Source organism: Helianthus annuus, chromosome 5 (genome assembly GCF_002127325.2).
Source record: "Helianthus annuus cultivar XRQ/B chromosome 5, HanXRQr2.0-SUNRISE, whole genome shotgun sequence".
Classification (NCBI taxonomy): Eukaryota; Viridiplantae; Streptophyta; class Magnoliopsida; order Asterales; family Asteraceae; genus Helianthus; species Helianthus annuus.
The window spans coordinates 109,914,697-109,986,785 of record NC_035437.2 but is presented as its reverse complement, the minus strand read 5'-3'; the positions used below and the strand labels follow the sequence as shown (position 1 = coordinate 109,986,785).

Genomic DNA, 72,089 nt, shown 5'->3' with positions numbered 1-72,089 from the left:
CACCATAAACATATGTAACAGGAATAATGTCAAGTTAACTAATAAAGTTAACAAACAATTAGAGTTCATAACATAGTAACTTATCAATGGTTTATATGTGTAACTACGTTTCATACTTAACAAGATTTCATGCATAATATAATAGAATCTACTATTTACAAAGCTGCTATTTAACTGTGTTTGCTAATGAACATAATTAAGTTAAGCAGGAATACATTAAACGTCGGACAATAAGGCTCCCCCCCTTTAAACTTCGGACACTCCATCCCTTGTTTAAAACTCGGACACTAAGGGGGGTTAAAAGTCGGGCCAATGGGGTAGGGGTTCAAACTCGGACCACATAACTTCTATTACAAATTCGGACCCCATATCCTTATATGAAAGTCGGACAATGTGTGTGGGGTTTAAAAGGTCGGACCCCCTTGATCTCTTGCCAAAACTCGGACCAACATTAATCACATGAAACTCGGACATATAGTCTCCCCTAAACTCGGACCCCTTGTGACTTACAAGGTCGGACAAGTGTCTTGAGTTAAACTCGGACATACATGACAAGTAGGAAACTCGGACCCCTATTAGATGTTGAAGGTCGGACATGGATAAGGGGTAAAACTCGGACACAACACCCCCCCTAAGAACCTCGGACTGCCATACTACTTAACATAAAGATCAGGCAGCTTGTTGTTCATAAAAGTCGGACCTTAGGGTCCTTATAACAAACTCAGACAATGATAAACATTAACTTCGGATAACATCACAACATATCAAAAAGGTCGGACCCTGCTTGTGATAGAAACTCGGACCTAACAATCAAACAAAGTCGGACTAGATTTCATATCTCACAAAAACTCGACTGTTTGTCAATCAAGCGTCGGGCCACAAGTAACATCAATCGATAGCAGAACATCATTCACGTGAATGTCAGTTACGTTCTCTTACAATCAAAACCCTAATTCATACTAATGTAAAATGAAATCAATCATCAACAATTTCTACAAATCAATCATTTAGATCATCAAGCAATGGTTATACAACAATCAACATCAATACACAATAATCAGAATTCAATAACACTGAATCATTACATGTGGAACTAGGGTTTACATGAATCACAAGGATCAAGAATTGATAACAATCAAACAATCAATAAACAATGATTAAGCAATTACCTTGATTGATTCTAAAGAAAGAGAGGAATCAAACTTGTGATGTCTTGCCAATGATTTGGTGATGATTGCCAGAGAATTGTGAACTACGTGCTTGGATTTTTGTGTGTGTGGTTTAGTGAAGGATTAGGGTTAAGTATAATTAACTTTTCACTAATTGCTCAATACACCCTGAATAATTATATTTTACACAAGCATACCATCTTACAAGCATTTCACAGTTTCACCACCAGGTTCACATAATTGACAAGTCTATCACAATTAATCAAACAACCATGCACAATCACACAATACGATTTATTTCATCAAAACGTATACCATTCCATAGCAATCAATTGTGCAAATAATTAACTACACGAACAATGAACGTGCAATAAATGCGAAATAGAAATCTTGGAAATTCGAGTTGTCACATTATCCCCAACTTAAAAGAAATTTCGTCCCGAAATTTGGTACGCACTCACTGAGGAAGCTGGGTAAGTTGTACTGTTCACTGGTTTTCCTGGGGTGTCACATCATCCCCCCGTTGATTTGGAATTTCGTCCCGAAATTCCGCAGTAGTAGCTTCAGTCTCAGTAGTGGTTGCACGGTTTTCGAATAACTGGGGGTACTTTTCTTTCATTTTGTCTTCGCGTTCCCAGGTGTACTCTTCTTCGCCTCCTTTTAGACTTTTTGTATTTCTCCCTTAACCTCACTTGCTCCTCCTTGTCCTTGCACCTTAAAAGATCCCTAAAACTCCCTTGCTTATCCCTTATTTTGGTCTACACATCCTCATTCCACCACCAGGATACCTTATGCCCATTTGTGCGTCCTGTCGTGACCCCTAAAGTCTCATTCGCCAGATGCGGAATGGTATTCGCCATAGCTTCTCACATCCATTTTGTGTCCTTACCTAGTTGGGTTGATGTCATTTAGACCACTTTATCTCTAAACACCAAAATCTTGTCGCCTTTCAAATTCCCTATCATATCCTAGTTGAATTTTCCTTTCGTTTCAATTGGTTTTTCTCTAAGGACTAAATTTGCTACTAGCAAATGGTGTTGTGCCACTGCTGTTTCCCCTTGTATAATCTTGTAGTCTCTCCACCATTTTTGATCTCCTCGCCTCATCTACATATAGTATATTTACGTGTTACGTTCCCGACTACTAAAAGTAATCATTTATGAATTCCTCTTTCAAAAGAACGAGTTCAAGGTGTCCAAGTCATGGGCCACCACAAAATCTAAAAGATCGTACCAGACTTATTCTTATCATCAAAACCAAAACCTCCATGTATTGACTGAAAGCCATCGCTATCCTCAGCAATTTGACCATTGAAATGACTTCCTATAAGAATTATATCATCCCTAGGTATGTCCCTTATTACTACTACGTCTGGACAACCAAATCTATTTCCTCTCTTGGTTTCCTAGTCCCACTTTGTGACAACCCTCATAATTATATGTACCTGTACAATTAATTAACATTAAATTTGTGCTTAATGACTGTGCTTGATTTCAACTGATGATATAAACTGCTTTACGATTCCTGTATCATACATACATGTGCATCACATTTCATATTGGCACAGTTAGCGGATAACTCAGAAATATACTGATAGTGCCAGTACATAGACAGACAGTGTTTTCAGGCCCAGTATGAGCCAGAGACAAGGTGCTACACTATTATGGGGTGTAGGGAAGTAAGGACCATAAAACTGCGTCACTAGGTGATAGTTTAAGTGCCGGAAAGTACCTAAAACCCACTCAAAGTGCAGAATTCTGCATTAATCATTAAAATTCAGCATTTTAACATACTAGTATTATGCAGAAAATTGACTAAATGGTCCTGAATGTTTTCCTAAGTGTTGGGAATTAAAAGTGTCACAAAAAGTTACATAAAAGACACTATACGGTGCAACCTAGCGCTTTAACGAACCGGTATTAAACCGAACAACCGGACATTACCCGGAACACCAAAATTTTGCCAGATACATTGTTTTATTATTTTTGAACTAGTTATGGTCCCCGAATACCCCAACACACTATATAATGTGCCATACACACAAAACACTAGATTTTTACACTTAACATCCTAACCATTTACCTACTTACCGTTACAAGTTACAATTTACCCCCCCCCCCTGATGATTTGCGGCCCAAGTGGAGGACCCCACCACTAGATTTCATTTCAATATTTTATTAGATAACTTGCTTGATTTACTTGCCATGATATTGAGTAGAAGATTATAAGTATGGTGGCCAAGATCACAAGATCATTTCATATCTAACAACTTCACAACTTCCACCACTCCACTCCCTCATACTCTCTCTCTCCCTCTCGGCTCTACATATTGCCGCTACCACCACCACCTTGCAACCACCATCATTCTTACATTCTCAAGCTCATTTCAAGTGCAACAAGGTGTTACATGGAGCTTGGTGTTTGAAGAACTTGAAGAACCTTCATCCATAGCTTTCATCCACCATTTTCTTCATCTTTTTCTCTAGTGATCTTCCCTAGCCTTTGAGCTAGTTGTAAGCTTCTTGTTACTAGTTTTTATTTCTTATTTTGTTGGTTAAAAAGATGTACATTGTTATGAATCACAAGAACACTAAAAGACTTAAACAAGAATCATGAACATGAAGCTTAAAAATGATGAAATCTTGTTAAAACAATGTTGTTAAGTACATGCATGACACTTGATTGTTATTTACTTGAGATTATGATGTTGATCATCATAAGGAGCTTGCTAGATTGTGATTAAACGCATGATCTAGCAAGTTAGAGGATGATTATATGTTACCCAAGAAGATCATCCTCACTTATGAACATGAACTTGTAAATAAAATTATTTCTTGAAAAATAGTAAATAAAGTGAGCTAGTAATTTTGTGAATCTAAGATTTATGAATAATTTTCCAAGAAAACCGAGTTCAAAATATGATATTTAGTAGAACTTGATTCTTACATAAATGTACATTGTTTTTGGTGGTAAAATAAGTGTAAGAGCACTTTATTTACAAGAAGAGTTCAAAAGAATAATTTTTGTAGAATACGTTTACAAGTTGTAAATATCTAAAATTTTCAAGAAGGAAGTTTATTAAGAAATAAACACACTTTAAGGGGTAACTAAGTCTACTAAACATGTTACCAAGTTACTACGAGTTTTTTGTGAAAGTTCGTGTTCATGTTGTTATATACATTGTATAATTTTTGCACTTGGGAAGTGTAGTTTGATTATTGATTGTTGGAATGATTTTTGAAAAGAAAATGGTATGCTTTAATAGCATGGACTCCTCCATTTACAAAGGAAACTATGGAGAAATTTTCTAAAAATTCAAACACTTAGGAAATATTTTCTAACAAGTGTTTACAAGTATGTTTTTAACATTGTTTTTCAAAATAAACTTCGCCATAGGTTTTGTTACAAAAATACAAAGTATCGGAGGTTGGTTTTTATAAATAAAAATGGACAAATATATATATTTAGAATATATATTTATTAATAAAACGCTTGTGTGAATATTTGCTTACTTGGTGGAATAGTTATATTACCTTATGGTAAAATAATATAGCTTAACAAATACCATGACAATTACAACTCCAAAATAGTACCAAAAATCGCAAGGAATAAAATATTTAAGTTACACACTTGATATTGTGAAACAGAACGCAAAAACGTAACTTATGAAATATTCCGGAAAACACTTTTACAAATATATTTTTGGTAAATATTGTTCTGGGAAAAAGAAGTAAAAATATATTATTTTTGGGGAAAAATATATATTATGGAATACATTATTTTTAACAAATAGGTTATATATTTTCTAAGTGGGACTTAAAAATATATTTTCGGAACTACAAATATACATATATAAATTACCCCCATCCTTGGGAAGGAAATACGGAAATATATACTTAAGAAGTATTGTCACAAAAATATTGATTAAACAATTATTCCAAAACCAAATACAATATAAAGTTAAAAAAATTGTTATTTTAACAAATAATTATAATTTGGAATAACTTAAGAACGCAACTCAAAACGTTAAACTCTAAGCCAAGGCACGACCCGTTCGTCTAAGAGACACTAGTACGTTGTAGGTTGTCGTGTAGCTGATAGAGTTTGAGTTACGATACTGAAGACGCACTACTGTGAGTTCATGTCCCCCTTTTCTTTAAACTGTTTTGTTTATTTACTTATGGGGTGAAATACATGTTACAAAGGGATACTTACAATACTATTGTATTATTAGCCTAGGAAAGAACCATAGATCATGTGATAGGGTAGGCGGATACTTGGGACCATTAATCCTCGTATCAGGACCGAGGGGCATGAGTGATAGATCTATTTGGGTGTAGCGAGCCCACACCTATGAGGCCGGGGTGGCCCATAGTGGTGACTATGTCTTCCAGCCGGAAGCCTGGTACAACTTTGCTAGGTTTGAGTCTTCCTACACCGTCATACATATGACAGGTGGTCCGCAGGACAACCCTTAAGGCCTTTAAATAGATTGAAATCCCATACTTTGTCCGGTTATTTGCTTGAATTTGGTAATCACAAGATGTTTGATGTTACAGGTTCTAAAGTGCTTGAAATGTGGTTTTTAGGAAGGCATGATTGGATGCTAGAAGTTGGCGGAGTCAAAGAGTGGAAGAAGCGAAGATTTGATGATGAAACAAAGAAATGGCATCACTCAGCGTCGTAGCCTACGGCTACTGCCGTAGGTTACGGCACCCATTATTTGTAAAACTTGCACCGCCGTAAGACAGTACCCAAGTGCCGTAAGATATTGATGATCGCCATAAGCTACGGCACCTGGCGTAGCTTACGGCGCTGCATTGACTTCCGGGACCTTGCTGACCGCCGTAAGCTACGGCGAGTGCCGTAGCTTACGGTGCCGATCATACCAAATGTGTAACTTCCGTATTTAATGGTCATTTCATGGGATTTTATGGTGTCTTGTCATTGGTTTTCGGTTATACTCATTGGGGACACGAATTTGGGCATTGTTGGAGACTTGGGAGCTGGAAGAACACTTGTAATTTCTTGTTTTATGTTGGTGATTCCTTTGAACATTGAAATTAGTATTATGATGTTGATTCAAGCCATGAGTGGCTAAACACTTTGTGATTATCCTGGATTGAAGGTTTGCTTGAGACATTTCATGTTTGATTTCCTAATTTCTAGAATAACAATCTTTATCTTTATGATTTGTTTGTTATGGTCTGTGATTGTTTGTTAGTAACTTGTTAATTCTTATGTTGAACTAATTAGAAAACATACGTTCTTGGTGTCGTTGGCAATCGAGATATCATGGGTAAAGTTGGGCTTGGGTAAGGGTTGATTGATCATCGGGTAACAACCTCACGTTCTAGGAATCTGAGTACTTAGTTCCCTTTCATCACTGCAAGTAGTCACATATGAGCTATATCTATGTAGTTCTTTCTAGTGGAATGATAACATGAATGTCAATTGAAACTAGAAATCTAGGATGATCATTTGTCTCTAATTTGCTTACAACCAAAACTTTCATCTTTGCAATTTAGTTAGTTAATATTAGTTTTAAAACCAATCCAATCAAATCAACTCTTGAATTTTATTTTATTTGCAATTAGATTAATTTAGTCAAGTTAGATACTCTCTCAAATAGCACATTTTCCACAAACTCCCTGTATTCAATACCCACTTACCGCTACCTAATTAGTTGTATTTGGATTAAATTTGATTGTAACCACGACATCACGTCAAATTTTGGCGCCGTTGCCGGGGAGTAGTGCGCAACCTGTGTTATTTTTGTTCTTTTTAAGTTTGTTATTTTTCTGGTTTACGCTGGGTGTGTTAGTGTGCAGGTATTTACAGGTGCATGCATACTAGAAGCTCTCACAAGCTATCACCATTGGCATTTGATCCGGAAATTGAGTGAACATTAAGAGGAAACAAAATTTTGCTAAGAGAAAACAAGTTTAGCGGTTCACCAACAACACCAACCACACCAATTACACCACTGAGATACATGGATCCACCACCACCACCACCCACTACGGGTGAACTTATACCACCTTTTATACCATCATCCACTCAACCTTCACCAAATACCACCATGCCTAACACCACCACCGAACCTACTCCACTTCATGATGCAACACCAACCAACACTATCCAACCCATTACCACCCAAGAGGAACCTACACTCACCTTTAACCCTTCTACTACAATTCCACCATTTTCCCATTTCTTCCCGGGTGCGGGTCAATCATCTTCAACCTATTCAATAGCACCAAACTCAACCATTGTCCATGCTACTTCTACTTTTAGACCATCGAACCAGTCGGGTTTTCAATATTCGACTCTTCCATTTGGGCAATCTTCGGGTATAGGGGGAGATGGATATGAAGAAGGATATGAAGATTTTGAGGGTTATGAGGAAGAAGGATATGCATATATGGGTGATGGGGAACAAGGAGAACATACTTACGTGCAAGGGCAAACTCAAAAAATGCCAAATGTTGGTGGGTTTCAACAACAACAAGTTATACCACAACATATTCGGCCAAGGACACAAGGGCCACAAGTGCAACGTCCTATACCATTGCAACAAGTTCGTCCACAAAATGTACAACCATAATTCCAAAGGCCAATTCAAGACCAACCGATGCCACAACAACAATTTCAACCACATGTACCACAAGGGCCTATGCAAAGGCCAATGGGTCCTATTCGACCAAGGGTTCGGTTGGGTGTGCCAAGAAGGCATCTTAGAGAACACGCGAGAGGCATTGAAGCGCATTTTAGACCGGCAATCACTCACAATCCTTCACCAGTGGTTATTCCTCACAATGATCAAGGGAGGACCTTTGAAGTGAGAACCAATTCATTGCAAAGTTTGCCGAAGTATAAGGGTCTAGCAACGGAGGAACCTTATTTTCACTTGGAAGCTTATGACTCGATTTGCAACACATTTGGGAGTCAAGGATTTTCGGCCGACGATGTCAAATTATGTTATTCCAATTTTCTCTAGAAGACAAGGCAAAGTAGTGGTTTTACACTCTACCTTCAGCATCTATCTATACATGGGCGGAGATGCAACAAATATTTTTAGATGAATTTTACACCGCTCAAAAGACCAATGATACTAGGAAGGGGTTGAGGAGTTTTCAACAACAACAAGGTGAGATGTTTCATGAGGCCTTTGAGCGTTTCAACATGATGATCAAGAATTGCCCTCACCATGGGATTGAACTTTGGGAATTGATGAACGCTTTCCATGAGGGGTTGAGTGCCGAAGATGCTCGCGACTTAATGTCTATTACCGGTGGCACTTTTGGTACGAACTATGAGCAAGACGATTGGGAGTTTTTGGAGCAAATGGCAATTACATCAAAAAGAAAAACTCAAGCATCAAGGAGAGCAAGACCGGCCATTACCCGAACCCAAGTCCATGCGGTGGACGATGGTAATACTCAAACCTCTAACCAAATTTATGATGTTTGTGCAATTTGCAATGAAATAGGACATGCGGCTGAAAATTGCCAAGGAGGTGAAGGGCAATATGAAGAGGTTAATGCGGTGCAAGGTCAAGGAGGGGGTGGTAGAAACTTCAATATGAATTCTAACACTTACCACCTCGTTGAGAAACCACCCAAATTTTCGGTACGGGAACCCTTCGAATCAAGCAAACCCGAATTTTCAAGGAAGTCAAGGTAACTTTGGTTCGTGCCAATCTTACAACAATCAAAGTGGATATAGAGGTGGGAACAATCAAGGGTACCAAAGGCAATATCAAACGGGTCAAGAACAAGGGGGGTCTTCGGGTGGAAACGAGATGATGGAAATGTTAAAGAGCATGCAAGCGGAGATGCAAAAGAGAAATCAAATGGATAATGTGCGGATACAAAAGGATGAAGCCCGTGACAAAGCAATTCAAACTTTGACCACCCAAATGGGTCAACTCGCAACCGAAGTGGCGGACTTGAAGAAAAGTAAAGGTCAATTACCAAGCGACACTAAGGTAAACCCGTCTCATAATACTTCTAGAGGTAACAATGTTAATATTCATCATGTAAGTGTTTTGAGAAGTGGGAAAGAGTACAAAACCAATCCTTCACCGGATTTGGTTGATGGGGTGGTTGAGGACATAATGGGTCAAGAAAGTGAGGAAGAAAATGAAACACCCACTATTTCTTCTAAAAAACCCAATTTTGAAAAACCCGAAATTAATAAAGAAAAAGAAAAGAAAAATGAGGATGAGGGATCTAGTCAAGTACCATTTCCCTCGGCTTTATTAGACCCGGGTAAGAAAAATTTTATTTCAAAACGGGGTCCTCAAAAGGAAGAAATGTGGGAGGTTTTCAAACAAGTTAAAATCAATCTTCCTTTACTTGAAGCAATAAAACAGGTACCCGCTTACACCAAGTTTTTAAAAGAATTGTGTACCCAAAAGAGGCAACAAAAAGTGCCTAAATTGGTTGACTTGACGGAGCGGGTAAGCGCGGTCTTGAAAGGAGATCTTCCTCCTAAGCTACAAGATCTGGGAACGCCTCATATAAACATTCAAGTGGGAAATTTCAAACTGCAAAGGCGTTATTGGATCTTGGAGCCGGAGTAAGTATCCTACCGGGGGGGGTTATATGACCAATACGATTTTGGTCCATTGAAACGGGTCGAGACAACAGTGGTATTAGCCGATTTGTCTCATAAACTTCCTCGGGGTATTGTACGGGATGTGATAGTTAAAGTTGATGAATTTTATTATCCCGTGGATTTTCTTGTGTTAGATTACTCATCCGCGGACCCAATTCAACAACAAAATGTTATTTTGGGTCGGCCATTTTTAAACACCGCACATGCCGTTATTGATTGCCGATATGGTACGGTCGACATGACATTCGGTAATAGGAAAATGAGATTAAATGTTTTTACTAACGGTGCTAATGTTTATAGTGATGAGTGTTTTCTAGCAGATTTCATAGATGGATACGACCCAAAGGAGTTCGAGGAAGAGATTTTGAGTTCGTGTGTTTGTGACGTGTCTTTGCAGGTTCATGCATGTGCGTTGGAGGTGGAAGAGAAGGAGCAAGAGGCTCTTGCGGTGAAAGAAGGAAGACCGCCATGGAGCCACCAAACGGATACTTTACCGATGGGAATTTATTCAGGTACAAAGCCTTCCTTAGAATGTCCACCAAGTGTGGACTTGAAGGAGTTACCGAAACATTTGAAATATGCGTTTTTGGGGGCGAATGACACCTTACCGGTGATGATTGCTTCCAATTTGGCGGTAGCTCAAGAAGAGGAGTTGATACGGGTGTTAAAGGCTCACAAGGCGGCAATTGGGTGGACTATAGCCGACTTAAAGGATATTAGTCCATCCATTGTAATGCATAAAATCATTACAAGTGAAGATGCAAAGCCAACCCGTGAAACACAAAGAAGGTTAAACCCGAATTTGAGAGAGGTGGTCAAGAAAGAAGTGATCAAGTGGTTGGATGCGGGGATCATTTATCCCATTTCGGACAGTGCGTGGGTAAGTCCGACTCAGGTAATGCCTAAAAAGTCCGGCATCCAGGTAATAAAAGATGAACAAGGTGAGCAAATTGCCACCCGTCCGGTCACCGGGTGGCGAGTTTGCATTGATTATAGAAAATTAAGCGCCGCTACCTCCAAAGACCATTTCCCGTTACCCTTCATTGACCAAATAATTGAAAAACTTTCCGGTCAAAAATACTACTGTTTTTTAGATGGGTATTCGGGTTATAACCAAATTGCTATTCACCTGGACGACCAACACAAAACCACGTTTACATGCCCATATGGTACATTTGCTTTTCGGCGAATGCCATTTGGACTATGTAACGCCCCAGCCACATTTCAAAGATGTATGATGAGTATATTTTCAGACATGGTCGGGGAATCTCTTGAAGTGTTTATGGATGATTTTTCCATCTTTGGCCTAAGTTTCGATTCTTGTCTTGACGAATTGGAAAAAGTTTTAAAAAGGTGTGTTGAGACAAACTTGGTGCTAAGTTGGAAAAAGAGCCATTTTATGGTTCAAGAGGGTATTGTGTTGGGCACGTGATATCGGACCGGGGAATGGAGGTAGACAAAGCAAAAATTCGGGTAATTTCATCTCTACCCCCCACCAAAAAATGTTAAGGGGCTGAGATCATTTTTGGGACATGCGGGGTTCTATAGAAGATTCATTAAAGGTTTTAGTGTAATTACAAAACCTTTATGTAATTTATTATTGTTAGTGCACCTACGTCTGCTGACTACGTCATTCATCAAGTCATGAAGATTGAGGAGATCAGAGATGACACAGAATCCTAGAATAGGTTATTTGTATATGGACCGCTTATGTGTACATAGTTCTAGGGTCGCTTTTGTGTCAATGTTGTCTGGATCGCCTTTATGGACATGGTCTGGATCGCTTTTATGGTCATGTAGGATCGCTCATATGGACGTGTCATATGAGCGGTCCAGCTACTCTATAAATGGTAGGGGCGATCCAACACATAGTGAGTAGTGTATTTTCTTCCGGTGAGCCACGAAGTGCTGCCGAAGTGCTGTAAGAACTTGTAAAAGTGCTTGAAATCAATACAAAAGCGATATTAAAGTGAATACGGCTTCAATTGCACCGAATTATTAGTTTCCGCCTCTTAATTCGGACGAGAGCTTCTCTGAACGACTCGTGAGGTCAGAAAACGATCCTACAAGTGGTATCAGAGCTCAGGAGGAGGAGTTCTTGCCGTTGTAGCTGCTATTCTTCTGATTTTCTACACTTTCTTCATTTTTCAAAAATTTTTCACGGTGAAATCGGCTCAAATTTGCACAGTATGTTCGGAATCATAGACTAATAAAGCCTTGAAAGTTTCAGCTTCAAATTCGACCTAGAAAGGTGTTTATTTTGGTGAATCGCTTTTTCGGATCGCTCATTAGGTGACGTAAGCCTTGGAATCGCTCGAAATTTTTGTTCTGGATCGCTCATTCGACAATTTCAGAACCGCTTATTCGTTCAATCTTTCTGGATCGCTCGAATTAAAAGTCTTGGACCGCTCGAACAAAGTGTTGTGAACCGCTTTTAGTGACTAGCTTGAATCGCTCGAAAGGTTTATAGTGGAACCGCTCGAAAGACCAATTCTTGGATCGCTCATTTGACAAATTTAGGACCGCCGATTAGTCAAATTCGTCTGGACCGCTTCAAATTACCATTCTGAACCGCTCGAACAGACACTTGCTTGGACCGCTTATCAGTCAACATTATTGGACCGCTTATTAGTCCGATCGCTCGAGTGGACATAGTGTGTGGACCGCTCATTTAGATAATTAGTTATTTCATTGGACTGCTCTTGTGGACTGTTGTATAAGACTTGAAATTGTTGAGAACTTGTGAACATTTGAAAGATGGATACTGAATTTTATAATGCCTTTGCTACTCCGACCTCGATTACACAAAGTGCTTTGATCGAAAATGAAACCGGAACGTCTCAGAAACCACCGAAACTCATGGATATTGATGATTACAATGTGTGGTCAGAACGATTCGGAAATTGGGTAGAAGCTTATCATCTTGATGCGTGGGAACACACCGAAGTACCATATACTAAACCCACGAAAGACAATGTTGTGAATGGTACTCCACTAACACTTAGGGAAATGAGTACTGTGGATAAGAAGAAATATCGAGATGAGAAGCTTATGGTGAGTCTACTTCAGCAGGCGATAAAAGAAGATATTCTGATCTTGCTTCAACATGACGGAACTGCATATTCAATTTGGACAGAGTTAGAAGCAAAGTTTACAGGAAGTGATGAAATGTTAAGAAACAAAATGTCACTCATGAAAAAGGAATTTGATCTGTTTAGGGGATTGAAAAATGAAACCACCAAACAAATTATTGACAGATATTGTAATTTGGTGAAAAATATGACAAAATTGGGTGTTAAGAAAGATACTGATGAATTAATTGAAAAACTTGCAGATGCGCTTCCATATGAAATCTGGGGAACATTCTTAATGATGCTGAAGTCAAACAAAGAAGAATACAAAAAAATGAAACTAGGAGACTTCATCAAGCATTTAGAAGCACAAGAGATGGAGCAGAGAAAGATCGCTAGGATGAAGAACTACGATGGAGAGCAGGATATCAGTCTGTACTACAAGCATGGTGCTACTGATTCAACAAAGTTTTCTCCTAAGATCGAAACTGCTTACAGTGTTAAAGATTCTGCTGAGAAGACAACACCCCAGGGATCAAGCGGCAGCACAAGATTCTCATCTTTTGATCCTAACATTTCTGTAACAAAGAGTGGTAGAAAAATTCAGTGTAACATTGTGTTGAGTCTTGAAAATGATCAAGACTACTCTGAAGATATTGCTAAAAACCAAATGTCTTTGTTAGGAATGATTCTAGAATCTTATAGTTGTTTTGTTGCAGGAAAGATCGGTAATCCAATGCTCACGAAAGAGGATTACGATCAAATTGATGCTGAAGAAATGGAGTTGATGGATATAAAATGGTGTATGGCGAGTGTGATGAGACGCGCTGAAAAGTTCAAACAAATTACTGGCCGTGATGATTTTCGTGATGCAAATGTTTCAGCTTTAGGTTTTGACAAATCTAAAGTTACATGTTTTCGTTGCAGGGAGAAGGGGCATTTCAAGAGGGAATGTAAAAACCGTGAAGCTACCGGTGCCCAGAATCATTTCGGAAACAATGATTATCACAAGAAGGCCATCTATCATCAAATCACTCAACCAGCACCACAGCATCAGGCACAAACAGCTCATGGAAGAGATGTGATTGATAAAAAGGCTTGTGTTGTTAGTCAGGGAAAGTATGATAATTTTACTTGGGAAAAGTATCTTCCAAAAGAAAGCAAAGTATGTGTAGCTGAACAAAATGACGAGAAGATGGCTGAAGGATTTACTTGGGATGATTTTTGTCAAGATCAAGATTTTATGGCCAAAAATACTTCTCATGCTTTCTTTGCTAATGCTTATGATTTGAAATGTGCAGAAAGGTGCAGAAAAGTCATGGAAGCTCCTGAAGAGAGACGAAGACAGATCAGAGAGGAGGCTGAAGAGGAGAAGAGATTGAAGGAAGAAGCAAAAGCGGAAAAATTGAGGAGAGCTCGATTTTTAAATTCAAGCAAGACAGTCAAAGAGGTTCCTGAATTCGAGATTAAAGTAGAGGCTGAACCGGTCATGGTCCCAGAAAAATGCATGAATTGTGATTCGTTGATAAAGCAGAACAATGAGTTGTTGCACAACATTCACAAGCTGAAAGAATCGTATGATACAATGAACAGAGAAATCAACAAATATACAGATTCTGATGGTGAACAAGCTGAAGCTATGAACACTTTGAAAATAGCTTATCTGAGACAGCTTGATACAGCAAATTATAACATTAAGAAGTGTGCAGATCTCGAGCTTCAGTTAGCGACACAAAAGATAGAAACTGAGAAAGTCAAGAAATTATTGGACAGCTACTCATGTTCTACTTTTGTTGTTGACAGGATTTATCCGGTGGTGAAAGATTTGAAGACATTTGAAGAAGTGAAGATATTTGAAGAAGAAAAATCCGTGACAAAAGATGAAGAAAAAGTGAAAGCTTCTGGTAAGAAACCGAGTGTATCCTACAATAGATGTCCGCCCCCGGTCGAAAATGGATATTCACCCCGAAATCCTAATTCAGAAAGAGTCAATAAAGCGATTAATCTGAAATGGGAGTCTGGGCTGTCGGATAACTTGCCGGAAAGTATCGATGTCACATACACGTCATCAGACACTGATCATGAGTCAAAGTTGATAAAAAGTGTGGTCGATCAGGTGTTAGACAAAGATGACAATGAGGAGTCAAAACCCGAGTCAAAGTCTAGGTCCAGTGCGTCAAAGCAAACAGTCAACAAGGACAAACGGGTTTATGACAAAGAGTTTTTACTTTCGAAATCTAATTTGAATGATGAATCAGTCAAAGTAGCATATACTTTGAAGGGTTCTGACAAATTATATTCAGATGAAAGTTTTCCAATAAGAAGTGTCAGACTTGAAATGATTCAAAAGGTTTTCAAAATAATAGAAATCAATATTTCTGAAATAAAAGATTTTGATCTTAATAGAAAACCTAAACAGTACACTTCAAGAGATCAACAAAGAGTTAACAAGAAAATGGGTTACAATTGTGGTTACAAATTTCAACAGAAATCAAACCATAATCGTAATTTCAAAAAGAAAGGACTCGGTTTTATTCCACCGAAAAACTATAAAAATGAAAAATTTTATAAACCAAAAAATATGTTTGTTTCAGGGAAAACTTCGGAAGCTGAAAAAGAAAAATTATTCAGAAATCAGACAAATCAGGAATTCCTTGCCAAGAAGCAAGAAGAACCAAAGAAGACCGAAGTTCTGAAAAAGGTTGAAAAGAGATCCTGTTTTCAGTGTAAAGCTGTTGGTCATCTTGCGAAGGATTGTCCGAAGATATTCAGACCAAAACAGGAAATCTCGAGAAAAATGAAAGAAAAAGTTGTTGAAACGACTGAACTATCAACCCGGAAGTTTACAGGCTTTGAGAATTCAACTTATGAAAAAGGAGAATCTTCAAAGAGTGCTTCCAAACGCATAGACAAAGAATCAAATCAGAAATGGGTTGTAAAAGGTTCAGGTAACAGTTCTGGTGATGAATCTGATTCCATAAAATCAGAGGAGCCACATGTTGAAGGAAAGGTTGTAAAGAAAACTCCGAAAGTGGACGATGTGAATTTTCCGCCACTACATGCTAAAAATTATAAATCTAAAATCGGAAAAGTTGATGTTCCAAATCATTTTTATTCAGACAAGAAGAAAATTGATGTTGGAAAAACTTTCAACGGCAATGTAAAACGCATCTTTGGAAAAATGGCCAGTGGTAAGGCACAAAGCATTCAGGAGTTTTATGCTTCCAAAGGATGGGTTTACAGGTCAGTTGAAAAGAGGGATGAAAATGATGAGGTTACACCCAAGGATGGTCAGGCTTGGGTGGATATATTTTTCCAAGAATAAAATCCTGACTTGCCGGAGATCCCAAGATGGTATTGTGGATCATGAATCGGCATCTTTCTAAATCTGTTTGTGTAGTTGCAGGACTTGCCGGAACTCCCAGGTTTGTAAGCGAGGAGTAGGAATCGGCATCTTGAGAATTCAACCTAAAGATGGTAATTGGTTGAAAAACAGGTTTGAAGAGCTTGAATTGCTAAACTTACAAGTGGTTGTATGGTAGTGAGTGGTGTAGATCTTACAAGTGGTTAAATCAAGGTCATTAAATTGGACTTGATTTAATTATCATTCAAGAATTTGGTAAACAAAGTGATGATTTGAACCCCATTTTACAAAAGATAAAAACAACTAAACTTATTTTCCGGAAAAACCATTCTGATTAAAACAAACTTAAGTGTTTTGAAATCATTATGGGAAAATAGTTTGTTGTGAGGGGGAGCTCTGATTGTTTAAGCCAAACGGATGGAGAATTGAAGTGTTTTGATATCAGTTGTCATGTTCTGTACAGCTTGTTTTCAATTTTCTTTAGATGTATTTGAATTTTAGGGGGAGTAAGAGTTTTTAGAAAATCCAAAAACATCAGAAAATTTGAAAAAGCCAAAAACATGATAAAATCAAAAATGAGTCTTGTTGCGTAAAAGAGGAAATGATAGTACATCAGTGAATTATCACAGCACGCTAAAGAATTGTAATGTCAAAATGTGATAAACAATCTTACTGCGGATGTGTCAGTAGATTTTCACACATTTAGTAGATTGAAACGAGATATAAACCTAAATCAAACTTGCTTAATTCGTGGGTAACTATTCTTGGATATATGGGTAACCCCCGAAATCTTGTTTGAAAGGTCCCGTATTCTGAGATACTAGGTCTTTATGCTCAGTGATATCTGGGGTATTATTCCGGGACTTCTGCTGTATGGAAATACTGACCTAGTCCCCGAATAATACTTTCTGCAAAAAGCTTTGAAAAATAAGCGCCGCCCTCAGCAAACTGATTAAACAATAAGATTGGTAATCTTTGCTGTTGTAATAAAAGATCCTCTAAAGGGGACCCACCAAAAGTCGAAGCCGTCATCTCTCTGCGTATACGGAAGTATCGACCTGAGCTCTCACGGCCCTCGCACCTTACCCCTTTACAGATATCATCTGTGGTATACTCACCTGTAAGACTGAATATTTGGGATCTGGATACGGGAGTATATTCGAGTGGAGTGATACACAATTAAGGTTAAGTCTTTAAAACATTAATATCGTATCTCGAATCGATTGAAATTTGTGTTGAAAATTTAAGTGGACAAACATACTGACAATCTAGGTAAATTGTTTAGAACTTAATATGTAATCAAGCTTAACGGTGTTTGTGATATGTTTCATAACTGATATGATCCTCTTGCACAAACTCACAAATATAGTGTCTGTAAATATTTCATTTTCCGCATTTACTTTCATTCCTGAAAATCCAAAAAGATTTTTGGTGTGTTTTAGCATAAATTTTGAAAAATCAAAAAGATTTTCGACAATTGATGTTGAGATGCTGATTTTCGAAATTCAAAGTGCTAAACTTGAAGAACTGGTTTGGGGAGTGTTTGAGAGTCAAATGATGAAGTTGTTTTTGATAAAAACCAGAAATGTTCTTGAATGCAAAATCATTATTGCTAATTGATTCGTCATAGTTTCTAAAATTATTGAAAAGTTTTAATCTTTGTAGAAACTTATGGATGGGTAGAGATTGTGCAGGTGTTAAAAAGCCAGGTTTCGATCCAGAACCTGAAGGGAGCCTGTTAAAGATCTTAGAACCTAATGAAGTTTGAATTCCAGACTACGATCCCAGCTATGTGAGAGGGGGAGTCTGAAGACACAGTGCCAATATTCAAGAGAGAAGAAATTTGTTGATGATGGAGATAGAGAACCAGGATTCTTGGAACGACAAATTTTTCAGAGGTAGATTGTTGACTGATGTAGATTGTAGATTGCAGACTGATTGAAGGCATTGATGAAGACTTCGTCAACATCCGAGGGGGAGTTTGTTAGTGCACCTACGTCTGCTGACTACGTCATTCATCAAGTCATGAAGATTGAGGAGATCAGAGATGACACAGAATCCTAGAATAGGTTATTTGTATATGGACCGCTTATGTGTACATAGTTCTAGGGTCGCTTTTGTGTCAATGTTGTCTGGATCGCCTTTATGGACATGGTCTGGATCGCTTTTATGGTCATGTAGGATCGCTCATATGGACGTGTCATATGAGCGGTCCAGCTACTATATAAATGGTAGGGGCGATCCAACACATAGTGAGTAGTGTATTTTCTTCCGGTGAGCCACGAAGTGCTGCCGAAGTGCTGTAAGAACTTGTAAAAGTACTTGAAATCAATACAAAAGCGATATTAAAGTGAATACGGCTTCAATTGCACCGAATTATTAGTTTCCGCCTCTTAATTCGGACGAGAGCTTCTCTGAACGACTCGTGAGGTCAGAAAACGATCCTACAATTATTGAAAGATGTTCCATTTGATTTTACTGCCGAATGTTTGCAAGCGTTTCATGTGTTGAAGGAACAGTTGGTGAAGGCTCCTATCTTGCAACCACAGGATTGGTCGAAGCCGTTCGAGATTATGTGTGATGATAGCGACACGACCATTGGAGCGGTTTTGGGTCAAAGGGTTGATAAGAAGCCGGTGGTAATCTATTATGCAAGTAAAACTTTGTCCGAGGCGCAACTGAATTACACCACAACCGAGAAAGAATTATTAGTGGTGGTGTATGCCTTGGACAAGTTTAGATCTTACATTTGGGGGAGCAAGGTGATCGTGTATTCGGATCATAGTGTGGTCCGATATTTAATGGAAAAGAAGGATGCAAAGCCCCGGTTGATTCGTTCGGTGCTTCTGTTGCAAGAGTTCGATCTAGAGATTCGGGACAAAAAGGGGTGTGAAAATGTTGTTGCGGATCATTTGTCCCGGATCCCATTGGAGGGTGTTGATGACCCGAATGAAATTAATGAACGGTTTCCTGATGAGCAATTGTTAGCCGTTTCTACTTTTGTTGCACTTTGGTATGCCCATTACGTGAATTATTTAGCCAAGGGTGCAATTCCAAATCACTGGACGAAGAAGAGACGACAACAGTTTTTGAGTCAAGTTAAACAATATATTTGGGATGAACTGGATTTGTTCAAAATCAGACCCGATCAAGTGATAAGAAGGTGTGTTCCCGAAACTGAAGTACTAGAGATTTTGACCCATGCTCATTCTTTGGCATGTGGAGGGCATTTTAGTGGGAACAAGACGGGTTATCGGGTGTTGTCATGTGGGTTTTATTGGCCCACAATTTTCAAAGATTCTTGTGAGTTTGCCCGGAATTGCATAAATTGTCAAAAAGTTGGAAGCATATCGAAGCGGGATGAAATGCCTCTACAACCAATTTTGGTGGTTGAGGTGTTTGATGTTTGGGGAATAGATTTCATGGGTCCGTTTCCCAACTCGAACAGGTTCTTGTATATATTGGTTGCGGTAGATTATGTGACGAGGTGGATAGAAGCCATTGCTACAAGGACCAATGATCATTCCGTTGTATGTAAGTTTATGCAATCCAACATCTTCGCTCGATTCGGTGTGCCAAGGGTGATAATAAGTGATGGCGGTTAACATTTCAAGAATTTTAATTTTGGGAAATTGTTAAAAAGATATAATGTGAACCACCGAGTGGCAACACCGTACCATTCGCAAACAAGTGGACAAGTTGAGGTGTCCAACCGTCAAATTAAAGTGATCCTCATGAAGACGGTAAGAACAGATAGAAAAGATTGGTTAAGTAAACTTGACGATGCGTTGTGGGCATATCGGACGGCTTACAAAACTCCCATTGGTACCACCCCTTATTGAATGGTGTATGGGAAGGGGTGCCATCTACCAATGGAGTTAGCACATCGAGCGCATTGGGCCATAAAAACTATTAATGCGGATTATGATGAAGCGGGTCGAGTAAGAAAGTTGCAATTGAATGAGATTGAGGAAATTAGAGATGAAGCCTACGAATGTGCTTCTGCATACAAAGACAAACTGAAGAAAGTTCATGATGCAAAGCTAAGGAAAAAGAACTTCGAAGTGGGTCAAAAGGTGTGGTTGTACAATTCGAGGTTGAAAATATTCATGGGCAAACTTAAGAGCAAATGGATGGGTCCTTACGTCATCCGAAGAGTGGGGAGATTTGGTGATGTCGATATACAAGACGAACAAACCAATAAGCAATAAACGGTGAACGGGCATCGGCTCAAACCGTATTTGGAAGGCAACGACATCAACAATATCGAGCTTGACAAAGTGGGTTACATTCTACGCCCATTGGATGACGAAGAAACTTGAAAGAGGCCCCGGTTTGGTGTTTTTACATATTTAGTTTAGTTTGTTTAGATTTGAATAAGTTCCGTTTAAACCGGTGTTTGAAACAAGTGTGGGGAAATTTTTACGAATTTCCCGAACATAGTGTTGAGGACAACACGGGTTTTTAACGGGGGGTAGGGTTAATTTTCATGTTTTCAAAAATTTAGAAAAACAATAAAAATTAAAAAATTTCTAAAAGATAAAAAAAAACAAAACAAACATAAAAAGTTTCAAGTTAAAAGTTTTTTTTTGTCCCTCCCCACATGCCAGCTATCGTCGTAAGCTACGGCTATCGGCGTAGCTTACGGCGGCCCACAACCAAAAACAACCTTACGCCACTTCTATACTATCTTACGGTGCTGCATTTTTCACCAGTGGTCGCCGTAACCTACGGCAAGGTGCCGTAGGCTACGACACGGAGCTGATAGGTCTAGGTGTTCTTGTCGGCGTCACATGTATATATATATATATATATATAAACGAAAATTACAATTAATTAATAAATAATAATAATAATACTTTAATATTTGCACAAAACTTCCAACTCTCCCCAACCACACATCGATCGTTCACCCTATCCACACATTCCTTCTTCTTTTTCACCTCTCCTTCTCTAGAACCCTAATTAACTTTAGAACCTCCATAACTCTTTCACTTCTCAACCAAATCAAGTGATTTTCGAGTCGATTCTGACTAAATTTCACAAATAATCTAATTGTGGGTGAATATTTGGAAGAAACCACACTTTCTTGGTCGATTTTTGGACCCTAGGGGCCGAAAATCTGGGGGTTTTTGCGGGTTCTTGCTTAAACTTAAATAGTTTGTTATTCTCATCTTCTACAACATCAAGTATGCAATTTCACATTATTTTTTGATGTACATTGAGGTTTGTAAGTTTTCATTATAGTTTTTGCTTACACACTTTCTTGTATATGATTGATGATAGTATATTGTTGAACCAGGGGATGTTGGGTATAAATGTATTTGATGTTGGTGAAAATTTTTGGAAAAATTCTGATTTGTAAAGACATCATGCCGAATTTTTGTTTGAAAAGATGAATATTTGGTTTTTGTACATTTATACCCATAACATGAAGCAAGTGTGGGGAAGATTGGGAAGTTGAACTAACTTGAATTGTTGTGTGGTCTATGAATGTGTGTAGGTATGGTGAAAACAAAAGATAAAGCGGGATCGAGTTCGTCTAAACAACCTCAAGTGGAAGAGGAGCAACCAAAGAGGAGGAGATTGACACGGGTTGGTGACCCGGATTCGAAGGAGGATGCACCTCCAAGGGGTCCAAAGTCGGATTGGACATCCGGTTCACTCCTAGACCAACCCGCGGAATGGAAAGAGGATTTATTTCACGAACAAATGAACAAGTTAAAGTCAAGAGCTGAGGCGTTTATTTGTGAAAAGGCAATCCGAGAAGCTGATTTTGGGCCGTTTGGGATAACGGCAAGGTTTAAAGAATTGGGTTGGGGGCAGCGTTGAAATGTTACGACAATGAGGTAAAGAAGATGTATGAGGTTCAGATTCAAGAGTGGATGGCCACACTTGAATGCCCCCCATTTAAAGCCCCAAACAAGATGAAGCTCGTTGGATGGTGTAACGGGGTAAAAGTAGAAATGTCTTATGATTCCTTGCGCCGAATAGCGAAGTTTTGACGACCAACCATCCAATCAATATATCTACCCGAGCCTCAAAGATCTCTATCACGAGCTCGACAAGCATCCTCAATGGCAAAAAATGCTGGATTATCTTTTTCTTCCGGGTAGGACACATGGGAAATTGTTTAGACGGAATTTGAGAATGGAAGCAAAGCTGTTGTCGGTTTTATGTACACACAATATCGTCCCGTGGAGGGGTGACTAGATGGAGGTTCGGTTTCAAGAGGTGCCAATCTTGTATATGTTGATGCATGGTTCTCCCAAGGTTCCTTTCCGATTTCTAGTGTTAAACAACATTTGGTTGAGCCGAAACAGCGGAGAAAGAAAAATCATACCCCATTGCCGATTGATCACGGCATTGTTAAAGAAATATGGGGCAATTGAAGGCAATGAAAAAGGCTCTTATAAGAGGTTTAGCCCGTTTGACATAAAGAATTTGGGATCCAGATGGGAGTACAAGGAATCGGAGAGGTATCATAAGTTGAAGACAGATGGGAGAAGATGGAGAGTTATCAAAGCGGATGCGAGACCGCTACGACCGGGCGAGGCTGATGAGCCCGAAACGACAGATGAAGAAGTTAGTGGTGACGATGATTATCGGGAGGACACGTTTATGGTTGATGCTCCAATGGGGGGAGCCGGTCCAGCTGGGGTTCAAGGAGCAGGTGTGTAGTCTGGTTATGTGGGGAGTGCATTCGATTATGCACAACAGGCCTATGATCCTTATTGGGCTCATTCGGGGAATATGGGCCAGATCATTGAACAGAGGCGGCCACCTACTTTTGCGAATGGAGTGAACCAAACCAAATGCTCTTCGATCAACAAACGTTTATGGGTGCTAGCATGGAAAGAGCTCTCAAACAGAGCTACGACAGAAACGAGCAATGGAATCGAGCTCACATGTACGCACATAATGAAGAAGTGAACAATCGCTACCTAGACGACTGCCAAAGACGCTTGCATGATCAGTGGCATGCGGGCCAACCACTTGAAGCGGACCCGCCAATTGTGGACTATACCACATTGCCACCATATGATGGTAGTGTGTCGTATCCCACCCCACCATTGCATCATTCTTAATGGGTGGATCCACACGCCATGAGTTATCAAGGAAGTAGCAGTAGCAGCGGAGCATTTGGCTTTGGCGAGTGGAATGATATGATGACATCCATCTTCGGGCCTCCACAGCCGAAGTACTACTTGCCAGGTCGTATTTTGCTCCCTTGTATATTTGTGTATACTTTTATCTTGTATGTTTATGTTATGGTTGGGAGGTAGGGTGGTGTTTAGATGTTGATGTGTTTCTTTTGGGATGTGTTAGTGGTGGTGTGTTTGAATTTTCATAAAAAAATAATAAAAAATACAAAAACAAGTTTGGGGTTTCAGATGTTAAGCTTATGTTAATGTTGTTGGTTAAAGCGATCTTTCCCTCAAAACCATACATTGGCACAATGTATCCCAAGTGTGGGGATGGGGAGAATTTTTGAGAATTTAAAAATTTTTTTGTAACGCTAAGCGAAAAGTGTCAAAATTTGAAAACTTGATATTGTTCCACTTGACACACCGACACCCATTCCTAGTCTTTTCATGGCGAGAATTTGAGCCACATATGATTGTTATTGATATTACTTTGTTTGAGTGGCGGTGTGTGTTGTGTGTTAATAGAACTTGTGTACGAATCCTTGTTAAATCCTAGAATTAGCATGCTTTTGAAGATGATAGGGGATTTTTAGGTAGCCTCGTCTAGATGTGTGAGAGTGTGGGATTGGTGGGTTGGACCTCATACTTTACATATATCAGCTTGGTATTGTGAGGGGTGGGGGTTTGGTTCTTAGAAAGCCATGTTTGAGCCTTAGACCATTCGGTTGCAACCCAAACCTACTTCCTACAATATTTTACCTTTTCAGATAACCTGGTTTAGGAGATTTAGCATGTAGTGTTGATGTTCTTGTATATATTGTTGAAGTTTGATGTGTTATGAGAAAAAAGAGAAAACACAAAAAGAATGATTAGTAGTTGTTATCGTAGTTGAGAATGTTGAAAGAAGTAGTGTATATATTGGGTGGTTGCTTTGTGTAGTAGTAAAAATAAAAACCGGGTCAAACCAATGAGCTCTTTCATATGTATTCCACCATTTTCCTACCCTTGCACCTAACCCCGGAAGTCAACGCAGCACTGTAAGCTACGCCAGGTGCCTTAGCTTACGGCGATCATCAATCTCTTACAGCACTTGGGTACTGTCTTACGGCGGTGCAATTTTTACAAATAATGGGTGTCGTAACCTACGGCAGTAGCCGTAGGCTACAACGCTGAGTGATGCCATTTCTTTGTTTCATCATCAAATCTTCGCTTCTTCTAATCTTTGACTCCGCCAACTTCTAGCATCCAATCATGCCTTCCTAAAACCCGCATTTCAAGCACTTTAGAACTTGTAACATCAAACATCTTGTGATTACCAAATTCAAGCAAATAACCGGACAAAGTATGGGATTTCAATCTATTTAAAGGCCTTAAGGGTTGTCCTACGGACCACCCGTCACATCCCCACAACATATCAGTGGCCTTGCAAACCATTGGTGATCTTTTCCTTGTTTGCAATCATACCGGGACGTACGTACATTCACTGTTTACAAAGGTTTATACATACTCACATACACATGAACTCGCTCAGCTTTTGTTGATTTTTCAAACTACATGTATTTCAGGGAACTAGTGGATCTGGCGGGGTATGCATGTGTCAAGCTGCGTAGTGAAATAAAAGATGTTATCCATGGTTGTTGAGTTTAGAGGGTGTATCCTAATCCTGGACGGGATACATGATTCTAAACTCAGGTTTTATTTAAGTACTTTTGTTGAGTCTTCGTGAACTCGTTTAAACACGTCATGGTTTGTAACTTAATTCGGTATGGATGTTTTCAAACAATGGTATTGTGGTAGTTTATAATCTTTATTAATGGATAAACATCTCGTGTTTTTATCATATAGCATTGTTGTGATTGATTGCTATGGTATTAAGAGGTCACACCAAATAACCACGCTTCTGCAAAAGTCAGGGTGTAACAGCTTGGTATCAGAGCCTCGATCATAGCGAACTAGGATTCTTTCTCGAGTCTAGACTATGATCACTAGGGCTCTCACGAAAACATTTTTACATTGCATACACAAAACGTCCAGATCCAGGGAACAAACATTTTTACAAACAAAAGGCACAAATACACATTTCAAAACTTATATTTATAATTCAGTCTTAGAGACTAAGGGAGGTTCAGTCTTAGAGACCGAGGGAGGTTCAGTCTTAGAGACTGAGCGAGGTTCAGTCTTAGAGACTGAGCGAGGTTCAGTCTTAGAGACTGGGAAAGTTTGGTCTTAGAGACCAGGGAGTTAGTCTTAGAGACTAGGAGGTTTGGTCTTAGAGACCAGGGAGTTAGTCTGAGAGACTAGGGAGTTCAGTCTAAGAGACTGGGTGGGATAGTCTGGGGAAGACTAGGATGACTACTTGCTTACATTGTTATTACATACATGCTTATTTGCTGATTGTTGATGTATATGCATATATTGTGGTTGTGTTACAGACACCATGTCATCATCCTCCGAGAGTGGAGTGTCAAACACACTGGACCCTATAGCTATAGTATCAGACGACGTGATTCTTCTAGAGGGCGAGGTTTACACTTCAGATACTACGAGTAGTGACGACGATGACTTCCAGCCCTCCGCCTTACCGGATTTCGGAGATGATTTACCTTTAGCTGATGGTTTCCATGATGGGGATCTACCTCTTATTCAGATCCCTGCTCCTTCTCCGCTAGCTGCATTTCCTTTGGAGGATTTGCCTCTTGACGATATGTCGGACGATGACGTCGATCTCTTCATCGAGGGTCCCCCTGAGGATGCCCAGGATGGTGGGGCTCCGATTGATGACGATGTTGCTATTCCTGTTGTCGATGCCATTGTTTTTCCTGTCGAGGTTCCTGTTGTGGAGGTTTTATCTGACTAGTCTGGTCACGATTCGTCTGGTCCCGACTCCTTTGATTCTGTGTCATCTTCTACTCTTCATGCACTAGGATTACAGCGATATCCCACAGACACTGATTCCGACACTGCTATGTCTGCAGCGCCCGTTCCGCAGCTGGGTTTTGGGTTCGTCCCTGACTTTCCACATGACAATGATCAGGATGTCGAGTTTGAGGATGAGTTTGACCCTATTTTTCCACATGATCATGATCCAGACCATGAGATGGAGTTTATCCCTGAGGAGCAGCCTGTTGAGGCCCCTATTATTCCTGATGATCAGCTTCTTGAGATACCCGTTGATCATGAGCTTGCTCCCGCCAATCCGGAGCCTGAGATAGCACCAAAGCCCGTTCTTGTTCACGACCTTCCACCTGTGCACGACCCCATCCCTGTTGATGTACCAGTTATTGCACCACCCTTGCCCGACCCGGTCCCTGTGTTTGCTGACCATGCACCATTTGCTACCCACGTTGACCCTAGATATGCTCACACCCGTAATGGGTGGATTGAGGATGACGATGACTATCCTCCTTTTGTTAGATCTGTTACTCCCCCTGCTGCACCGGTTCAGGCACCCCTTGATGTCCCACAGTTTCACCCTCACGTGTCAGATGTTCACCGCATGGATTTACCCGTCACATTTCTTCAGGACATACCTCCTCCCCGTCCAGGGGAAGGATCTTCTAGTCAGCAGCACGATCACATACCACCTGTGTCAGCAGCCTTTCCATTTATGCCCCCATTTGCACCTGCTGCACACACTGCTTTTTCCTCTGCACCCACGGGCGAGCCATTTATGTGGTCTTCGCCCAACGTCATGCCTTTATCGGCTCCGTACCATCCCTTTCACGTTGGATACTCTACGGATGATCTGCTTTTATCCCTTCAGTTACAGCAAGATATGTTGAGTCGTCGAGTCATAGAGTTAGAGAGGATCCAGCGTCCTCCACCTGGTGTTGGTCCGTCACAGTTTGTTGCTCCCCCTGCTCCACTATTTCCTTATCCGGATTTTGACATCCGATTTCTTATGATGGAGTAGCAGATTGCTTGTTTGTTGCAGCTTGTTCACACTCTAGAGGAAGGGCTAGCGCGTATGCCGCCGTCTGCTTTTCATTCCTCCACCTCCTCCTCCCCCACCATCAGCTTAGGGGTTTTTGGTTTGTTGCAGATGTTATGCTTTTGGATGAGAACGCAGCTATTGAGCCAGACTGTACAACATTTTTGAAGACCACACGATGACTTATGACTTTTGACATTTGACTTTTGGTTGTTGTAGATTGTTATACGATTCAGACAAGGTCGATGTGACCCTTAGTCTCTTTTGATGTATGATACAATTGTGAAAATTGTAAACTGTACTTGTGGTCTTGTTATATGATAGCTCAATCGCAGCCTTCTCATTACATGCGTTGTTGGATTATTTGTTTTGTGTTATGACATGGGATGTTATGTGTTATTGTGGATGATTGTTATTACATGCGCGTGTTACGTACTCACTATACTTATTATGGCCTGACCTATAAAATCTTCTTATAGAAGATGCCTCCCCGAAGGGAAAACCGGTTGCCCACTACTGAGGCCGAATTATAAGCGAGGATCTCCCAAGCAATAGCAGATTACGAGGCCTCACGCGCCGAAATTAGCGGAAATACCTCATGGAACAGCTCACCGCATGGTAATGTTTAAGTCGCTTGAGACACATTACGTTACATTTGGACATTCCATATGCAATTGCTAATAATTCCCGTAAATGACGTTGCTTGTACAGGCTGTACCTTCAAGCAGTTTTTAGACTGTAAACCGCTGAACTTTGACGGCACCGGGGGTACTGTGGCTTATGTTCGATGGACAGAAAAGACCGACTCAGTGATAAGGATGAGTAAATGCGCACTAGAACAACAAGTCACCTACATTTCCGGATTGTTCACTGATGGAGCACTTTCATGGTGGAATCTCCAGGTCCAAACTCTAGGAGAGGCAGCAGCATACGATTTGACTTGGAACGAGCTGAAGGAGCTCATGCATAAAAAGTATTGCTCCAGGGCCGAAATTCAGAAGCTGGAAACTGAATTTTGGAACCTTAAGATGGACGGCTCGAAGATCGTTGAGTATGTACAGAGGTTTCATGACCTGTCTCATGTGGTACCATACATGGTTACATCGGAATTCAAACGCGTGGAGCGTTTCATCTGGGGGTTGTCACCTCAGATTATGAGTATCGTAACATCTTCAAAGCCGGCGACAATTACTGAGGCTATCGACCTGAGCGTGTCAATGACTGAGGAAGCTATCAGGTTAAACAAGTTTTCCATTTCTGATCCGAAGAAGAAAGAAACTCATGTTGAGTCCTCGGAAGAGAACAAACGGAAGTTCTCCAACTTTAAGCAAGGTACCAGCAGTTCGAACAAGAAGGGTGAGACAAGCGCACCGGCCAAGGCCAAAGGAAAGGGGTATATGGGCACCTTGCCCAAGTGTAACGCTTGTCAGTTGCATCACGAGGGAAGATGCAGATATGGAAAATGTGAATCTTGTGGAAGAGTTGGTCACTCAAAAGAAACGTGCTGGGTTGGTACTGGTCGTGGCGGTCAAAGGGGTTTTGGTAACAACAACCGTGGAGGTAATGGGAATGGAAACCGCCCACAAGGAGGGATGGCAGAAATGGTAATCGAGGAAATTTTGGAAATTAAGCTGGAGGTGGGAATCGCAACCAAAACAATGCTCAAGGTGGTACCGGGAATGGCCGAGGACCAGGGTGTTTCAATTGTGGAGACATGGGGCATTTCAAGCGAGAGTGCCCGAAACTCAATCAAGCACAGGAAAGAGTTTTCAATATCGGTGTGAGGGAAGCACGCCAGGATCCTAATGTCGTTACTGGTACGTTCCCTATTAATCAACGCTATGCATCTGTACTATTTGACACTGGTGCCGACTATAGTTTTGTATCGCTAGAATTTAAGAAAATGCTTGGGTTAACTGCTAGTAAGTTAGACATTCCGTACTCAATTGAACTGGCTAATGGAAAGCTAGTTGAAACGAATGAAGTCATCAGAGGATGCGTAATAGAGCTGGGAGAACACGAGTTTGCACTGGATCTACTACCAGTCGAGTTAGGAAGCTTCGACGTGGTAGTAGGGATGGATTGGTTGTCCAGCAATCGGGCCAAAATTGTATGTTACGAGAAGACCATTCGCATCCCAATGGCGGATGGAGAAACGATTGTGGTTCATGGAGAGAAGCGCGATACGCCCCTGAGGATCATCAGTTGTTTGAAATCTAGAAAATGTTTGAAGAAAGGATGTGTTGCCTTCTTGGCACACATCATTGAGAAAGAAGCCGCTGAGCCGAAACTAGAAGACATTCCAGTCGTGAAGGAGTATCCAGAAGTCTTTCCAGAAGACTTGCCAGGATTACCGCCGCCAAGGCAAGTCGAATTCCGCATTGACTTAGTTCCAGGCGCCGCGCCTATAGCTAAGGCACCTTATCGACTTGCACCTTCAGAAATGCAAGAGCCGTCAACACAACTTCAGGAGCTATTAAACAAGGGATTTATCAGACCAAGCTTTTCGCCTTGGGGAGCTCCAGTTTTGTTTGTTAAGAAGAAAGATGGTAGTTTCCGTATGTGTATCGACTACCGGGAGCTGAATAAGTTGATAATCAAGAATAGATATCCTTTGCCAAGAATTGATGACCTGTTCGATTAATTACAAGGTTCAAGTTTTTACTCAAAGATCGATCTACGATCAGGCTATCACCAGTTGAGAATACAAGAAGAAAGTATTCCAAAGACTGCTTTCAGAACCCGATATGGACATTACGAGTTTCTGGTGATGCCGTTTGGCTTGACAAACGCTCCAGCTGTATTCATGGATTTGATGAACAGAGTTTGTAAGCCATACCTTGATAAGTTTGTGATTGTGTTCATTGATGACATTTTGATCTACTCGAAGACGAAGGAAGAACATGAGCAACATCTAAGGGCTATTCTAGAGCTGCTTAAGAAGGAGAAGTTGTACGCTAAGTTCTTGAAGTGCGAGTTCTGGTTACGGGAAGTCGAGTTTCTTGGTCATGTAGTTAACGGAAATGGAATTCATGTGGATCCCATGAAGATCGAGGCGATCAAGAACTGGGAGACTCCGAAGACGCCAAACGAGATTCGACAGTTCCTAGGTTTGGCTGGTTATTATCGCAGGTTTATTGAGGATTTTTCAAAAATCGCTCAACCTTTGACTTCCCTCACACAAAACGACGAGAAGTATGATTGGGGAGACAAGCAGGAAGAAGCTTTCCAGTTGTTGAAAAACAAGCTTTGTGACGCGCCAATTTTATCTCTACCCGAAGGCACGGATGACTTCGTGGTATATTGCGACGCCTCGCGTCAGGGTCTGGGATGTGTACTAATGCAGCGTCAGAAGGTTATAGCATATGTATCTCGCCAGTTGAAAGTCCACGAGAAAAATTACACCACGCATGATTTGGAATTGGGCGCGGTGGTATTTGCTTTAAAGATCTGGCGACATTACTTATATGGCACGCGATGTACAATCTATACTGATCACAAGAGCCTACAGTATATCTTCGATCAAAAAGATCTTAACATGGGGCAAAGACACTGGGTTGAGCTATTGAATGGTTATGATTGTGAGATTAAGTATCACCCAAGGAATGCGAATGTGGTTGCCGATGCCCTGAGTCGGAAAGAAAGGATCAAGCCCATAAGGGTTAAGGCTTTGGAAATGATTGTTCAATCAGACCTCTCATTGCGCATTCGTGCCACGCAGAGAGAAGCTTTTAAAGAAAGGAATCTTGAGAATGAGTATCTCCGTGGGATAGAGAAGCAGTTGGTACCAAACGGGGAAGGAACGTTGTGCTTCATGAAACGAATTTGGGTTCCCTTGTTTGGTGGCTTGAGAAATGTTATTTTTGATGAAGCTCATAAATCACGGTACTCGATCCATCCAGGATTGGATAAAATGTACCAAGATCTAAAGGATTTTTATTGGTGGCCGAGGATGAAAGGCGACGTTGCGATATATGTTGGCAAATGTTTAACTTGCGCCAAGGTAAAGGCCGAATACCAGAAGCCTTCAGTTCTTTTGCAACAACCTGAAATACCCCAGTGGAAATGGGAGCAGATCTCTATGGACTTCATAACGAAATTGCCACGGACGCTCAAGGGCCATGATACGATTTGGGTAATTGTAGACCGTTTAACGAAATCTGCACACTTTTTGGCAATCAAGGAAAAACACAACACGAGTAAGCTAGCTGAGCTATACCTGAGAGAGATTGTTGCACGACATGGAGTGCCTCTCTCGATTATCTCTGATAGAGATGGAAGATTCGTGTCAAGGATCTGGCAATCCTTCCAAGAAGCTTTTGGTTCTCAGTTGAATCTGAGTACTGCCTTTCACTCGCAAACAGACGAACAAAGTGAACGAACGATTCAAACATTAGAAGACATGTTGCGAGCTTGCGTAATGGATTTAGGTGGAAGTTGGGACACTCACCTTCCATTGGTTGAATTTTCATACAACAACAGTTATCAGGCAAGCATTCAGGCCGCACTGTTCGAAGCTCTCTATGGACGCAAGTGTCGATCACCATTATGCTGGGCTGATGCGGGTGATAGACAGCTTGTTGGCCCGGAATTGGTCCAGGAAACGACTGACAAGATTTTCCAGATTCGAGAGCGCATTAAAGCGGCTCATGATCGTCAGAAGAGTTATGCGGACCGAAGAAGGAAACCTCTGGAATTTGAGGTGGGAGATATGGTTTTGTTGAAGTTTTCACCCTGGAAGGGTGTGGCACGCTTTGGGAAGCGTGGGAAGTTGAACCCCAGATACATTGGTCCATTTAAAATCCTGAAAAGGATTGGTCTTGTAGCATTCAAGTTGGACTTACCTGCTGAACTTAATGGCGTTCATGATACATTTCATGTATCAAATCTGAAAAAGAGTCCAACTCAAGAGACAGTGGTCATTCCTGCCGACGAAGTTCACATTGATGACACACTCCATTTCACTGATGAACCCATTGAGGTTATTGATTGGAAGGTTAACAAGACACGCAGGAGTAGTGTCAAACTCATCAAGGTTCGATGGAATGCACGACATGGCCCAGAATTCACGTGGGAGCGTGAGGATCTCATGAAGGCCAAATACCCACATTTATTCCCCCAGACCCCTGCATCTAGTAGCAGAGCTAAAATTTCGAGATGAAATTTTCTTAACAGGGGGAGAATGTGACAACCCTCATAATTACAAGTATCCGTACAATTAATTAATATTAAATTTGTGCTTAATGATTGTGCTTGATTTCAACTAATGATATAAACTGCTTTACGATTCCTGTATCATACATACATGTGCATCACATTTCATATTGTCACACCATTTATTACATACAAACTTTAGTGACATACTTGATGCACAAAGCACAGTTAGCACAGTTAGTGGATAACTCAGAAATATACTGACAGTGTTAGTATATAGACAGACAGTGTTTTGAGGCCCAGTATGAGCCAGAGACAAGGTGCTACACTAGTATGGGGTGTAGGGAAGTAAGGACCATAAAACTGCGTCACTAGGTGATAGTTTAAGTGCCAGAAAGTGCCTAAAACCCACTCAAAGTGCAGAATTCTGCATTAATCATTAACATTCAGCATTTTAACATACTAGTATTATGCAGAAAATTGACTAAATGGTCCTGAGTGTTTTCCTAAATGTTGGGAATTAAAAGTGTCACAAAAAGTTACATAAAAGACACTATACGGTGCAACATAGCGCTTTAACGAACCGGTATTAAACCGAACAACCAGACATTACCCGGAACACCAAAATTTTACCAAATACATTGTTTTATTATTTTTGAACTAGTTATGGTCCCCGAATACCCCAACACACTATATAATGTGCCATACACATAAAACACTAGATTTTTACACTTAACATCCTAACCATTTACCCACTTACCATTACAAGTTACAATTTACCCCCCCCCCCTTATGATTTACGGCCCAAGTGGAGGACCCCATCACTAGATTTCATTTCAATATTTTATTAGATAACTTGCTTGATTTACTTGCCATGATATTGAGTAGAAGATTATTAGTATGGTGGCCAAGATCACAAGATCATTTCATATCTAACAACTTCACAACTTTCACCACTCCACTCCCTCATACTCTCTATCCCCCTCTCGGCTCTACATATTGCCACCACCACCACCACCTTGCAAACACCATCATTCTTCCATTTTCAAGCTCATTTGAAGTGCAAGAAGGTGTTACATGGAGCTTGGTGTTTGAAGAACTTGAAGAACCTTCATCCATAGCTTTCATCCACCATTTTCTTCATCTTTTTCTCTAGTGATCTTCCCTAGCCTTTAAGCTAGTTGTAAGCTTCTTGTTACTAGTTTTTATTTCTTATTTTGTTGGTTAAAAAGATGTACATTGTTATGAATCACAAGAACACTAAAAGACTTAAACAAGAATCATAAACATGAAGCTTAAAAATGATGAAATCTTGTTAAAACAATGTTGTTAAGTACATGTATGACACTTGATTGTTATTTACTTGAGATTATGATGTTGATCATCATAAGGAGCTTGCTAGATTGTGATTAAACGCATGATCTAGCAAGTTAGAGGATGATTATATGTTAACCCAAGAAGATCATCCTCACTTATGAACAGGAACTTGAAAATAAAATTATTTCTTGAAAAATAGTAAATAAAGTGAGCTAGTAATTTTGTGAATCTAAGATTTATGAATAATTTTCCAAGAAAACCGAGTTCAAAATATGATTTTTAGTAGAACTTGATTCTTACATAAATATACGTTGTTTTTTGTGGTAAAATAAGTGTAAGAGCACTTTATTTACAAGAAGAGTTCAAAAGAATAATTTTTGTAGAATACGTTTACAAGTTGTAAACATCTAAAATTTTCAAGAAGGAAGTTTATTAAGAAACAAACACACTTCAAGGGGTAACTAAGTCTACTAAACATGTTACCAAGTTACTACGTGTTTTTGTGAAAGTTCATGTTCATGTTGTTATATACATTGTATAATTTTTGCACTTGGGAAGTGTAGTTTGATTATTGATTGTTGGAATGATTTTTGAAAAGAAAATGGTATGCTTTAATAGCATGGACTCCTCCATTTACAAAGGAAACTACGGAGAAATTTTCTAAAAATTCAAACACTTAGGAAATATTTTCTAACAAGTGTTTACAAGTATGTTTTTAACATTGTTTTTCAAAATAAACTTCGCCATAGGTTTTGTTACAAAAATACAAAGTATCGGAGGTTGGTTTTTATAAATAAAAATGGACAAATATATATTTAGAATATATATTTATTAATAAAACGCTTGTGTGAATATTTGCTTACTTGGTGGAATAGTTATATTACCTTATGGTAAAATAATATAGCTTAACGAATACCATGACAATTACAACTCCAAAATAGTACCAAAAATCGCAAGGAATAAAATATTTAAGTTACACACTTGATATTGTGAAACCGAATGCAAAAACGTAACTTATGAAATATTCCGAAAAACACTTTTACAAATATATTTTTGTTAAATATTGTTCTAGGAACAAGAAGTAAAAATATGTTATTTTTGGGGAAAAATATATATTATGGAATACATTATTTTTAACAAATAGGTTATATATTTTCTAAGTGGGACTTAAAAATATATTTTCGGAACTACAAATATACATATATAAATTACCCCCATCCTTGGGAAGGAAATATGGAAATATATACTTAAGAAGTATTGTCACAAAAATATTGATTAAACAATTATTCCAAAACCAAATACAATATAAAGTTAAAATAAATTGTTATTTTAACAAATAATTATAATTTGGAATAACTTAAGAACGCAACTCAAAACATTAAACTCTAAGCCAAGGCACGACCCGTTCGTCTAATAGACATTAGTACGTTGTAGGTTGTCGTGTAGCTGACAGAGTTTGAGTTACGATACTGAAGACGCACTACTGTGAGTTCATGTCCCCCTTTTCTTTAAACTGTTTTGTTTATTTACTTCTAGGGTGAAATACATGTTACAAAGGGATACTTACAATACTATTGGTATGGGAAAGAACCATAGATCATGTGATAGGGTAGGCGGATACTTGGGACCATTAATCCTCGTATCAGGACCGAGGGGCATGAGTGATAGATCTATTTGGGTGTAGCGAGCCCACACCCATGAGGCCGGGGTGGCCCATAGTGATGACTATGCCTTCCAGCCAGAAGCCCGGTACAACTTTGCTAGGTTTGAGTCTTCCTACACCGTCACACATATCAGTGGCCTTGCAAACCATTAGTGATCTTTTCCTTGTTTGCAATCATACCGGGACATACATGCATTCACTGTTTACAAAGGTTTATACATACTCACATACACATGAACTCGCTCAACTTTTGTTGATTTTTCAAACTACATGTATTCCAGGGAACTAGTGGATCTGGCAGGGTATGCATGTGTCAAGTTACGTAGTGAAATAAAAGATGTTATCCATGGTTGTTGAGTTTAGAGGGTGTATCCTAATCCTGGACGGGATACATGATTCTAAACTCAGGTTTTATTTAAGTACTTTTGTTGAGTCTTCGTGAACTCGTTTAAACACGTCATGGTTTGTAACTTAATTCGGTATGGATGTTTCAAACAATGGTATTGTGGTAGTTTCTAAACTTTGTTAATGGATAAACATCTCGTGTTTTTATCATATAGCATTGTTGTGATTGATTGCTATGGTATTAAGAGGTCACACCAAATGACCACGCTTCCACAAAAGTCAGGGTATGACACACTTGTGGTGTGTAAGTGCAAATCACTTCCACCACATCCTCACCTAATACTAGTCTTAACGCTATAATATTACTATATTATATTAGAACTATTGAGGCAGGGTGCGTTGAATAGTGCATCGAAGCCTTTAACAACAATGCATCTATATAACTCCACAATCTGCCTAGGGCACAATATGTACAGGCCATACGACTGTGTGTCTATTCTATATGCCTTCACTATCAATACTTAACGTTTTCAGCAAACGAATTTCCCCCTCCCAGTGATACATGACTACATGTGTTCCATTGTAGTTAATTCTCACACTTTTTAGCATGTTAATCGTTTTTGGTATAACAGCCATTGTATATGTAAGGTAGACCTGATACACGAGACACTTGTATGCACATGGGTCAGGTAGTATCATGCCAATTTGGGTCTGATTTATCCATTACTACCCTATATTTTTTAAAGATGTTATTTTTACGACTCAAACATGTAAACTGGTTACATTACAACAACTTTACCGTTATTTAATTCTAGGAAACAAACTATATCTCCTTAAAACACCCTTTTATGATAAATAAGAAAAATATGGATCTAGGGTATAAATGAGGTGATGATGAGAGCATAAGTCATCTTGCCTCGCCGCCACAAAAGACATGACTTATTTGACCCACGTTTATTAACTCTTCCAGGGTCCCAACATAACGACCTGTCAACACCATGGCGGCATGGCCTTCTCTATATATGCTTCCAAAACATTAACCAAAAACAAAACAATTTCAGTTACTTAAACACTAAAATCAACTTAGCATCCAAATGGATCCATCGTACAACCCGTATAATTTCCACTACTCTTTACCAGTAATCTCACCGGAAACCTACTTTAGCTCACCGGAATACTCTCCAACAGTCGAATCCCAATATTACTCACACTACTCCGACCACCATCATCTTCCATTCAACGAAAACGACTCACAAGACATGCTTCTGTATGGGGTCATTTCAGACTCAACCGGAGAAACCCATTATCCAGAACAGCATGTAGATGTTAAAGATCAAGAAGAAAAGGAGTCGAGTTACCGAGGCGTGAGGCGGCGGCCGTGGGGAAAGTACGCAGCAGAGATACGCGATTCTACGCGAAACGGGATCAGGGTTTGGTTGGGAACATTTGACACTGCGGAGGCGGCTGCAGTGGCTTACGATCAGGCTGCATATGCGTTGAGGGGATCGGGGGCGGTTCTTAACTTTACAGCGGAGATGGCGTATGAATCTTTGAAGGAAATGGGGTATGTTTATGAAGAAGGTAGTTCACCGGTGCTGACGTTGAAACGGATGCATTCGGCGAACAGGAGGCGCGAGACCAAGACGAAGAAGAAGAGAGAGGTAGGGCAAGATTCAAAGGGTGAAAATGTTATTGTGTTTGAAGATTTGGGTGGTGATTATCTTGAACAGTTATTAGGGTTTGATGATAATTGTGGTAGTAGTAGTAAAAGTTGGTGAAACAAAATATGTAATATATATGTATTTTGTAAACATTTTTTTCATATTGGAACTTGAATTCTTGACCTCTTAAGGAGGTATCATTTTACAAACATGTATAGTTAAACGTAATTGATAGCCGAAAGACAATGGGGTATATGCACTAATCAGTGTTTGCCTCAATTGCTGAGTGTTATGTGTCTTATGTTCAAGGCTTGATGCAAAACTACTATCTAGTCGTAGGTCTCACTGGAAGCAGCTTATCTATTCATACGGGGTAGAAATAAGGCTGTCTACATCTTACATTTCTCAGACCCTATCTTAGCTTTGATAATGGTGGGATATACTGAGTATAATGATGATGTATAGTTAAACGTAATGGGACATAATCAGTAAAAATCCATGCACACTCAATTGTTGTAATTCATGTCTATTATTTATTTAATATATATATAAAGTCACGTGTGTAGTACGTACCCTGTTATATAATTTTTAATATGAAAAGCACATGATGAATATGAAAAACCTTTCCCTGGCTTCTTTTCTTTGATTTTATAGAATATGGAAATAGTTTTCAATGCACAAAACATGACTCATGATAGTTAAACACGTATGTATATTATGTGAAAACATGTGATCCAAAACAATTCTAGCTACAAACCTCAGTTGATACTGAAAATGGTATATTATTAATTAACTAACTAATGTTTGAATATTGGGTCCCCTAAGGAACATGACAACTATAAATCACGTGAACATTACTTTTTTTTGGTAGCATACCCATGGACGCAATTATAGTCACCACAGAACAGTATTTTATCTCTTTTGTATTATATGGAATAAATTTTTTCTTACATATTCATCATTCAACTAGTGATATGGCCCGTGGGTGATGCGTTGCAGACCCATTTTAAATATTGAGAGGACTAGTTTAAGTATTATATGACGCATTAATCATATGAAAATGCATTTTTCGATGTATCTGATCGAAATCAATGTAACATATATAAAAATTGTGGTTGGATCAAAAAGTACACTAGTTTGAATTTATACCATACAAAAGAAATGGAATTGAACCTGGCTGGGTTCGTTTAGTGAGGTTTCACCTAACCGCTATACCACCCTTACCTTGCATCATGACTTAGCATCATCAAAACGTACGGTAACTTGAATTTACAACGTCGAATGAAAACGTATTATATTTGACCTTACTCGATTCCAAACAAAATTTTTGTTAAAACGTAGAACAACTGAAAACATACGTAAAAAATAAGTATATTTCACCTTTAACTTTAATAATTACAATCACAATCATTTATTTGTAAAACCTACTACACCCTACGTCCTTTTGCACTAACCTAACTAAAATTTTTAGTTAACTTTAGTCACTTAAGGGTAATTTAGTCTTTTTACTAATTTACTTCAAATTTAATTTAAAAACACAAAGATAATATCTGAAACCTTTATATATATAACTAAACAAAATCGTTCATTTTTCTATATTCCTCACAATTCTCCTCTCCCTCCTAGCAGCCACCCATCACAACCAACCTACACCACCCCAACAACATGCCCTACCACCACCACCTCCAGCACCTCCGCCACTGCAATCCCAACATCGCGGTCGTCGCAATCCCTACACAACCGCCGCCGCTGCAATCCCTACACCACTCCTGTTGCTGCACCACCGCCACTGCTGCAATCTCTATAGCATTGTCGCCGCTGGAATCCCATTTCAATCAGCCATGGTTCTTTAACAATATACATATTGCGCTCTTTCATTGCGGCAAAGCTACGTGCCCTAATCTCAACAAAACCCCAATTTTACATCACCTTGAAATCCGATGACCAATTCAGTGAAACCACCTCCTAAACTATGCGTGGAACCACCTCTCCAATGATGCAAAATTCGTCCATCAAAACCACCAATTTGTAATGGGTCTCCTAAGGTTTCTTTCGTTTCACTTTAGGTCAAAAAAAAATTTACATTCAAGTTGCTTTAAGATTTGTTTTCCTTGATCAGATAATAAACTTTTGTGTGTTTTGTATGTTTTAGACACTCGTGAACTAATTGTTCATTCACATGGTTGTTTATTGGGATTACATTTTTGGATGTATTTAGAAATCTTTTTGTTTAATTATCAAATGTATTTTAAGTAAATGAGTAAAATTACTAACCCACTCTTATGTGCAAGGCACATGACTAGACTTAACTGAAAATTTTAACTAGGTTAGTGTTAAAGGACGTAGAATGTAGTTGGTTTTATAAATAAAGGTTTGTGACTGTAATTATTGAAGTTAAAGGTTATCCACTGCAATTCGATACAAACATAAAGGACGAAAAGTGTAATTTACCTTTGGTTTTATTTTCCATGTCATGCTTTTTTAAATAGAAATATTGGATTTTAATAATTCAAACTATTCTCCATTGGCCGCTAACAGTCCTAACTTAAAAAATAACCAATGGCAGTCCCAACTATTAACATATTGGCCTCCAATGGACCCTTGTTGGTACACTTTATATGGACGCGACTCGGTTCAGTTCGACTCGGTTAGGTTCGTCTCAAGCCCGATGTAACGACATTCCTCCGTCGTACGCCCCAGAGTTCGACACGCGAAGCACGGAACGCCGCGAACCGTTTCCCGACGCCACATCACCATGATGATGTCATGATGATGTCATGTGAAGACTTTTCATATGAAGAACATATATAAACGTGAATTCATGAAGATTGTATCTGTTTGTTTTATATATGACGAAAGTTGTTATCAGATCCATGTCTGACGAAGAACCAGCACCCTGCATGTGAGCGACGAAAAACTGACAATTATCTTTGTGGCGAAAAACCAAGTTCTTCGTCGTCTCAGGTCTTTCGCCGGAGTCTTTCGTCGGCTGCAAGACTTTCGTCGGCTGCAGGATGTTTCGTCGACCATGTTGCTATATAAACAGCAGAACTGAAGACAGAAGACAGAACACAGAACCGAGAGCACACATCTGAGAGTTTGAGAGTATTATTTCTTGTATCATTCTGGTAACCAAACTCTTCTAGATCTATACACATTTAAGCTTTAAACGTTGAATCTTTGTTTGTGTGTTTGCTCTCTCGCTCGGTTTGTATCGCGACGAGGATTCCGCACTCGTTACGGCACTCGAAACAACAAATCATCTTAGTCCGACGATCCGTATCGGGGCCTACAACCCTGACTATCATAACCCTAACGACGTAAGTCTCCGGTCACCGGAAAAACGTTTTTGGCTGGAAAACTTAACATTTTCGTTTCAAACCTCTTTATAACCTTATTACTGACCTTTAGAAAACTTTTTCTAATAAAAGACCTAATTATTGAAGTCGCCGGAAAACTCCTTTTCTCCGGAAAACTTTTTTTTGACCGGAAAACTCAACTTTTTGGCCGAAAAACTCAGCATTTTCGTCCTAAACCTCTTTTTAACCTTAGATTGGACCTTTAGAAACCATTTTCTAGCCAAAAACAGTTTTTCGGCGATAGAAGACTAATGGCGGTAGGGTTCTGTCAGTCAGAGTCCATTAGTGGCCAATATGCCAATAGTTGGGACTACTAGTGGTTATTTTTAAAGTTGGCGGACAACGACGAATAATTGAAATTATTAAAATCTAATATTCTTTTTAAACAAATTGCTTCATTTTTTTAAATGGGTGCCTCACACAAAAATAATTGACTCAAATATGTGTTTAATACATTTGTCCTTCATATAACTTTATTTAAAAATCAAATTACAATTTTAATATTATAATATCTTTAACGAATTATTATTATTATTTTACTTATAGAGAAAGTATAATGTACTTCAAGGCTTAACCTACATTAACATACATGACAAAAAATATAACGTGCGTTATTATCATAGAACGTGCGTGATTATAGTCTCATGCGTGATTATGTGGTCCCATGCGTGATTATGTGGTCCCATGCGTATTTATGTGGTCCCATGCGTGATTATACCCCTGATCCAACGGTTACCATTGTCTCCTACGTGATGTATGATAAGGCTTTTTGTATGTTAACCTTACTCTTACTTTTATATATATATATATATATATATATATATATATATATATATATATATATATATATATTCTAATACATATATATTACTTAATAATTACCTAATATATTTAGAATCAATTTTAGAAACATCAAACTTTGTATTATCTACTATAATACTTCTTTGAATAAATAATATAATGTACAATAAATTAAGAATTAAGTTTTAATATTTTAAACTAATATGGTTCAACCCACTTGTTAAAAATGAAATTGTTCCCATAAGTCCAGAAAGTTTATATTTTGACTAATTTATTTCTTTAAGGAAAAATTACAAGTTTTGTCCTTTATCTTAATACTGCTTATCAGACGGTGTCATTTTTAATGAATTTTGACAAGTTTTGCCCTTTAGAAGGAATTTTGTTGCACGTTTTGCCCTTTAGGCTTAACCCAGTTAGATTTTCTTGTTAAATCTTGTCACCTAAAGGCATTTTAGTCTTTTTACCCATTTATTTAATTTATGAGAATAAAACAACATATTTTAGGGTTGAATCTTGAAATAAAATCTAATACTCTTTTTAAATAAAGTATAAGATTGTCATATGCATTTACGTATAATGTATGTGCACATATTCAAACAAAGACTTTTAATATTGTATTTAAAAAATTAGATATATTGAACTGTATATTTAGAAATGGGATCAGGTGAAAATGATTGAAAGTGTGAAAACAGTAAAAACGGATCAAGGAGCAACACATGACGCACGCTACAAATCATGCGGAGGAGTGATTTTGTCTTTTTACCTTTTCTATTAATTTTCTCCCATTTTTATTCTACACAACGCCCTTATGTATGACGTGAAACATTTTTTGGCATTTAGGTGATGGTGTTTGTTTGACTTGTTTATAATGGATTCAAATTAAATATCATGGCGTCTTAGGATCTTCATAATTTATTTATAAAATCAGACAAACATTATAATTAACATGAAACCAAGGATTCAGTTTGTTTATCAAGGATTCAAAGTAAATATCATGGCGTTCATGGCGTCTTATGATTATCATAATTCATTCATAAAATCACACAAACATTATAATGGAAATGAAATAAACAGATCAAATTAATACTCTTTATCGGGTGGGATTACATCATATATGTACCCATCGTTTTGCTCATCACTTTCCTGAGACTCATCATCATCAACTACATTGGTGTTTAATGCCATCAACTGGTTTAGTCTGCCTCGCATCCTTGATTTAAACATAATCACAATCCTGTTTGTGATAATGTTTGAAGGTGTTAAATCACATAGTTGGTTAAAGAAGTGAACATTATCTGTGTTCAGCACTTGGTCCATTGTGAAGGTATCCTCATCTCCGTTGTATATGCAATTGTTACCATCCTCAATTGTTCATTTAAACTCCAACCGGTAACGGTAACAGTTGGTTGCTCATAACCGTCATCATCAACCGCTTGAAATCTTCTCTTCAATCTTCTTATTATTGTTTCAATTCTTTCAAACTGGATGGCAATTGGAACACCCAGCGCAAGAAAATCCCTTTGGACTGCCTCATCCATGCGAAGTATGGTGTCCATGGTCTTGGTCTTGACCTTCACCATTCTTCTGTATGATAACTTTAGAACGAATCGTCTATCCGATCGATCGAACCTCCATGCGATAACTTGTGCCATTTTTGTTCTTTTTTTTGTTTAGTGTTTTATGGTTTTATTGGAGTGTTTAAGTAACTATAGCTTTTTCTACTTATATAATGGTGTTCTCTTGGAGCTAAAGACAACAAAATGGATTGATTATATTTTGTTGGCGCCAAAAGAATAAAATGTATTTTGACTATCGTGAAAGTACTATATGATATGACGATTCATGGTCTTCTTTAGTCTTAACACTGTAAAAAGGGGTGAGGTGGACAGGGTAGATATCATGTATCTAGTATTTTTGGCGTTTTTTTATAATATAGCATGAAAATATTTCTTTTTCTGTAATGGAATGATTATATTTTTTTCAGCGTCAAAATAATAAAATGTATTTTTACTAAGTGAAATTACGTATGATGTGACGATTCATTGCCTTCTTTAGTCTTGACACTAAAAAAGGGTGATGTGGGCAGGCAGATATGATGAATCTAGCCTCACCGAACTGATAATCAAGTTCCTCCTGAACCTCCGTGTGTATCTTTATCTTGACTTTCAAACGATCTTCCCCTAAAAACAAGATAAAATTCATTGGCGTTTTCACAAACATCCAATTTTCAAAAACAAGATAAGATTCATTGGCGTTTCCCCAACTTCCCTATTATTTAGTGTCTTAAAAAAAGAATTTTATTTCTCGACATCCAATTTTCATCAACCGAATGAGATGTAACATAAGCATAGTTTAGATCTTTCAACCTGAGCAAGAGGAAATAATTAAAGGAGTAATATTTGTCGTTCAAAAAAAAATCTTTCATACATGCTCCATGTGTCGGCTTATTGCTTCGGTGATTAGTGACGCGGTTTTATTTTTTAAAAGTTTTTATATTGACAATTAAAAGTATATTTCACCGTGACAAATTTTTTTAACATGGGAATGGGACTCAACCACAAATTATATATTGTAACAAGCGTTTTATTTAAACTTTCCAGAGGATGGAAACACTATAATAACGGCAAAACTAAAATATTTTAAGAGAGGATGGAAACATTATAATAACGGCAAAACTAAAATGAATTCGGGCTGATTCTTATTTTTTTTTAAATGGAGAAACTCATATCGATGGTCTTGATCCGGTCACAATGGGCTCAACAGCAGTCTTGATGTGGGTCAAAATGGGCTCATAAGAAGGATCTTATTCCTAAGTGTGTATCTGGCCCAGGCCCATCGGAGAAACAAACGTAATTGTATTTATTAAAACATCATTTTATCTTAAATGTTTCGCCAAACGTGGTTTACTTCAGAGGTGCAAAAAAACAACCGGTTTCATACTCGACCTGGACCTGGTTTCGTTTCCTACTCGGTAGTAGGAGGAACCAGTCCATACCCATATATACACGATAGTTCCGACCCGATTCCACCTTTTTTTTTTGAATTTGGTTCTAACCCGATCTGATTCCTACCCGGTTCCTACCGTTAGAAGTTAGAAGCACCGGAATCGATTTTTGACCGTTTAATACGGCTATATACCCGTTGGGATCATTTTTGACTGTTATAAATCATTTTTTATCCTAAAAATCAACTATAAATGGTGGGGGTTGTATTGGTTGATTACCCAACTCAAGAAAAGCTTAAACGCATTTAAAAACCCCAAAAAAATACGCTCGGTTCACTCTCGTTTCCCACTTTCAACATTGGATGCTTACTTTTACACTTTATTATTACCTTTTTCACACGAAATGGGTAGCCGTTCACAATCATTTGTTCGAGTTGGTTCTACATCCACCCCATTCGTCGTTGGGGTTGTTCCACATAATCGATCTAAGGAAATTTGGTGCAATTGGGATTTGGTGGAGATGAGTGACGGGACTAAGAAGACGCCTTGCAAGTTTGGGACCCAGATGAGAAAAAAAACTATTTGGACTAAAATGGCAAATTTGGACAAACCTCAGGGACTAAAATGGCAATTTACTCTAAATTTTATACTAGAAGGTGATCAACCCGAATTGAGTACTAATGCTAATATATTTCGGTACATGGCGGAAACGGTTCATACTAGGATGACAAGAGTTGTGATTTAAGAAGCTTTGTCTTTCAACCACTTCGACAACCACAAATAACATCCATGATTCGAGATACGCTTCAACCCCGCTACACTCGTGTAAGTCGTAATAAACTTAGTTTTCAAGCTGCACTCTTGGTGCGACAGGTAGTGTTTTCTAACCTTTGGTTTTTGTTCAACTTTTGCCACTGCACTTGGTTTCTAGGTTTTTTTTTATGTCGTTTTCTTGTATTTTAGCTTGTTTTCAAGCATAGAACGTGTTTGTAATCATGTGATGAGTATCATTTACATATGATTGAAAATTCAAGCGTATAATAAGTCTCGGTTCGCATGTAAATATGTGTTTGACAATTGATTGCATAAAACATAAGTATGAGGTTAATAAGATTAATGTAAACATGAATTTCCATTATGATCGAAGTCTCGGATTACAAGTTTGGAAGTGAAATATGAATACGAGTTTCTAAAAATAGAATTGTGAATACAACTGTATAAATAAGGAAAGTATAGAAATGCGAAGCTTTACAACCTAACTAGTGATATTTGGTCGGCTTCACATGGTTTACCAAAATCGTACAATTGTGTCACCGCCGATTGAATGAATCGCCATTCGTGGCAAATTATGAAACATATGATTGCGCTTGATAGTTTTCCGTCTCCACATAATGCATGTTCTCGCGAACACCTTTATTCGTCTAGTAGGTATTCATCTATGTGTGTATCTATTCTTAAAGCAAATCTTGGAGCAGCAAACACAGGTATTATTCAAGTTCCTGTTTACATGAAAAACATGTTTTGAAAATGGTAAACTACAAATAGGTGGTGAGTTTCACAAGTTTTGTTTATCTCGTCGAGCAAGTACATAAGTAATGTTTAGCACGTGTGTTGTAATTATACTAAGCCCACAAGTGAAACCTCGACTATGCATCCATAACCCCGTGGTCCACATCCACCACGTCAGTGCCCTAAGTAGCTATGTCTAATGCCCCACAACGTATGCAAAGTATGTGCATGGACATGTGCAATTGCAATTGAACCCATGGCATCCGTGCCAGTTCAATTGGGTTTGTCAGACTAATAGTACTATTCAAACATCCACTAGCCTATGGTTATCACTTGTGTTTGTGGGGACTTTTCGTGTGTTAGAGTTAACTCAGATAATTCACATCAAATAACGTTTTCATGTACAAGTATGTACGTATATAAACATGCTTTTCACCCCAAGTAAAACAGTTTAGAATGAGGGGCCATGAAACTCACCTAATAATGTATGCACATAGTATGTTATAGCCAAATAGTCATGTAATCGTTGTGCTAGTCTGGTCCTAGTATCAACATGGTACGATTAATTACCGAAAATAGCTTTCGGCTTGGTAATCGCTATATACCAAGCCCAAATGTGAATATTCATTCGAGAACGGGCTAATAGCCTTAAAGTATAGTGTTGGGTATTGTCTTAGTTTCAAAATCAAGTTTGGCTTTCGTGTACCATTTTTCGTGCCGGTCAAGCTTATTCGTTTTAGGAGTTAGGCTAAGGGCATGATCACATATGATGTTAAAACTCCTTATATAATATAAAAATATTTGTTTTCTATCGAAAGTTGGGGTATTAGAGTGGTCGAATTGGCTCAAATGATAGTTCCAGTTTTTGTAGTTTGAGGATTAACTAAATACGCGTGGAATTCACCCCAATTACCCGATTTCCCCTAGAAAAGTTCGAATTTACTCCCAACTTTCCCATTATCGCCGATTAGTCGTAATATGCTTACAAGTCCCGGCAGGTTCATTAAACAATTAATTCAACGCACGATTTTCATACCGAATTAAATTAATTTCCAAGAATTGTTATATGAGACTTTACTAATAAATATATATATATATATATATATATATATATATATATATATATATATATATATATATTTCAGAAAAAATTATTTTTCAGATTTATCATATTAATTATTCAGTTGTAAAAGTCTGTTTAACCGATATATGGGCGATTCATACCATCCAAGTTCTAAAAAATCCAAAATTTTTACAGAATGACCAAAAATGTCCAGAAACTTCCTGTAAAATTTTCAGGTTTAACCGAGCTTCCGACAAAAGATTTTCAGTTGACGAAATTTGGATACAATGCGATTTCTAAAACAATATCTAGCTTTAACCAATGAATTCCGAATTTTGTGTGGGACATTCTTATGACAAATAGAGACTTGCTGCAACATTTGGGGATTTATTGATTTAGTTTGTTATTTTTCCTGAATTAACACTACTAATCTCCGAGTACTCGCTACAAGGTAGGCTGCCGAGGCACGAGTACTGTTCTCCTACGCCAATTACTCCCCGAGTAATCTCCGCCTAAACCGAGTACTTCCCGAGTACTCCTGAATCCGACTAGGGAGCGCCTAGCGACTTTTGCAACCATGCTAAATACCAATAAATTCACCAAAAGTTCTTAGATTGTCCAAAAATTCGAGACCCTATTTTCACTGTATGTGATCAGCCTATAAACTTTAATGTACTAATATTTCCCATGCCACAGTTTATGCTAAAACAAAGTTCAGTGCACTTATGTTCAGTTATCGGGCGTTATACCTCATGTTTCTCGCTTGCTTATGCACTTTCTACACTTCCAAATCATGTGTAAGTCTAGGTACAACACCTACTGGTTATAAACAACACATACATATATGCAACATCACATGTCAAGCCTTGTAAATTATCTTTTTCGATTGTAGTTGTTAGCTTATTACATTTCTTGTCGAGTCCTTATGTTTTTAATCTGTAATCCGATGTGTTTTTCACCATTAAACCTCATGAATCATCTCGTTATACATACTAAGAGTTTAAACAACTCTCATGGCCGAAAGATTAAGTGTTTATGGACAGTGGCGGAGCTTGACTAAAAGTTTCGAGGGGGCGTAAAGTAATGGGACCCAAAAAACTTTTTTCCTATCGTTATGTTTCGGTTCGGGTTGGGTCAGGTTGGCTATTCGATTCAAATCGGGTCAAATAATAATAGTTCCAAATAAAACAAAGTGTATATTTACCAAACTACCCATCATTTATATACAAAGTTTATAAATATTTAGAATATACAATTTAGGAAAAATAATCTGGGGGGCGATCCTATATAATTTTAAAATTTTCGGACGAAAAATCGCAACTTGTACACTTCTAACCGAAATATTGGGGTGGGCGGGTGCACCCCCGAGCACCCACTATCCTCCGCCTCTGTTTATGGATCAAAACACTTTGTTGTTAATAACATTTTTAAACACAAAAGAGCGTCAAAAATCACTTGAAAGGGGGTTTGTTACCCTGGTTGATTAATGGAAATGGATGAGACGTTCTAGAGCAGGAGTGAAATGTGTCTAGGAGGTTGAAATTGTTTAAAAAAAATAAAGGAGGTTTATAAGAAGGTGGTCCAATCGGAATAAAAAGGAAGGAGGTTTGTATCTTCTACTTTTTTTAGTAATTACCTTTACCTAAATATTAAAATTAAAACTGAATGAATAGTAACATTAGTAAGTGCTAGTAAATGGTACCGGGTACTGATACCGGTATCAAATTAATCAAATCAGGTGTATTTTCGGTACCGGTTTAGCACCGGTTTTTACCCTCAAATACCGTTGCTGTACCAGTACCGACCGGTACCGAACCGTACCGTACCAGGTATATTCGGTACCTGTACCCATTTTTGGAGATTTCGGTAACGGTATTTTCGGTACCGGTTGGTACCGAGCTCATCAAATCCTGTAGCAACTTCACAATGCAAGTAATTGCACCGTTTTGACTACTTTTCATACACACAGTAAGTAAACTGTATTTCGTTATAATGAGGTTTTATATACACAACTTATTTTGCTTTCTTTTTTGTCTTTTTCTGTATTGAATAAATTGTAGCATGTAAAATTAACTTGGATATTTAAATTATTGATGAGCAAATCATATCAAATCCTATATCAAACCAGTATCGTATCGGTACCAAATTTACTATACCAAATCATTTACGGTACCAATTTGGTACCCACCTTTTGGCGTTTTTAGAATCGTTGCTTTCGGTTCTACATCGGTCTAGCACCATAACTGTATTTATTGATTTTTACCTTCAAATACCATACCGTATTGTACCGAGTATTATATCGGTTCTACATCGGTCCTATTATTATATATTTGGTTATTTAAAATCGTTTTTTAGGACGGAGTGACTATCCTTACCACGACATTTTTATTTATGTTTTGATATTCGGTATCTGCTTGCCGTTGCTAACACACGTTTTGCAGTCATTGGGTCCCCGCCGCAACGCGCGGGCGAAAAATCAACTAGTTATTATAACTTTCTAATTAATTCAATTACTTCACTCATTTTACTCGTGTAACTGTCAAAATATAATGTTTTATAAAATTATGAATATGTCGTTGAGATGAACTTATTTTTCTCTACATTTTGACCTAAGTTTCGTTAAAAACATAGTATGGTCAAATATAATATAATATATTTTATTATTATTATTATTATGAAACAGACTCTTATACTACTAAATATCCGTAAAGCTATCTCATGGCTCAAATCGTCGTTTGACCCATCACTTACTCGTTTGACAGTACGTGAAATATAAATTTCATATTTCTAGCTTTTATAATTATTAACTTCGGCTACCACGGATTGGAAAAATTAAAATGTTAATACATTTTGATAAGCATTTCGGTATAATTTTTGAATTTCAAGCAATCGTCGGTTATTAAAGCACCCCCAATTTGGTAAATAGACTGCGAGACGAACTCGTTTTCTGATTATTTTTGGGTTTTAACGATAACCGATCGTACCTTTGTGAAAAACCAAACACTTTCAAGGCTTCGCTTAAAAATCATAAATAAGTGTTTTATTAATCTCTTTGGGCTTGCATGATGATATAGCACATGTTATCGTCAGTTAATCGGTAATGATACGTTAACCGGAAACTAATTTGTTTAACGTGTTTGCTACGTGCTAAGGCCCTGATACTACCCTGTTGAGTACTAAAGTTCATAGTTCAGCTAGAATGTGCTCCTGGATTCATCAAATTTTGTTGTCAAACTTTTATCAGATTATCATCAGATACTTGTGGTTTCTGTCTTTCTTTTATAATGAAGGTTAAATAGTTTATTATATGATATTGTATTTGACAATCATATAACCTTTATCAACAAATTTTCCCTTCCTTTTTTAATATTAAACAATTTTCTTCAGACAATGGCAAAATTTTCTTTTGTCATTTAAATGATTTTCTATTTGACATTGTTAAACAACATCTTAACATCCTATTTTTTTTTTTTTTTTAAAGTCTGATGATTTTAGATCAATATTTTAACTTCATCAGATTTTTCTGATTTTATCTTTCCTCTTAGTTAATGATCGGTTCATTTATCTCCTTTCCTCCTCTTTTTTTTTGTAGGTCCTAAAACTCATTTTTAAAGATAAAGATTAAAAATTAAAGGTCATATATTACATGCAAAATAACAAAAGAAATAAAGTAAAAAAATAAAAATGATTCAATCCACCTAGTATATCAAAGCAATGACAACCAAAGACCTGTAGGCACCGCAGTGTGTTTATCCACCGATATAAATTTTTGGAACCTTATGTTTTCCTGAAGCACCACCCGGGCTCTAGGTACCAGATTGGAACACCAGGAAAGTCCAACTGGCTTGTGATTACTCTCATAAAAAATTGTGGATACATATGGAAGGCTCTACTAGAGCTTATGTTGAGCACAAAGTCTTTCAGCAAATCGTGTGAATAGTTGTATGGAAGAGCAATCACTAGTGCATGAATGTGTTTCATAACTCTATAAGAGACTTCGGTGGAGGTGACGGTCTTTTGGAGAAGCAAATGGCAAGTTGGGTTATTAGAAATTGCCATGGTTTGGTGAACCCAGATTTTACCACCTGCCCTTTTGGGGCTGGCACTCTATATCCCGTATTCCACAACGTGTCTTCCATCTCCTCACTGGTAAAGGATATGACATTAGTGTCATCGTTGAGGTGGAGGGCTTCTCGTATAATGTGCTCGTTGAGAATGATGAGGCGGTTCATTACCCACCCAACAATGGTGGTGAGTCTGCCTCCTTCGATGGTGAGATGGGCAGAATACCAAAACTCCTGGAGCATGTCTAGGTGCACTGATACGAATGTTGTCAGCGCAAAGGCTCTAGGAGTTTGGAGGAGCAGGGAGAAGATGGTGATGCACGACTCCCATATAAGGACGGAGACGTACATTTAGACCCTAAGATTGTGACGTTGGAGGTATAGAAGTGGGAAGTGTTGACGATTGATAGTATCCATGGTTGAGAAAGAGAAGAATTTTAAGAGTTAGGGTTAGGGTTTTTAGGAGAGATAAGAGAGACGCTAGTTGATGCAGATGAGAAGGGTAAGCTCTAAGTGGTCATCTATATATATTAATAAATGAGATGATTTGGGCTATTTGTCCTTGAATGGTGAAGCCTATTTGATGATGTGGCAACCATTGGTTTAGTGAACCTTCATTTTGGGAGGGAAAATGTCTAATTCTTCATACACAAACCACTATTGAGAATACACAAACTACATTCTTCAATTCTACGCGGGATCCGAAAGTTATTGGGTCGGATTTATTTTTTCCCGAACTAACCCAAATACAATATGGATCCTATATAATGTTTCTTATCAATCATTGAACCCTAACCTTTCTTTCTACACTTTCTTTGCGAACGATTATCTCTCTTCTAAATTCCATATCCGATAAACATCTTAGGTGCCGAATCTTTTCAAAAATCATCGGTAAATCTACTTGATCAAATTTGATTCTTAGTTATTGTTTACGTTTAATGTGAATTTTTGATTAATTTTCTGTTTTTTGTTGTTTTTTTGTTCGTTCTTGATGCTTACAAACCCTAAATCCGATTATCAAAATACTGAAGACGATAATCCTTTTAAGTGACGAATCTTTCAATAATCGAAGGTAAATGTAGTGTTTATATGTTTATAGATCTTATATCAATTTTGTTTTATGCAAAACCCTTTTGGCCGACGATAATGTTTATTGTTGTTATTTATTTATAGATAATTCCATAAAATTCTATAGCCGGTCATCCTTTTAGACGACGAATCTTTCAACAATCATAGGTAAATTTACTGTTTATAGGTTTTTAGATCTTATGTTTTCTTTTTGGGCAAAACCCTTTCGGCAGATCTAACTTTTTAATGTTGATGATCATACGTTTTGTTAAAAATACAAATTCTTTTGATGTATTTTCTTTATTTTTTTTAGTTTTTTGTTGTTGTAGATTATTTTGCATTATACGAATCCAATGTTTTGAAAAGATTTTGCATGTATTTGTTTATTTTTTCATTCTGTTTTAATTTTTTTTTCAAATATTGAATGTGTTTCTAAAAATAAATTGTTTTTAAATTTTGTTGAAAACGTGTACTTATTATTGTTGGTAATATTCATTGTTTTGTTATAAATACATTGCCGTTTTATTTTTTAAAAAAACCTTCATATATTAATTTCAGGTATGGACCCTTGCACAAAAGTCCTTCATTTTTAAAGCTTATTGATGAAGATTTCCCGATATTTTTGGTACGTTTATTTGTATTTTAATGTTTTATACTCATATTTTATGTAAACTGACATTTGTACTTGTTTTTTTTAACTCATAGCAAATACCTAATGACTTTGCGTCAATGATTTGGGGAGACCAACCACCTTACAAAGATTCAGTTAAGATTGTTGATGGTAACAATTTATGGTTTGTAAGAGTGAAAAAAACTGATGTGGGCCCTGTTCTTGCTGATGGATTCACCAAAGTTGTTCGGGATAGTTGTGTAAGAAAAGATGACTACCTTATGTTTCAGTCATATGGACCATCATCATTCTTTCTAATGGTGTTTAAATCTTGTGTTCATAAAAACTGCTTCATATCCAAGATCAATCCTCACGAAGATGTTATTGTAAGTACTATCTTATAATATAAATATGATGAATAATGTTTTATGTCTGTATATTGGTATTTAAAATAATTCTTTTTACTAATTATCACATCCTATGCAGGTAATGGCTGATGAATTTTGGAAGCAATTTTATGGTAAAAATTTCAAAGGTGGTCAATCAACTCTGTATTTAGGAGATAGATTTTGGAACGTTAACATGGACGGATTAACTGACAGCTGTGTTTTTACTCATGGATGTTCTGAGATGATAAACGAACTTGCCTTAGACAGGAGATCTACCTTTGTCTTCTCACTGCATGGAAATAAAATTTTCGAGCTTTCAGTCTTTAATCATCAAACCGGTACTCAAATTCAGAACAACAGGGTTGAGTTAGTTGTTTTGGATGACTCAATATATGGTGATGATTGTGATGAATTTGTTATTGCGGTTAGAATTATAAATCTACACTATTGTTTACTTATCAACGCGAGCTTACAAGTTGATATTATATTTAACACATTGTTATTTCTGATTTTGTTTTTAGTCCGAACATAAGGAGAAGTGTATTGGTGCTGGAACTGCACATTGAAGAAGGTGTTGTTGTGGAAAGTGAAGATGACAAATTTCATTTGGCAAGTTTTGAATCTCTGTTCAAAGTAATTCTCTATATTAGAATCAAATTAATTAACTGTTTTTATAAATATATTTTTTTTTGTATTTTTACATTTATTTTCTTCATTCTTAATTCTATAGGATATTGATGATTCCAAGTTTGATAACTTTTTCTCATCTCTACTTGAAATGGAAGACCTTAAGAAGAAGGTAATTTTTTAACATGTTTAATTTTATTTTTAATAATAATTGGTACTATATTGTTAAACAAATATTTTTGTGATACGTAATTCAAAGATGATTGGGATAGAAAAACTGAAGGGCAAGGCAAATCAAGTGTTTTTTGTGATGAAGATTCAACTATGAAGGTTTGTGTTTATTTAACAAATGATATCAATTTTTAATTTTTTCAAATATTTTGCCTTTATTTATTCATTTTCAAAGGTTAATGTTCTATCTTTCGTAGGATGATCCAAAGGCGAAAACTATTGTTGTTGTTGATGAAAATCTAAGTTTAAAGGTTCTATTCGTGTTACTTAATTATATTTTTCTTAATTTAAATGTATTTGTTTACATTATTTTAGACATATGTTTTCCTTTTTTCAGGACAAAAGCAAGTGTCAAACGGATCTCGACAACTTTTTGATACCAAAGAATGTTATGTTTTCTCAACCGACTCTGTGCTCCACAGTTGTTTCTGATGTGACTTATGCTGAAAGTCTATTTTTTCCAATAAGGTAGTTACTTATGTATTTATTTACCTGTTTAGGCCATTCCGAAAAATACAGTTGATGTTGGTCAAACTGTTTTGCCGAGAAAGAGAAAGGTATAGTATCATATATACATTTTTTACTTTAAAAGTTTTATCTTAAAAGACAAAGTAATTATTATTTATTTGGACTTATTAGACCACTCGGAAATGTAAGACAGTTATGATTGTGTCCGATGACTCTGTAATTGCTCATCGTACCCGTTCAAAGTTTAGAAACAAAAATGAATCTGTTGTTGTTGATAAGATCACGACCGCTGAAACCGCATCTGTTTGCCGTAAACGTTCTAATTTGAAAAGGACGAAAACAGGCTCATTCATTGAATTCACTAAAGTCGCAGAAAACCGATTGGTATGTGTTTTCATATTATTAAGTTTTATGTATTTCTTAATAAAGTAATAATTATATGTTATAGATTAATTTGACAATTTTTTTTGTATGTGTTCAGCGTTTACCGTCTGGTGTTTTCGATGATTTGTCTCTTTCTGTTCACAACCTGCGTGAGGTTTCGATAAAAAACCTTAGATGTGAGGTAACAAACATCAAGACGGTAGCGGAAAAGAATGGTGATGGTTACAGGTATGGTTTTTCCAAGTGGTCGGCTTTCTTGAAATCAAATCAAATCCACATTGGCGCTGCTCTTTTCTTTATATATGTGAAGTCTTCTCAGCTTTTGATTTTGACCAAAGTTGTTCACAAGACTACAAAGAAAAGAGGCTGTGCGTGACTGTTTGCATTTGTGGTCGTTAGTTGGGTTTTTAGATGTTTTGGCAACCTGTTGGTTATTACTTAATAGTCGGTTGACAATGTTTTGCAAGTCTGATGTTAGTTATGTTTTTCTTTGGACAATTAGTAGTTAAACATGTCTATTTTGTAAGAAAGTTAGCAACCCGTTTTATGTTTTAAATTATTACCTAATGTTTGGTACTACCTTTATTGATATTTTTTTATTATCTTTGCACAAGGAATTATATTACTATTATAATATCCACTCATCCAACACAAACACCCTAACCTCAAAATTTATTAATTTTATACCAAGTAGGAACTTATAATATCTAAAAAAACGTTAAAATATATCATTCCCAACTCAATATGTTATTGATGTTAAAACATATTATATTTAGGGGATTATATTTTGATAAAAGGTACACTTCAGATTAACCAATCACTTTATCTATTCATTTTTGTTTAACTTATTTTCTAATTTCATATCTTAAATTTTTACTAACTTACTTTGGTGATGTTTTTTTGGAAACTTATACATATTTATAGCTAAAATTGACAAAAAATGATCTTTTAATTTTTTATTAATTTATGTTGTCCGAGCAACAGATTCATATTTTCAAAAAATGTTTAAAGTAATTCCATATATAATCCAATATCATATAGAAGTTATTTTAGATGTTAGATATTTTTCTTTTATTATGAATTTAGAATCATATATAAGTAAAATGCTAACTATAATATAATTACGGAATATTTGTGATGTCAAATTTTTTTGTTATATACATATAATATATATAATGATCATTCCTTTAGTAGTAATAATTTTTTTTATTGTCACAGTTTTCTATTTCAAAATGAGGTTTTTTTATATCAAAGTTGTGTTATGCAGGTAAGTTTCACTTCTCATGTTATTTTTATTACAAGGAATATTTTTGTATTTCCATTATTTTATAAATATATATTTATACCATTATAATTTTTTTTAAATGTATTCATGTTAATTTATTTTAGTCTGACATACACTTTCCTTACTCATTCAATGTTTACATACTTAATTTTTTTTCCACAAATATTGTTTCTAACAATATATTGTTACAAGTTTTCATATAAATTCATGTTAAACTAGCCTAAGATCCCGCGAGTTTCGCGGGTTGCTTAACACAAACATATAATATCTACCGGCATTGAAGCCCATGTAGATCATCATTTTTTTTCTAGGCCTTTCCAAACTTAGGCTTCACGTCTAAGGGTTAAAACTGGTCCCAAACAGACAATACACGACCCTAACTGGTACAAACCCAAAAACCGAACACGGTGATTACTTCCCTCTCCAAAAACCTGTTACATACCAGCGAACCTTTAATAGATCAACGAAAGGTCACTGTTTTCATCTTTTGATTGACATCAAGTTTATATAAAAATCAATATCTAAATTCTTATTTAAATTCATATTAATATAACCAGGGATGATATCCTTGAAAACAGTTAAACTCAAGGAAAAAAAATAGATGTCAAAACTATATATCATGGTGTTGTTCTAGTATCGACAAACAATATACAATTAAATAACATAAATGTATGAAAATAGTATTTACGTGATTAAATGAAATGTTAGAATAATATACATTTGAATTCAGTAGAAATACATTTTAACAAAACAATAGAATCTATACTTATTTCATAGTGGAAATAAAATGAAATGGTAGTGTATTCGAGAAGGTAGAAGACGTTGACATAATATATTGTCTTGTGTACGCTGGAAATGAATTCATTTCATGTAAATTGTTCTCCGAGCGAAATACCTATCAATTGAACTTGATACGAACTTGAGCATAGTGTTCCATCCGAATTAAAGCCAGTCCACAAGCATTCTAGACAGCAAATGCATCAATCTTAAAAAGAACTATAACATTAGATAAAAGAGAACTGAGATAAAATTTAGAATATGGCTTTATAGATACACTTTGAGTGACTCTGACCCAGAGTTAAATACATGGCCGAAAAAAATGTGTGAGAAACGTCAATGTACCACATCTATAAAAAAAGTACATAAATATTATTTTTTTGAGAGAAAAAGAAAAACATGAAAAGAATGCATAAATGGGCCAACTTACATGAACATCGGTAACAACTCCAATCGCAAAAATATTAGCGAAAACCCTGACCTATAAATTCTCATCAACCATTAACCATCCATGATCATCCAAACAATCAAATCGAGAATAGTCTCTTTGATCCACGATGAACCATATAATGATATTGTATCAGAATATTGAATCTTTTCATAATCTGCAACTTCATCCACGAGTTCCACAACAGTGGGCCTTCCTCCAACTATTAATATTGTATCATAATATCCACGAGTTCCACAACAGTCGGCCCTCCTCCAACTATTAATATTGTATCATAATATTGGATCTTTTCATAAAAGAAAAATAAAAGTTCATACATCTTGTTCACGACCCGTTCCCGTTCCAATGGAGCCCTCCAGTCACCAACAACGCCACTTACACCCTGGCTATTGAATGATGGTGTATTATGAAATATGATCGGCGGGTTTACACTATTAGCAGCAGAGTTTGACTGCATGGGGTCTGACTCTGACATGGGATCATCTGATTCCAAAGTCAGCATCTTCAAGGATATCTTCCGTAAATAATCAGACTGCAAACCAAATAAAATACATAAGTTTAGGTCCCGCAATGAAACATGATATCACTTTCTTGTGCAATTTCAAATCATCTGTACATAAACACTTACAAAATCTCCATTCCACAAAAGAGAAAAAAAAGCAAACACTACATAACTATTTTATGTAATATTAAAGGACACAGCACAACAAATCGTGCTTATGGAAGCAGCATAAATCTTCTCTTCAAACCTCACAGCTACTTTCTTAAGCTCCTGTAGTCCCTCTAATGTAGAGAATGGAATATTCCTGTTCAAGGTTTCCGATCTACACAAGATCAACACACGTATGCAAATATTTTAGCAGAGAGCAAAACCTCATTTGTTAAATCAAGAGTGCATAGAACTCAACCAAGCAATTGATACTCTAAGCACGTTTCAATTTTTTTGTCGCACAAATAAAACAAGAAACTTAAGAGCAATATAAGTACATACATCTTGTATCTTATCCTTTTCCGTGAATCCGCTGACACTTCAGCCCTCCAATCACCAGATTCCATGACAACAGAGCAATCTGCACCCTGAGTAGGCTTCCGATTACGCGTATCTATCTCCTATTTTATGTTTGATTTTTAATCCTATTGTGACAGTCTAAAACGAAATTATTTCACTAAAAAGACACAAAATATAAATACTTATGATATCTTAAGCATATAGCAACACAAACATGAGATATTCTCTCTCTCATCTCCTTCATTTAGGGCTAGGGTTATCAAAACCCTTTTGTTTCTTTAATTTTGTTGTAGAAGATGACGTCACAATGGAAGTTGCTTATCATATCAATTTAATCAAATCAAATCGAATCAATAATGCAATTAAAGAGCTCGCAATCAAAGCAAAGCAACTGTTCTGTGAAGAATCCGTAGTTGCATGTTCATAACACTAAATGAATAGTTTTGTGAAGATTGCATAAAAGGTAAGGTCCATAACACTAAGATATTCTAAAATGGCAGTATGATTGTGAATGAGAAGCAGAATATACATACATACCTACATACCAGATGAGTAGATGAGATGCCGAATTAATTGTGTGGGAGGGAGTTAGGGTTTTGGTAGACGAAGCGATGAATCGGACGTAAACCAAAAAGTAAACGATATTGAAGAAAGAAGAATTTACGTGTGATGATCCATCACCATTTTAGGGTTTGACCAGAAATCAGATTTTTCAGTCGATGATAATCCAAAGCATATACAAAATTACAAAAAAAAAGACATAAATTAAAGAACCTAAGATGGGATTGATGTTGTTACCGTCGATTAAGTGCTCCAATGATCAAGAACGTGATGTTTGGATGATCATAAATTGAAAGAAGCGATTACCAACATATGGATCCAAGTTTGATTTGAAGAGGATGTAGAGTGAAGCCAGAGAGAAACCGTTGAAAGAATGAATTTAGGGTTTGGGTGGATAATGATTTCAATTGATTGAGAGAATTGATTAGTTTCCAAAATTCTGGCGGTTTCAAAAACAAAAAGAGCGTAGGAAGGAAGAAATAATTTGCCGCTCAAAGGAAAAAAAGAGGAGAGGATGAGATGCCACGTGTCACCAAGCAACCTAAGCAAATGCCAAGTGGCACCAAAGTGTTTTGTTTTAATATAGATAATAGATTGTTCTTCATTCATAAATTGTATCCAATTAATAACTTTTCTTTTCCTTGAGTAACTGTTTCAGAGGTAATCTATGGAACAACAAGGTGAAATTACTTTTCTTAATGATATTAACGCTCTCAGTACAAACTTCAATATCAAAGTGAAGATTATTAGTTTGTGGAGAAAGAAGATGAAAGGTAACGAAAGAGAGACCTATCGTATCGATATGATACTTATGGATGAGATGGTAAATTAGTTAACTAATTATTTATTAATGTTTGTTTTTTTTATGATTTAAAGTTCATATTACCATTTTTTTATATTTTATATTTTGTTTATGTACAGGGTACCAAGATTCAAGCTTCTTGCTTACATAGGCTCTTTTCAAAGTTTGAGAGACATCTTAATGTTGATGAATGCCTTATAATAAAAAGGCCATCTCTTGCTGCGAACACTGCATCTTTCAAAATTGTTCCTAACAATCAGAAGCTATCTTTTTATTACCAGACATTTGTCGAAAAGTGTAGTAAATGGGATGGGCCACAGTTTGTTTTTGATTTTGTTGATTTCAAGGATGTTGTATCACAGAGATACAAGGAGAGTACAAAATAGGTATTATTGTAAATTCTTTCAAAAAATCTGTATTACAACATTTGTTTCACATTTACATTAATATATTGTGTTCACTTTATACTAACATGTTACATTTTTTATTATTAGATTTCATCGGTTACGTTGTTGTTTGCTATAAGATTGAGGACACTAACAAAAAAGATGGTACTAAAGGAAAACGCCTCAATCTTAAACTTCAAGATCTCGAGTAATACAATTTTCATTTTGATATTTTATATATTGCCTATATTTATTTCCTTTATATTTTATAAATTTTAAAAGGTTTTCTTTTTCTTAATATATATTTGGTCTATTGGTTTTAGAGATGTTGAGATTGATTTAACTCTTTGGGATGATTATGCGAAAGACATGTGTTCGTACATGCTTAGTCAAGATCGTGAAGCCCATGTTGTCATTGCTGTTCATTTTGGTGCCGTTAAAACCTACAAAGGTATCTTATTAAGTCTTAAATTTAATTTTAACAATATATATAGATGTGATTTTTTAATATGTTTCTTAATAACAGGTAAATGGGGGATATCTAATAATTTTGATGGTACACGACTTTTCATTAACGACAATTTTGATCAGATATTGACATTCAAGGAAAAGTGAGTAAAATTAACTAATTTAAATTTTCTCATTGTATCAACTAAATATCTATTTATATTCTTTGTTTATTTAACATTAATGTTTCTGAAATTTATTTTGATTAGGTTTATTGCAAAACTTTCTGCTTCATCCGAGTCAAGTAGCCATGTTGGGTCGTATGTTTTATGTTCTGTTGAAGATGAATTTATGAAAAATGATGTTTTCTCACCAATTGCTTATCTTGGTTCAATCATACAGGTTATTTCAAACAATTTATATTTTACTTTTTAACTAATATCAGAATCTTAATTCGCTTTCATATATTTTACGATTAAAACAGGCAAAAAAAGTTGTTATTGTGGGAACTATTGTAGCAATTGTTTCTGATAAGATGTGGTATTATGATGGATGTAACTATTGCAAATCCAAAGTTGAGCAAAAGTTTGAAACTTACGATAAGGAAGATGGTACAAGTGATGTTAGAGATGAGAAGGTATACCAATGTTCCAACAAGGATTGTCAAGGAAAAGATGTTTTCCCAATGTCGAGGTAAATAACTTTTATTCATACTTCTTATTTTGTAATCAACATGGTTTTTGTTTTTTTTTCTTAACTATATAAATACGCTTTTAAGGCTTAAAATACCAATTCGAGTTCAAGATTCAACTGGTACGGTGACACTTACAATGTTTGATCATGAGGTGTTGAAGTTTGTTGGTAAAACTGCAAAGGAACTTATACAAATTCAGGACGATGTAAATATAATACTTCTGTCTGATTTACTTAAATTATTTTTTTCATATATGATCCTTACCAAACATCTCATGTTTTCAATATAGATACTTAATACCAATGAAGTGCCCAGAGCATATCCTGTTGAGTTTGAGACATTGGTTAACATCAAGTGTGCTTTCGTTATTCGAGTAACAAACTTTAATATTACCAATGCTGTTGAGAATTATGGTATATCAGTTCTGACAAATGATGCAGATATTTTGGATCAGCTAAACAAAAAATGGAAAATTGATCAAGTAAGTGATTGTTATATTAAATTATTGTAACTTTTTTGTTCATTTAAATGATCCTTATAGATATTGAGATTTTATTCCAAATTTTAACAGCTTGATGCATCTGATTCGTTTTCTATGGGTCACTCTGAATTCCAAGATGATGTCGGTAAAAGTGCAAAGGTTTGAGATTTTATCAACTATTATATTATAAAATTAAAAAATGCTTTAGTTCTAATATTTCTTTATTTTATAAAGGATGGTGTTTCTTACACTGGTGATAACTCTACACCTGTTTCAAAGGATTTTGCTTCTGATTTCAATAAATCATCAACTGATTTGAAGCGTAATCTTGGTGATGTTTATGTGAGTGAAGATGTAGTGGGATCGTCGGCAAGTAAACCTCGCATAAGTGGTGATAACATTTCTTCTGATGAGGATCATGCCAAGAATTAATAACCAACTAATCATATTTTTACAAGAAGAAACATTTTTTTTGATGTTTGAGAGTTTGTTTTGAATTTTTTTGTTGGTTGTGCTTTAAAAACTTTATATGGTTTGCTAATGTAATATGACATATTTATTTATCTTTTGTGTCGTTTGGTTTTAAATTATGTTTGGTTATGTTTCTTATTTAATTAGATTACTTTTTTTTAGTAATATACTCATATGTTGTAGATTAAAACCATTATTAAAAAGATGTGGTTACTTTTACCATTACTATATTTAGCTTTAAAGTAGCACTAATTTTGTATCGTAATTTCTTTGTAATCATTACTTACCATTTAAAATTTAAAATCTATATATACATAATTACAGGTAATTAAAATTTGATTGTTTTATTCAAAGATTTCAAAAATTTGGTACATTTTCTATATTTAACATTATTTCTATATTTAAGGTAATCAATTTCATTTTAACTAATTTACATTGATTTCTATTATTGATTCCAAAAATAGATTATCTCTATAAAACCAAAATAAAATACTTATTTCTTCATTTCATCTTCAAGTTTCTTTCAATCTTCATTCAGAATAATCCTACGTTCTAATATTTTTTTTCATCACTCTTTTATATATCCAGTAAGTTAGTAATTGTTGAACTATTATGCATATGTATCCTAATTTGTTGTTATATCATTTATACCTATTCTGATGTTTGCTACATATTATAAAGTTTTGTTATAAGTAAATATTTTTAGAATATAAAACTTTTAGTTCTATAATTATGACAGTAAGTTATAATGTTTAATTTTAGCTTTCTGTTGGTGTTTAGAAAATGGATAATAGGTTTAAACATCAATATTCATCTTCTTCCGAACCTTCCATGAATGCCGTAATTAACGATTGTAAGTGCTGAGCTTTATTTTTTTATCATATATTATATTTAAAAAAATTCAATATAGTAATTAATTTATTTTGTTCCCAATTTCTTTCAGATTATACACGTTGGTTATCTTACGTTATCAAAGGTAACTTAGTATTGTTATCAATTTGAAATGTAATATTACATTTTTAAACTTAATCTCTATTTATTCTTATTTTTTTTTGTTACTCCTTCCTTGCCCTCTTTAATTATTTTGTAATTGTAGCTCACGAGGCCAGGCATAGACCAAAGTTAAGAAAACTATATCTTGATAATAAGAGATCAAAATGTACTACACAAGTTCATCCTTATTTTCTCAAAGGTTACTTCTTTTTCATTAATACTGTTTATTTTTTCAAAATTTCTTAATTTTTTTAAGTATTATTATCCTTAATACTATTTAGTTTTTCTTATTTCGTATTTTATCGCTTTAACCATTTTGGTCATTGCAATTGCCGAGGCAAAAAGAAGGCGTAGATTAAGAAAACTATATCTTGATAGTAAGAGATCAAAGTTTAATCGAAAATGTATTCCATCAAAAGTGGATTCAACGTCTTCATCAGCAACACAGGTCGTTTTAAACAACAAAGAAAACATAACACCTAATTTTTCAAAGAGAAGCTTGCCTACAAATTGTTCACCAGTTATTCCTTTAAGTAACTATTCTTTTACTTAAGAGCATCTTATTAGTACAACAATATTGTTTTACATCTTATACGAAAGTCTTTGTATTATTAGTTTACTTACAATAATGTCTTTATATTTTTTTATTAGGAAATCGTTTAAATACTTCCTTTAACGGATAAACTTCCATTATAACACCTTCTACTATTAAGAAGAACGGAAAAGCGGTGCAAGACCCTTATACAACACCTAACCGTAGACCGGATAATGTAATCTTACTGAAGATTCCGTTTGTCATATCAAGCCTAATTCTGAAATCGCTAATCTTCTAAACGAAGCCAAGTTGATTATTTGGGACGAAGCACCGATGGTACACAAACATGCTTTTGAGGCTCTTGATCGTACATTGAAAGATGTTTTGAGTGTCTCCGATTCACGTAATTCTGAACTTCCCTTTGGTGGAAAGACTATTGTTTTCAGTGGTGACTTTAGGCAAATCTTACCGGTTGTACAAAACGGCACAAGGCAAGACATCGTACACGCCTCTTTATGTTTATCTTACATTTGGTCCACTTGCAAGGTTTTAAAATTGACCCGTAACATGCGTTTATCTATTGGAACCGGTAGTTTAAACATTGATGAGATAAACGATTTTGCCAAATGGCTTCTTGAAATTGGTGAAGGCAATCTCGGTGATGGTAACGATGGCGATTCAACTATAGAAATACCAAACGATCTTTTAATCACCGATTCAATTGATCCAATTCAAAGCTTGATTGACTTTGTATATCCATCAGTTCTTGACCGTTTTAAAGATCGTGACTACTTTTCTGAAAGAGCCATACTTGCTCCTAAAAATGAAGTTGTACATGGTATCAATGATCGTTTGCTTGCATTATTTCCTGGTGAAGAAGTAGAGTATCTTAGCTCAGATAGTCTATGCCCAACTGAGGAAATTAATGATCCATTACACCAAGATTTGTATAATCCTGATGTGTTAAATAGTGTCATTGTTTCTGGCTTACCCAATCATAGATTGGTGTTAAAGTTGGGTGTCCTAGTCATGCTTTTGAGGAATATTGATCAGTAAAATGGTTTATGCAATGGTACGCCTCTTCAGATTACACGTCTTGGTAAACGTGTTATCGAGGCTGAGATACTATCAGGAGGTAATGTTGGTTCAAGAACTTACATACCCAGAATTAGCATGATACCGTCGGACAAGAAAATACCCTTTAAGTTTCAACGAAGGCAGTTTCCAATAACCGTCTGTTTTGCCATGACTATTAACAAAAGTCAAGGACAGTCTCTTTCCAGAGTTGGTCTGTACCTAAGAGACCCCGTTTTCTCACATGGTCAACTTTATGTTGCGTTGTCGAGAGTAAAGACCAGAGATGGCGTGAAACTTTTAATATTTGACAAAGATGGAAGGCCAACGAATACAACTACAAATGTTGTTTACAAAGAAATATTTGGAAAACTGTAGTTGAAAATGTAACCAATACTATCAAATTGTAAGTTTTGAAGTTTATTTTTTATATAAATTGTTGATTTGATTTTACATCTTCATCTATTATAATTGTATTTCAGTTTTAGATTAGATTATTTAAGTATACCTATTATTTGCAATATTCGTTTACACAATTTTTGGTATTTTCTTGAAATATAAATATCACAATTTATTATACACTTTTGTTAAACTATTAATTTATATTACCCGTATTAGTGAAAGTGATTTTATAGAGTTTTGTAACTATTATAGATCTTTAAGGGTTCAATTTGTAATTATATTTCATTTACTTCAAAATACGTGCTACTCAAAACAAAACCATCATATCACCTGCAACATCATTACCCATCAAGATCACTTTCACCTCCTCTCTCGGTTATCGTTTCTTCACCGCCATTCTCGCTTAGGGTTTCAACCTTCATTGCTATCATCTTCTACACTACCATCAACAGAAGAAGGTATGTTCTTGATCTTTAATCCGGCTATTGAGAGGTTTTCCTCCTATTGTTTTTCAATCTTCCGATTAGAATGTTATAATTAGAAGATTTTACAATGTTCTTATGTTCAATCCACTGTTATACTTAAATTTTTTTAATAACAATCCGATTGTGATTTTGATGTTATGTTTACAACAATTTCCCACTTTTTTATGTTTGTTAATTTCCTTTTTCATGGTAAACCGCAATTATTTGATAAAAATGTGATTAAAATTTACGTTCACAGATAATAGCTAAGTCAAACTTGATTATTCATTGTAGGAATCAATTTATATGTATACTTTCAATCTTTATCAGTAATAAAATATTTATTTGTTTTCAATGTTTTTATTTTGTGATGTTATCATTTTATTTTTTGATCTAAAAAGCTCTTGATAATAATTTTACAGATATGGATCCAAAAACAAGTAGTTGTTCTTTCTTGAAGTTAGTCGATCTTCATCATCCGACTAAACTGGTATTTAATTTATGTTATTATGTTTAAAAATAAAATATGTTGATACTTATATGTCTTTTGTTTCACATTATAGGAAATACCGATAGATTTTGCCAAATTACTGTGGGGAGAACCATTCCCATATGGTGATCGTATTAAAATTTTTGCTGCTGACAACTTATGGATTGTTGAAATTGAAAAATATGGGTTGGGTCCTGTTTTAGGTGATGGGTTTGATAAAGTCGTTAAGGACAGTGGTTTACAAAAAAATGTTTATCTATTGTTCAACAGTCATGGACCATCTATGTGACAATCCGAATTCGCAAGGTTAGTAGCGTTTAATTAATACTCGTGCCATAACTCCGTTAAACTAAATACGATAACATGTTAATTAACATTTTGGGCCACATATGCATTACTTGATTTTGATACGTTATAGTTTGTGTATTAACTTTAAACGTAAGTGACAACTAATTGCGTCGCGGACCACGAGTAACACGAGTCACCCATGTCACCTTAGACTCGAATCACTTGGGAGTAGTGTGGATCGATCACTTAGACCCGGACTATACCACTCATGGGCCGGCTAAGGGGACTTCATCCACAGATACACACCACACGCACACCTTGATTTAGTGATTGGGCTAAGTAAAGCCCAAATGGCTAATTGTTTTGGTTAAGGGCCGGTTACCTTAGGTTATATACACACACATGAGGCTACGTGACTTAATATCACACATAATCAAACCCTACTTCCATACATTGCGGTCGGCAGGAGAAACCCCTCCCACTTGATCGAAGTTTTCCCTCTTGGAGGTCATTCTGTGTGTCTAAATCTCGGTTAGTCTTGTACTTTAATTCACTGTTATGATAAAGTGCATGAAAGTTGTTTTTTTAAATATGTCGAAATATTGTTCATAAAAACTGTTGTCATGATTGGATTGAAAATTGATGATCTTGTATAAATAAATGGTGGTTATGGGTGTGTGTAATAGTAGCCTTGAATTGATCAACCATGTGCTAGATATTGTTGTCAAAATAGTCAGAATACATTAATATGTCACAAGAATAAGAGATAATGTGATGTTTATTTGGTGGAGGTTGAAATTCGTGTATGCAGCTTTTAGAATTGACTTTGTGATACATGCTTTGTGATTAAGTTAATTAAGCTATGAAAGAATACTGTTAATAATATAAAGGGGTACATGGGCTTGTATAATAATCACTTGGGCTTGTATAATAAATTCACTTGCAACCTTAATTAATTTAACTAAAGCATGGCCGACAACTTGGATAGATGATACACATGCAACTGACAACCTTAAACGCATATAAAATCACATGGGCAGTTGATATTTGTGATAGTACCACTCTCATTAGACCAAAATGAGGTCCAATCACAATATCTTGAGTGTAAACCCAAATCGGCCAAAGAAGGCCAAGTCACTCTAATCCTTTTATTATGAGGTTATTCTTAATTGGTGCTATGTGGGTGAGTTTTGTTTGGTGATGCTTGATTGTAAAATAGGATGTCAAATAGTTGTCACACAAATAAACAGTTATGTAACAACCTTAATATGTAAAACAAATTGTTGGGAGTGGGCCGGGTAATACGAACGGAATATGGGCTGCACACCGAGCTCCGATACACCTACACACACTAACGTCTTGGGCTAGTACGTTGAGTGGGCTGCGCATCGGGTCAGTGGGCTACTGGTTGGGGCCGCACACTTACTGAAGGCACCGGGCCGCGCAGCCACACACACACACCTTGGTTGGGCCCGGGACTTATTGGGTTGTATGCTAACATGAGTACTTTAAGGGGCAGTTAAGCCATTGGTCGGCTGGCATATTGTGGTACGAGTTGTTATGTGGCCCAAAGAATTGGTGTGAGTGTTATATGTGTGAGAAACATGAAATCGGGAAGTTGACTTACTTATGAATCAAATACATGCTGAGTAATTGCTTACGGATATTAAATTGATAGACTGACTGTTACGATTTGTATTTTATGTGTTATTGCGATAAATGTACAATAATTTTATGATTACATGAGCATGGGATATACGAATTAATTCTACTTGAGATAGATAGTTATTGTACACACAAAACTGATCATTATCGGTACCAATTCTAGGACGTGTTTGAACAGCTGATAAACGAGTACATAATCTTACCGAGCAAACCAAAGGTGAGTTCACTACATTCGAGCATGCGTCCCAGTGGTTGGGGACAGTCAGTGGGTATTCCATGGGGGGATAAGTCTTTGGGTAAAAAACGGGTATATTGGTTAATATTCTCACCTATCATCTTTTGTAAGTCCCTCATCGGGTATTAGTTAGTAGCGCTACTTAGGTTTGGCACCCTCACCCCGCTCCTGTAGAGGACGGAGGTGAACTAATGACCCAGTCTGGCCCAGTACTAGATAGGAGTACGTGTAGGTCCCTTTTTCGCGGAGGATTACGAACCTAAACCTTGTTATACAAACCTACTAGCGAGTGCGGAATCCAAGCTAGCAAGCAAACCGAGTTAGTAGCAAGTAGAGAAACAAACACACAAAGATTCACCGATTAACACTAGTCGTATTAATGCAAATGAAGGTTCGGTTACAAGCTCAATGTTTACAGAAGTGTTCTATAAACTCTCTAAGTGTGTGTGTGAGTTCTGGGCAGAATGCTCTCTAAGCTTCTATCTCTTGGTGTGTAAAATGGCAGAACTCAGAACTCCAGAACTAACTCACACTCAACACATGCATGGGTATATATACCCAGCTCAGCAGGTCTGGTCGAAGGATTCGACAGATGGTCCGAAGGATCATCTGTCGACCACATGTTACACGAAAGATCAGCATGGACCTCGAAGGATCATCCTTCGAGGTCTAATGGTCGAACCATGGTCGAACCATATCTTTCGATCACCTCGAAGGATCAGGTGTATCCTTCGAGGCTATCCTTCGATCAGAACCTCTTTCAACTGTTGTCCAAGTCAAACCGGAGGATGGTTGACTTGGTCAACTTACAATACAAATCAGGACATCGTTTATATCAGACCGAATACAGACAAAGTACAGACACAAGTGCACCAACAAACTCCCCCTTGGCTGTAGCTTTGTCTTTGATCTCTAATCTTTGTCTTGTTCTTCTAAAAGTGTAGACTCGTCTTGAACTTCGACGGTCTTTGGTCTTCAAGTCTTCAAGACTCTGATGTCCTATCATGTCTTCAATGTCGGAGGATCTTCAAAGTCTTCACGTCTTGAAAGTAGAAAGTGTATCAACAAACTACCCGTATCATGTAGGAAGTGTGTTGACAAACTCCCCCTTAACATAAGCTCCCCCTTGAGTTATGCTCGTGAAAAGACTTTATCTTTATGAAGTGAGATCCTTGTGGTGTTGATGATGGCCAGCGGCAACTCGATCATCTTCATCTTTTGAGCGCCTTCTCGTCGTGTCTTCATTCCAAGGCTTGTCATCGACCATGTTCTCCTAGCCTTTAGAATCTGCACATGCAAGAAATCTAAACGCGTAATGAGAACAACTGCTTGGAATAGTATAAACAAATGACACACGAGTGACCATGTCAAAATCAAACACCGTCCGACAGTTTGAAAGTTTAATAAAATTTGTCAATTTTAGTTTTTAACTTTCAAAACATGCAAATTTCGACCGTTTATGAAGATTTAGTCAGTTTGGTTTTCAGTCAGGTTTCAGGTAACGAAGACTTGAGCTCCAACATCGTACGATCGAAAATAAAGCAGAAATAAAATCTTTTTGGCTTTTATAAAGTTTATATTAAAACAAGCCTAAAATCTTTTTGGTATTTTTGAAATTAAAAGACAACAATTTAAAATCCTTTGAGTGTTATCAAACGACATCACCGCTAATGTCGTGCTGATATGCACCAAACGACGAAACTGTTTAAAAGAAATAATAAAAGTTAAGCAGTAAATAAATATATACAAACATTCTTTTTGCGAGTTTCGAGGGTAAGAGAATCATATCAGTGTACGGTCATGCCAAAACACTCTTGTTGTTTAGTTAGTTAACATTAAGATAAGCATCCTATAACAATTATCGGTATTGTTGTCCACTTAAGCTCAACTTATCAGATGTAATCATGTTTAGAGGATACGTTAAGGTATGATTTATACTTACCGACCGGTGTTCATCCACATCACGACACATTCCCGTATCAAGGTATGCACGAGTGTTCATCTTACCGGTGAGTATACCGATTATCATCTGTTTGACCGTATAAAATTGTGAGATACTCACTTATTTTGATTTGAAAACAAGTCCTATGTGATATAATCACTTATTGATGAGGAACTTGATTTTCGTATGCATGAGGGCACAGGTGCAAGTCCGTGAACAGGTCAGTACTTCCGTACAGCAGAGAGACGAACTTGACACCCGGATAAATGTGATATTTTATCACTTATTTGATATGGACATGTGATTGTTTATCACTTATTGAGGTCGAATGCAGTATGCAATATGTACACGTATGTATAGTATCATGGAAGATCTAGACTTGCGTCCCCGTTATTTTTCGGTAAAAGATACAACCATGATACCCAGATGATAAGCAGCATAAAGACCGAATATCTCAGAACCTCGGCAATCTATCAAACGAAATTTCGGTACTAAGACCATATGCCAATGAATGGTTCCCACCTGATCTTCAGTCGATTAAGATTTATATCACCCTGCACACTTTAAAATGATTGTGAGCCTACCGATACATCTTATATAGAGCTGCTTATCGTTTTGCATTTTAAGGTTTAAAGAGGTTTGGATAGACCACTGATGTACTATCATTTTCTCTTTTGCTCGCCAGGAAACTCATTTTTGTTTTTCTATTGTTTTTGTGTTTTTGAATTTTTCGATGTTTTTGGATTTTCCGATTTTTGGATTTACTCCCCCTAAAATCAACAAACTAAGATAAATTTAAAAACACAAAGGTATTTACAAAAATGATTTTCCGATGTTGGTTTTACTCTTGCTTGACCTTAATGCCGTTTACCAATAATAAAAAGTCAAATCTTGATTTGTCAAAAGCTTTGGTAAATAAGTCGGCACGTTGGTCATCGGTGTGGACCTTAACAACATCGATTAGCCTTTTCTCAAAGCAATCACGTATGAAGTGATATTTGATTTCGATGTGTTTGGTCTTTGAATGCTGCACAGGATTTCTAGTGATATCTAAAGCAGCAGAATTATCAACGTAAATAGGAGTAGTTAGGAATTCAAAACCGTAGTCCCGCATTTGTTGTTGGATCCAAAGAACTTGGGAGCAACAACTTGAGGCAGCAATGTATTCAGCTTCGCATGTTGATGTAGCTACACACGTCTGCTTCTTGCACTGCCATGTGACTAGGCGATTTCCTAAAAACTGACATCCAGCCGTTGTGGACTTGCCGTCGATTTTACATCCGCCAAAATCAGAATCACTGAAGGCTACCAATTCAAAGTTATTATCCCTAGGGTACCACAGACCGGTGTCAGGGTACGCCTTCAAATAACGAAAAATCCTTTTAACAGCAGCAAGATGTGAGGCCTTCGGGTTAACTTGATATCTAGCAAGCAGGCACGTTGGGTACATTATGTCTGGCCTTGATGCTGTGAGGTACATGAGAGATCCGATCATGGCGCGATAGATAGAAGGGCTAACAGCTTCTCCCTTCAAGTCTGGAGTAATTCCGTGATTAGTTGGCAATGGGGTACCAATGGGCGTTGCATCAGACATCTGGAACCGGCTCAAGATGTCACCAACATATTTAGTCTGATGGATGAATATCCCAGACTCCGTTTGTTGTACTTGTAGGCCCAA

The 72,089-nt window shown here is 36.8% G+C and overlaps 2 protein-coding genes and 2 non-coding genes across 4 annotated transcripts; 2 read left to right on the top strand and 2 right to left on the bottom strand.

Moving 5' to 3' along the window:
• Nucleotides 1-8,280: 8,280 nt before the first annotated feature.
• Nucleotides 8,281-8,386, bottom strand: LOC118492719. The gene has a single exon (XR_004894721.1). It is a non-coding gene; the product is annotated as a small nucleolar RNA R71 (small nucleolar RNA).
• Nucleotides 8,387-36,603: 28,217 nt separating this feature from the next.
• Nucleotides 36,604-37,622, top strand: LOC110938973 (ethylene-responsive transcription factor 1B). The gene has a single exon (XM_022180915.2). The coding sequence runs from the start codon at nucleotides 36,879-36,881 to the stop codon at nucleotides 37,560-37,562; it is 684 nt and encodes a 227-aa protein (XP_022036607.1). The 5' UTR covers nucleotides 36,604-36,878; the 3' UTR covers nucleotides 37,563-37,622.
• A 19,655-nt stretch (nucleotides 37,623-57,277) lies between these two features.
• Nucleotides 57,278-59,369, bottom strand: LOC110938971. Its single transcript, XR_004892728.1, has 3 exons — nucleotides 59,019-59,369; nucleotides 58,464-58,582; nucleotides 57,278-58,296 (listed from the first exon to the last, which is right to left on the bottom strand). It is a non-coding gene; the product is annotated as an uncharacterized LOC110938971 (transcript).
• A 340-nt stretch (nucleotides 59,370-59,709) lies between these two features.
• LOC110943363 lies at nucleotides 59,710-65,303 on the top strand. The gene is made up of 17 exons (XM_022185115.1): nucleotides 59,710-59,865; nucleotides 59,964-60,219; nucleotides 60,339-60,438; nucleotides 60,554-60,681; nucleotides 60,757-60,841; nucleotides 60,947-61,079; nucleotides 61,162-61,370; nucleotides 61,456-61,576; nucleotides 61,661-61,852; nucleotides 61,943-62,011; nucleotides 62,087-62,221; nucleotides 63,104-63,176; nucleotides 63,267-63,299; nucleotides 63,420-63,482; nucleotides 63,598-63,764; nucleotides 64,122-64,856; nucleotides 64,938-65,303. Exons 1-17 carry the CDS (start codon nucleotides 59,710-59,712, stop codon nucleotides 65,301-65,303), a joined length of 3,021 nt encoding a protein of 1,006 aa, XP_022040807.1.
• Nucleotides 65,304-72,089: the final 6,786 nt, after the last annotated feature.

What these genes read in the sequence shown, in the direction of transcription:
- LOC110938973 (XM_022180915.2), top strand. Translation starts at nt 36,879, where the DNA reads ATGGATCCATCGTACAACCCGTATAATTTCCACTACTCTTTACCAGTA.
- LOC110943363 (XM_022185115.1), top strand. Translation starts at nt 59,710, where the DNA reads ATGGAACAACAAGGTGAAATTACTTTTCTTAATGATATTAACGCTCTC. An exon ending in GATGTTTTCCCAATGTCGAG is followed by an intron (nt 61,371 to 61,455) that starts GTAAATAACTTT and finishes TACGCTTTTAAG; the next exon opens with GCTTAAAATACCAATTCGAG. An exon ending in CGTCTTCATCAGCAACACAG is followed by an intron (nt 63,765 to 64,121) that starts GTCGTTTTAAAC and finishes TGTCATATCAAG; the next exon opens with CCTAATTCTGAAATCGCTAA.